The 70,783-nt window shown below is 51.3% G+C and overlaps 1 protein-coding gene across 2 annotated transcripts; it reads left to right on the top strand.

The window, feature by feature from the left end:
• The first annotated feature begins 31,218 nt into the window (after positions 1-31,218).
• GJA5 (gap junction protein alpha 5) lies at positions 31,219-46,706 on the top strand. 2 transcript variants are annotated; one of them, XM_045505232.2, is made up of 3 exons: positions 31,232-31,362; positions 36,445-36,611; positions 43,617-46,706. In XM_045505232.2, exon 3 carries the CDS (start codon positions 43,649-43,651, stop codon positions 44,723-44,725), a length of 1,077 nt encoding a protein of 358 aa, XP_045361188.1. In that variant the 5' UTR covers positions 31,232-31,362; positions 36,445-36,611; positions 43,617-43,648; the 3' UTR covers positions 44,726-46,706. The 2 variants fall into 2 exon arrangements, with proteins under 2 accessions (XP_010966513.1, XP_045361188.1); XM_010968211.3 differs by lacking the exon at positions 36,445-36,611 and having other exon boundaries at positions 31,219-31,362.
• The last annotated feature ends 24,077 nt before the right edge of the window (positions 46,707-70,783 follow it).

Here is a 70,783-nt window from a genome sequence, read left to right as displayed (position 1 = left end):
CTCCGCTCCCACTGTCTCACTTTCTTCCAAATGTCTATTGAGAAGCACCTTCTGGGGTGAAATCTTTCCTAAATGACAACAAACAAACAAACAAACAAACAAGAAGTTTGGTCTCTCTCGTCCTCACCACTTCTGAACAGACGTGAAAATCTCCTGGCTGTTTCCTCCCCCTTCTCCCTTCCCAAACGCTTTTCTCTTTATACTGTCAATCTGTAAACCGCTGCATTTAGTGAGCACCTACTGTGTATCAGCCACTCTACGGGGGCTGGGGAGTGAGAGGTGAGTAAGATACTTTGCTGGGAGAGGTTAAAACCTAGTGGGCACCTGCTTGGAAAGAGAGCCTGTTATTAAAAGTGCTCTAAAATGAATAAGAACAGGGCGATGGTCCCACAGAGGAATGCTCAGTGCTCAGCTCGGGAGGAACGATGAAGAAGGTTCTCTGGGGAAGCCGACACGGGAGCTGAGTCTTGAAGGGCAAAGGGGAGGCGGCCTGAGGAAGAGGCAGGCAGGGAACAGCACGAGCACAGGCTGGGAGGCGTCCTTAGGGAGCACTGAGTGTCGAGTGTCAGGCTGAGCTGACATGTGAGTTACAGGCTGTCTGCCTGGGGCTGGGAGGGGAGGGCGGGGAGGGGGCGGCAGGAGGCGGCCTGCGGGGCGGAGCCGATGCGACCGCTGGCAGCCTGTGTCTGTAACTCAACAGGTTAAGAGGCCCAGCGCAGGTGAGAGCCCCGGGCCCCTATGGCCTCGGTCAGGACGGTGCCGCCTGCCCGGGCAGGCCCCATCCTCGTACATGAAGCTCCCAGTCCCTCGCACACTCTTTCTTCCCCATTGCTTCCTGACCCCACAGCTTAGCAAAACCCTCCCTGACAGCCTCCTTCACCCTGGGGTGCAAAGTTAAAGCATTCCTCTTTTCAGGCCCGTCTGCGTTATAACAAGGGATTAACAGTACCTCCGACACCAGCAAACATTTCTCGACCCTTCATGCCCCAGGCTGTGTACCAAGCGCCACGCGGGCACACATGGTATCACTTGATCTGTACAAGCACCCTGTAAGGAAGGTAATACAATTACCCACACTTTTAATAACGAGCAGACCAAGCCCTAGGGAAAATCCTAGGAAGATGACAGCCAGAGGTGGGAGAATCTGGGGGGAGGTGAGGGGGCTGAGGAGGGCTCGGGATGTGGGAGCAATTCCCAGGTCCAACGTCCCATCACGCAGGCTGACTGGGGACATGCACTCCTGAGTTCACCGGTCCTTTAGAGCCTCCGTGCTCAGCACTCAATGTTGGGAGTGAGACGGGGAGGTGCTCCGGGCTCTGGGTTAGTGACTGTTACTTTCAGGCTCAAGACGCGGCCGGCGCTGTACAGGTCAGCCAGCACGAGCCGTGTAGCGGGACTGCTGTTTGACGCTGGTTTTCCTGAGAGGGAGGGCTAGGGAGGACCGTGTCGGCGCTACCTGCCTGCCTCTGGCCCTTTAAAACTTCCCAGCCCTGCAGGAACCCTGTCCCCGCCAGCGTCATAAAGGCCACAGAGGCCAAACCAGGAATTTGCTGAGATTACGCAGGGCCACCCTTGCTTGTACCCAAGTTGTCCTTGATCTGACCCCCTCCCCCAAGCCTCTAACTTGACTTACTCAGATTCCTCCTCCTGGTTCTTTGCGTTCAGTCTTCCCTACTTTCCCTGAGGGACTCTGACGCGCTTACCCCGGCCCTCAGCTCCAGCGCTGGCTGCAGCCGACTCTGCCCACTCAAGCCCAGCCTCGTACCCTTGGCGACAGGCAGACGGGAGCAGGGAGGCTGATAGAGGTGGATGCTCAATAAAGTCTCCTGATGGAGGAAATACGATAGCTGGCTAGCTGGCGTTTACTGAGAACACCTCTGACCAAGCCTCATGTGCATGTCAGTTAATCAACAAACCCCCCTGCTGCTAAATCCCGAGGTCAGTTCTCAGTCCTCATCTTGCTTTACACGACCTCAGGCTATGTCGACTTCCCACACTTGCTTTCCGAGATGCCACACTCTGAGTTTTCCTCCTTCTCAGTTTCCCTGGAGAATTACTCCTCTTCCTCCTGACCTGTTAGCGTAACCAGGACTGGTCCTTGGTCCTGGTTTCTATCTATACTCACTTCCTGGGTGACCCCATTCACTCCCACGACTTTAAAATCTCTCTCCTGAGCTCGTATATCCAGCTACTCACTTGACATAGGGAACACCCATCTCAGACGGACATCCTTCTGATCGAGCCTGCTCTGCCCTCAGTTGTCCGCATCTCAGTTGAGTACAGTTGATGGCAACTATATGTGTCTGTGGGGTCATCTTCTTCCCCTACCACCACACTTTCATTTATACTTCGCATCCAGTCCTTCTGTAAATTCTGTTGACTGTACCTTCAAAACATGTCTGGAACCTGACCACCTCTCACCATCCCACGCCTACCACCTCTGTCGCCTCCTGCCAGGATTACTGCAGTGGCCTCCTAAGTGGTCCTTCTGCTCCCACCCTTCCCCTCGGTGGTACATTATCAACAGAGTAGCCAAATAGATCATTTAAGAGCGTATAAGCCAGACCGTGTCCCTCGTCTGCTCAAAATCCTGCAGTGGCTTTCCTGTTCCTCTGGGTGTAGAACCCAAAACGCTCACAATGGCCTACAACACCACCTGGTCCTGTTGCCTTTCCAACCTCATCTTCTACCTTTCTCCTTCTCCCTTACTCGGCTCCAGTCACGCTGCCTTCCTGACGAAGGGGATGAGAATGCGCCAGTCCAAAATACGCTACTTCGGCATATGGTTTATTCTGAGCAGAAGACAGGTGAGAAACAGCAGATGCAGAATAAGCTCTCTGTCCTCTCTCTGTTTACCTAAAAGCGGGGTATAAATTGTTCCTTGCTGAAGGTGTCCCCAGTCCCCTCTCCCATATCAGGAAGAGGAGGTAGCTCTTCCTGGCGATGGCATGGACTTGAATCAGCATAAATGAACATCACCGAATAACTCTTATCTTCCATTAGCTTCCCTTGATGTATTTGCCTTCCCACAATCTGCTGCCCCTAGAAGCCAAATCCTTTCTCTTTGTCTTGTCACTTCTCCACAAATTGATTGTTCGTGTTAATGGCGTATCAGGTCTCAGGCCTAACAATTTCTTTGGGGTTTTACTTCCTTTTCTGCGAGACCCCTGTGTACACGCAAAAAGCATTAAAATATTAACATCAAATAAAATTTGTTTGCCTCTCCTCCTGTTAACTTGTCTTTTGCCAGTTTAATTTGCACAGCACCAGGAACAGAACATAAGAGGGTAGAGGAATGTTTTTTCCTCCACTACACTCACTATTCCTTGAACACGCAGGTGCACACCCACCCCAGGGCTCTCGTACCAGCTGACCTCTCTGCCACGGTAGCCTTTCCTCAGATATAGGCTTGACTCACTGCCTTTCTCCCTCAATTCTTTGCTTAAACATCACCTTCTCAGTGAGGTACCCTCACCACCACGGTGAAGGTCGCAGCCACCCCAGGCACGCTCAATCGTGTTCTCCCTTTTCTATCTCCCCCCTGCAGCACTTGTCACCTTCTAACATACGAACGTAATTTACTTATGTATGATTTTTTTTGCCCCTCCCTCCTGTCAAAATGTAAGGTTCAACCAAGAATGCAGCACCTAGAAAAATGGCCAATATTTACTGTACTGTGTTCTAGGCCCTATTCTAGCTAAACACTTTACCTATGTTAAGAAATTTAATTTTTATATCAATCCTATGAGGTAGTTATCTCCATTATATGGATGAGAAAACTGAGGTATGGAGATGCTAAATGGCTTTTCTAAAGCCACACATCTAGTAAGTGATGAATCCTCGGCCCAGATAATCTGACTCCAGAGTTTGTGCTTTTAACCCAAAGGGCATACTTCTTTTTGCTGCATAGCACATAGTAGGTGCTTAATCAATGTCTGTGGGATGAATACATGAGTGAATGATTAAAACAATCACTAAGTAATCGGTCCTGTGGTTGCTACCTCACAGATGAGGACACCGAGGGACAAACGGTACCTGATACGTAACTTTCTCACACAGTCAGCAGCAGGCAGAGCTGGGCTCTGAGCCCAACGTGCCGTGTCTACTGCCAGCACGAAACACTGCGGATAGAGGATGAATATGAACTGCTGAGAAGCAGCACTTTTCGTAGTTTCTCACTGTAAACCCTTCTTGCAGACGTTTTCCTTACCATATATGACCCGGAATTCTCATTAAATACGGCGAAGGAGGTGGGGACGAGCATCGGTCTCCAACATGCTAATGCTGGAAGCTAAGCTCACGCAGGTCAGTGAACGTCCTCCACCTCCGAGGGAACGCATCGCTCAGCGGCAGAGCTGCTGTTTCCCAGAGGGGTTCCAACTTTCCAGTAATCTACAGAGATGCAGAGGAAATGAAGACTGACTCCCAACAACTTAACTCCTTTGTCTTAAGGAGAATGCTGGAGTTGACACCTGCGTCATTTTATGACACCAGGTTTGGGTGGAGACTGGCCACACAGGGTCACTGCTGCTCCCAGTCCTGGTCTGAGAATCACTGAGTGTCTCAAAGTCATTTTTGTCAATTTTCCAAGTGCGTGTCGGGAACCAAGTTGTCCTGATGCCCGCCCAGCCGGCTCCCCATCTCATGGAGACATTCTCACTCTGAGAAACTCACTTACTTACATGTCTGCATTCCTGACTTTGCCATCAAACCAGTTAAGACGCATTGAAGGCAGATGTCAGGGATTTCAGGAAATGGGACTCTGAAAGAGCTTGTGTTGTTCCTGAGTGCTGACAACACAGGGAGAGAGGGCAGAAGCTAAAACCTCTCCTGGCTAGAACAGCATCTGACCCTCGGGTCTCATGCAGAATTGTGCTATGAAGGGAGCTACTCTTACAAGCCCTTCCATGTCAAAGTTTCTTCTTTATCCACAGTTCAGACTGTCCTCCAACTCTGCGGGCAATGAGGTGTCTCCCCTGGGCTCCATGCTAGCCCTCCTCAACTTGGACTGTCGCCGTCTGTTTACTGTGTCTCCCCACCTAACCTGGGAGACCCTCGAGGGCAAGAGTGGGTCTTATTCATCTTTGTATCCATGGAACTGAGTGCACAGCCCATTTGGGTCACACAATAGTGGGCATGAAATGGTGACAGAAATAAAACCCTATGTGCCTCAGTCAGAGGGAAATGGTGATCACGTGGAGTTTATGTTCCCGTCTGGGGACCCATTTTCAGCTCCACCCAACCTGTCAGTTACCCTTTTTAGAAGAGGCGTCCATGCCGTCTCCCGCTGCCACGTCACAGACAGGCTGCCACGGAACATGGGGCAGAAGGCAGGTGTCTGAGGGGCCCTCAGATGACTAAGGGACACTAGTGGGTGGGTTACCACAGGTATTGGAAAAGATCAAAAGCTTATTAATGGTGAGGATACATTCTCTGTGCTCAGGGTGTGCTCAGGTCAAACCTGGTGAAGAGGCTGAGACTTTCCTGAAAGCAGGGACAAGGCCACGACACAAGGAAGTGACCAGTCCCCCAGGCAGTGCTGAGACAAGGATGGTGGGGACACGGGAGAGGACCAGCAGAGTCCGGGCAAGGGAAGGAGAAAAGAAATCTGGAGCCACCCAAACCGAGGCCACCCTTTGAGTACTGTTGGCTGCAAGCTGTCAGCAACTCCTCACTGAGAAGGGACTGCGAGTCACCGCCAGGGTCCCGTTGTGAGGTGACAGCACCTGTATACACTTATGTTTGGCCATTTACTGTGCATGAGCCACACCCAGTTCCCAGCCCCTAGCAGGGATGAAATTAATCCTTCTACGGTTTTCTTAACTCTCTAGGCCTTGGATCTGAACCCTGTGGACCCAACAACTTTTTCGGTCCTGATCCCACAGTTCAGTTCGGGTAGGACTTGGTTCTTGACAAAGCACATCCTTGAACGTGTGTGCTCTGGTTAAACCTGGAATGTAGTAGGTGCTCCATTGTTGTTCAATGAATGGATGAACTGGTCTCAGGTGCCTAATGCCATCCCTGGTACAGCCTCTCGACCCCTCCCACCCAGGACCACTCTCCAAGGCCAGAGGCCCCTTCTCTGAACCTACCTGTCTCTGGGTTTTTTTTTAAACAGTAAACAAACGGCTAAGCATTAAGGACTCGGGGTTCAGCTCACAGTCCAACTCTCTGCTTTGTCACTTCACTGAAAAGAGAAAAACAAACCGACTCAAAGGAGTATCTGAATGGCTGGAATTTATTCCACCCAATCTTCTCTGCAGGTTCAAGCTAAACAGTGACAGATTCTGTTTTGGTTTCCCTGCTTTCAATTCCCCAGATAGGAAACCATCTGTCATGGTGAAAATGATTTCTCACCGGAATTGCGTGCAGGGGAGAGAGAGAAGCAGGGCCCACGTGCTTGGGGCTGACGATGAATTTCTGGAGTGAACCAACCACAGCAACGACTCAGCCGGAGGCACCACTGTTGGGAGTAGGCGCACGGCCAGCTGGCTCCACACTCTGGGCTCAGACAGCTCTGGATTTGAGTCCTGCCTCTTTCTGCCTGTGGGACCCTGGGCACGCCCCTCACTGGTTCTGAGCTTCACCTTCCTCACCTATATGATGGGGAATTACAACGCCTACACGACAAACAGCTACTGTGAAGTCGTATCCTTATGGGAAGGAATCTCATCAGCAGAGTCACCCAAAGGTACTGACAACGGACTTCAAAATCATGTACAATCTCCTTCCAAAGACATTTTAACAGGGCCCAGGACATTCCTCCAGGAAAGAAAGCTCTCTGACGGGAGCACAGGGCGCTCAAGGTCTTAGGCAAATTACACTATGTGAGTCAGAAGAACTAATCTTCCAAAATCAACAGAGCCAAGAGAGCGGGCCTCGGAAGCAGGGCGGGTAGGGTGGGCCAGGCTTGGCTCTTAGGACTGGAGACCCAGTGGTGAACGGAGACGTCAAAGCGTCTTCCTCACAGAGCTTCCGTTCTAGTCAGGAGAGACAGGTAATAAGCATATCAGTAAGTTAAATGTATGGTGTGTCAAAGGCGTATACAGCAAGGGACGTTTGGGGGGTGCTGGGGTTTACAATTTTAAATAAGATGATAAAGTATACTTTCCTGAGAAGGTGACATTTGAGCAAAAGCCAAAGGTGATGTGGATGTCTCTAAAAGACAGTAGGCAGCCTGGGTCAGGGTGGAGGGGTGGACAAGGGGGAAAAGCTTGGAGAAAAGGATGTGACCGGGCACCAGTCTCGGTCCTACTCTCAGAGCCTGGTGACCTCAGAGAGAGCAAAGCCTCCGTGCTCACATTTTTTGTAGGACCTGTTGGCAGGGACCCTTCCTCCCTCCTCCCCACCCCTGCCTCATTGGATCTCTGCCTGTCTCCAGCAGCCTCACTTTTTTTTTTTAATTGAGGTATAGTCAGTTTACAATGTTGTGTCAATTTCTGGTGCAGAGCATTAAGTTTCAGTCATACACATACATACATATGTTCGTTTTCATATTCTTTTTAATTTTAGTTTACTACAAGATATTGAATATAGTTCCCTGTGCTGTACAGAAGAAGCTTGTTGTTTATCTATTTTATATATAGTAGTTAGTATCTGCAAATCTTGAACTCCCAATTTATCCCTTCCCACCCCCTTTCCCCTCTGGTAACCATAAGTTTGTTCTCTATGTCTGTGAGTCTGCTTCTGTTTTGTAAAGAAGTTCATTTGTGTCTTTTTTTTTTTCCATTCCACACACAAGCAATATCATATGATACTTTTCTTTCTCTTTTTGGCTTACTTCACTTAGAATGATGATTTCCAGATCCTTCCATGTTGCTGCAAATGGCATTATTTTATTCTTTTTTATGGCTGAGTAGTATTCCATTATACATATATCCCACAGCTTCTTTATCCATTCAAGTGTCAATGGACATTTAGGTTGTTTCCACATCTTGGCTATTGTTAGTAGTTCCAGCAGCCTCATTTTAACAAAGCTGATGGATGAGCCCTTCTCTGAAGTAGGATTGCTGTGGATGGATGTGCAGGTTGAGCACTGCCCAGGATGACACATTGAAGGGGGTTCCATCGACATTTTAGACATTCTCAATGTGTATATTGTGATTTTCTGGCAGATAGCAGTAAAGTGTGTGTTCTAATGAAAGCAGTATGTTACAATGCTTCTCTAACAGTTGGAATAAAGCATCTCAAAGAAGGAGAAACTTTTTCTAATTCACATTAAGACACCTGGGAGCCAAATATCTGCCCTAAAGTTCCAGATTACCCAATGATTCCCGCCAGTGGTTTGTTGGGGGTAGATCTACTGGCAAAGTGAGTCCTTCCTCCGCTGAACATTCTACTGTGGTTCCCATCATGTACTGGAGAGAACTCCCCAGAGGGGCATATAAGCAGTGAAAATTCCGGAACTCCTATACTGAAGAGGCTTAAGGGAGCAATCTGATTGGAAGGACGAAGGATGAAGGAGCCAAGGAAACACAGGCGAAGCTGCACTAGCGGGGCCAGCGTGCGGTGTTCGCTGAGTTTCCGGAGCAGCACAGCGCACAGCTGCTGGACCCCACCGCTGCGTGTCGATTCCTTCTCCACTTGCTCTCTGCTCCCTTCTCCTGCCTCATCTCCCGCTAGCCCGACGCCGACTTGGTGGCCCAGCGGTGCGCAGCACCGGAGGTGGCAGACACTCTCACGCAGGGCACGAGAAGCCCACTCCCCCCCTGCCCCGCCGTGGCTGCGCTTCGCCATCGCGCCCTCTGCAGAGCCTTCCCTGCTGCCCCAGGCTCACTCAGTGCGCGCTCGGTCACTCTGTCCTGGTGCTCAGACACTCTGTGCTAGTTTCTTTTAAGTATTTTTCTCTCTGTCTGTTAAAAAACCCATTAAAACGATGGGTTCATCTGGCAGTATATCCCGCTAGGCCACAGACTCCTTGAAGCCTGGGCTGTGTCTTATCAGCCTCAGTAAAGTCTCCCTGACACTGCAGCAGCTCAATAAATGTGCCATCGAGTACTTTTCTCAAGTGCCATCACTAAGCATCTTCCGGGGATGATAGAGAAAACGGCCTTTTAAAAGTACACGTTTCAGAACTGCGGCCCACACCACGAGCAGCTTCTAAATCCTGCAAGTCCTAAGAGGCTGCTTTTTCCATCTGTCGTGTCTGCCTTGAGCCTGATAATTTCTCAGGAACTGGGATATAAATATGTGTCAGATGAGTGCACGTGCAGATAAGACCAACGCCTGCGATGACGGGGTTGTGAGTCACAGCCCAGGCTACAGGCTTCATACTCAGTGGGCTTGTTCATCCCCTTTTGGGGTTGGAGAGAAACCCCACACCCTGATATGGCAAGAACGGGTCACCCAGAGCCCTGGGTGTACAGCCAGGCAGCCCCTGGGTCTCGTGTCGCCGTTTCGGTTTCTGTCGGCCTCTGTCACTGGGGAAACGCACAGAGTATGCAGCCCTTGTAACCCCAACACAGAAGTCTCTTTGGAAAGTTACCATTCTCGGGCGTCAGGGACGTCGATGAGCCAAGTCCCCAGGGTGACTCTGGGGCAGAAATATCCCAGTTTAAAGATATTCTCCCAGTGGCTTATGAAATGTGTGCAAGTTCTCTCGCTCTCAGCCCCATGTGCGGCGGCAGCCGGCCTGTCTGCTTATTTCTCCCTCTGACTTGGGGTTATTCGGAGGGATGGCATTTGTCCCACTGTCTCCTCCATGAGAGACGGGGAGCCCCTCAGAAGAGAGGTCAGCAGCCTCAATAGGTGGTGGGCCCGGCTGGGACTCCAGTACACCGGGGCTGGAGATCAAGGGAGGCTGGGGCAGGCTGGGCAGCAGTGGGCAGGGCTGGGTACCGTCTGGCAGCAGCGAGAGAGGACAGTGTGCTTGTGTGGTTCCCGCGGGCCGTGGAAACCAGCCCCGGCGCCGCCTTGACTCCGCTCACCGCAGGTGGCCGGTCCCACCTCCGCTCCAGGCGTGGGGGCAGACTGAGAGAGTCGCTAGCCTAAGAAGGCACAGCGTCAGAGGACAGCCAGCAAATGCTATAAAATACGATTTAAACAACAGAGCCCACGCTGTCAAGAACAGAGGGCTGTCTCTAAATCCCCTCTGGCTGGCACGGCGACCGGGCGGCAGCCCAGCTAGTAGGCCGGGGCTGGAGCAGGGAATTCCTCCCCTAAGGTTGTGGGGGCATGTCATCCAAAGAAGACATCCAAACAGGCTGCAAAAAGAAGGGGGACTGAGCAGGTAAAATGGGGCCTGGCCTCCTTTCCTGTCGCTCCATGACCTCAGCAGCCCAGAGGCCCTGGCGGACGTGAAGCGGTCCTGGGCCCAGCTGTAACTACAGCTGCCTCAGGTGCTCACGGAGGGACAAAGGGGCCTATCGCAAAGCCCGCCTGGGTCAGGTGGCAGCTGATTCTCTGCTCCACGCCTCTTACCCCCTTGCTGGTATGGTCCTCGAACTGAACTTCCCAACCTTGGATTTCAGCCTTCGATGCTGGTGCCAGGGACGCCCCGCCTTGGGTCGGTCTGATTTATTCCTCGCCTTTATGAGGCTCACCGCTGTTTGTAAAGTCTTTCGCATTCTTGACCTCATGTGATCAACATGTCAACCTTCAGGGATGGGTAGAAGTACTAGCCCCATTTCATGGAGGAGAAAAATGAGGCTCAGAGAAGACAGGGGACATGTGCAAGGTCACCCAGCTAGTAAGCAGGGGAGCCAGAACCAGAACCCAGACACTGCAATTCTGTTTTGACACATCAGTTATGGACCTAAATCACCAATGGCCACATTTTTCCTTAGTGTCGTATGTTTGAACATGTCCTCCAGTATAAGTACGTTTAATAACCAATAAATTATAAAGTGCATGATGGTGTTAATATGTTAAGCACATTGCACAACTTGTAAAAACAATTTAAGAGGGGTTTAAGAATGAAATAAACAATATTGAAAAAGAACTCACAGGAGCCAACATTTGTTGATAGGAGCTGGGAACATGAGGGTTTATTTTATTATTCAGACTCCTTTTGCATATGTTTGAGATCTTCTGTAATAAAATGTTGGAAGAAAAACAAAAGAAACAAGAAAGGGCCAACCAACAGTCATGGAAGCTTTGGCCAGGAGCCTCCGACGCAGGCCAGGTAAACACTGCACTTAAGGAAAAAAAGGAATTTCGAATTTTAAAAATTGTATTAAAAGTCACATATGTGTCTGTATATGAACATAGATACTGGCATGTAGGTTGCACAGCCGTGCTCACTGCTGACGGTACTGACTTTGGGGGAGTGGCCTGCCAGTGCTTTTTTAATATTCTCCCTTATGGTTAATGTATTGGGAATTTGTTTTTTACACGGAGTATCTATTATCCATATACTCAGAAGAAAAAGTCCTTTTTATGGTGAAAAGAAGAGTGTATAAAGACACTGATTCAGAAACTGGTGTAAAGAGAACATTATTAAAGGGAGAAGTTGACAGAATGGCTGATGCAGTGACCGAACCTTCTGAGGCCGGAAGCCTCTAGCACACGCTTTGAGAGGCGACGTCTTGGATCTCTTCGCTTACGGTCCATCTCCAGGGCTTCCTGGGTATCTCCCAGGACCGACCGCAACTGGGAAATGCCGGAGATGCTCGGAGCTGAGGCAGCCTGGCCTTGAGGACAATCGAGTACCCTAACACTTGAGTAACACTCTCTCTGTGTGGACTATTAATTGTCCTTAGTTTTACTCAACTGTTCTATTCATCACATTTGTATTGGGTGTTTCAGTGTGTTAACAGGATGTCCTTACACTAGACCCCCATCTCAGTCTGCACCTCCCTCCCCACAGCACACACGCGTGCACACGCACACACAGCACACACACACGCGTGCAGAACTCAGTCCTCGTCTGGAAGAGAGCCCTCCCCAGCGGCAGCCCTGCCCCCGTGTTGAGCAGGCGGGCCGTCAGGGCAGCGGTCCCCACAGCCAGGCTCTGGGGACAGCGGTGAGGGCTGAACAGCAGCAAGGTGAGCAGAAGCCTCCCAGCCGTGGTGTCCGTCCGTCCGTCCGTCTGTCCGTCCGGGGCAGGTGAGGGGCCCGGGCTCCCTTCCTCCCCCATGGGCCTTGTCTCCTCTGCTCTGGGTCAGGTTCTTGGGGGGAACAAGGAGCTTCGCTGAGCAAAGTGCCTCGGTTGTCACTGCTCTGGGGGCGGGGGCGGAGGAGCTGGTGCCCAGGACTGCTCAGGACCCGCTCATTTCCCCTGTGGCCGCAGGTGAGGGCCCCCCAGAAGCCATTCAGGTAACATCCCATTCGGCTGGAGAGGAATTTCCCTTAACCCCAGGCACTCCTCTTGCCTGAGCTTACTCTCATTAAAAAAATTCCCCACAAAATACTCATTTAGTGCTTAATATAATAGTGAATATTTACTAAGCACTCAGAGAGTCAGGGATCAAGGTAAACGCTTCATGTGTGAGCTAACTTAATCTCCACAGTAGCTCTATGAGGTAAGAATTCTCATCACCCCATTTTACAAATGGGGAAACTGAGTCATGGGAATTACTTTCTTGAAGTCACACAAAGTAAGTGGCATGTTCGAATTCAAACCCAGGTCTGTCTTTCCCTCCAGCCCATGCCTTAACCTCTGCTCTGTATAGCCACACACTGTGTTCCAAGCTGTCAACAAGACAGGCGTGGTCCTTCCTTCATGAGCTCACAGTCTTAACAGGAAGAAAGGACAAAGGAAAAAAAGAGTTGGTTACATTTTGAAACATAAGTGAGAGAAGAAAATGCGGGGTTTGCAGCACTCACAGCAGAGTGCTCGCCTAGGCTGGCCAGACGGGTCACCTGTATTTGTGAAACCATGTTCTAGAATATTTTGTGAACATGCGTCTAGCTTAGAAAACATAGTCTGGCTTACCCAACATCTTGCCTGAGTCTTTGCTGTTAAGGGGTTGCAGGCACTTGGGTGATTCAAGGGTAGCATTAGTTGGGGTTGGCAGGTAAGAGCAAGGCAGGGTGAACGCATGCAAAGCCAGTGCAGCAACGGGGCCTCCTTCTGCGGTTCCTTTCCTTCACCTTGCCCAGCAGTCTTGAAATTCCACCTGGAAGGAGAGTGGGAGAGTCTTTTCTCTTCAAAACATTTCTTTTGGAAAACATTTGAAGCTTCTAAACTCAGTCAGTGATCTACTGGGCCTTTGAAAGGAGCCAGCACCCTCTCAGAGCAACAGCACAAGCACAGCCAGTCATCAGCTTCACCCCGACGTGAGGTGTTGTTCCAGATGGAGGCGCAAATTCAGGGAACAGGAGGCTCCCAGGCCCCCATGAAAGTCAGGTGCTGAAAAGAAACGTGAGCCGTAGCCTCGACTGTGAATAACACTAAGGCGAGTAAGACATTGTCTCTGACTTCAGGAACTAATTACAACACAAGGCAGAGGGAAGTAAGTGCAAAATTAGAGAACAAGCCATGTGCTGAGGGAATTTCAAAAAACAAGTGCTTGAGGTGGTGATATTTGAGCTTGGCGTGAAGGATGAAAGGCTCTTGCTAGACAAGGTAGGATGGGGCGGGGCGGAGAGGTCATTCTGGGCTGTGGGACTGGCTACAGATACGCACCGACTAGAACACAGCGGTGTTCTGGGAATTGAATCCACTTAACATCTTCTCCTGGCTCCAGCCTCTCTGACGTGTTACAGTTGGATGACAATGGCTGGGAAGGAGGAAAGTTGTCATTTATTCAGTGCCTGTCACATTCCCAGTGCTTGACAGGCATCACCCCATTTAATCTTCATCCAAGTGATCTGAGATGGATGTCACTATCCCCACTTTTTCAGACAAGGAGGTTGAGATCCTGGAAGTATGAAGACTGACCCCAGGCCCCAGAGCCTCGCTGGCATCAGCCGAAGCCAGAACCCAGGGCTCTTGACCGCCAGCCCAAGGCTCTGTTCCCTGCCTCCTTGGAGACTTCAGGGGGGAGGTGGTGGGCCATGGTTTCTGAGAGCTACACAAAGAGGAGTTCTTACGGGTCTGCGCTGGGCAGGGTGTGGTCTCAGAGCTTCATTTCCGGTGTCCCGCCATCCACTCTGTCAGACTTCCGGGGTGGTTTTCCCCTGATCGTCCACCTGTGTAGGGCCCCGCATGCCGGCCTTCATCTGCTGATAGTGCTGCCTTCCCTGGCCGCCCCCCGCAGGATGCAGATCTCCGCTGTTCTCGGGTCTCTGCTTATGATCCCCCCCCAGGGGCTGGTTCGAGGCCCCCAACCACAGGTGCTCCTGTGCGCCTGTCCCAAGACCACGCTGTGCTCGTGGGCGCTGGCATGGAGTGGTCAGGCAGCTCATATTTATAAGCACCTGCTCTGTGCCGGGCACTGTGCTTAACACACTCTTACACATCGTTTTCACCTCTCGACGTTCCTCTGACATTGGCATTATTCAAATTTTACAGATAAGGACCCTGGGACTCGGAGAGCTCATGTCAGTTTTCCAAGGTGACACAACTTGGTGGTGCTGGAGGCGGCACTGAATCCTGGCAGCCTGACTCCAAACTTCCACCCTGAACCACGGTGCTGTCCAGCCCCCTGTCAGGCGTCAAGCTTTCTCATCAAGTCTTTACCGTGTGCGAGCCGCTGCCTGTCTGCGTTTCTCCCATTAACTTCAGTTCTCAAAGTTCTTCACTATTTGGAATCTTTGCTTTGTTGTCTTTCAAGTTACCCTTTATAGGCATACCTTTTATTCTCTCAGAATTTGGTCGGTTGGCTGTTTCTTGTTCAGAAATTATTCCCATATATCTGTATTTCATCCATTCCTTTTGTTATACACCTTTTGCTATTCAGTTTTTTGGCTCCTTGCTGTTTTTCATCTTCTCCTTGCAATAGGCAGAGAGTAAGGATGGAAGCTTGAATGTGGATTCTCGGGCAGGAAGGCACCTCAGGAGACCTCCCTGCTCCCTCCAGCAGGACCAAGCCGTGAGAAGGCACCTGAAGGTCTTATTTCTTAGCGCCCCTTCCCCTTCGTCATCGACACTGAAATGCTGCTTTGGGGGACGCGCCCTTTCCCTGCTGATATGAGAGGAAGTACAGCGTGGGGGGCGACACGTTGCCTCGGCCCGGATCCCGGCTCTGCCACTGGACCAGCTGTGCAGACTTGGACTGGTGACCCAAGCTCGGTGGCTCCGTTTCTTAATTATAATCGCACCTGCCTCCCAGGGCTACTGTGAGAAGAAAACACGTGTGAGTACAGTGCTCAGGCCAGGGCCTGGGAGAACACGCACCCCACAGACAGCCGCGGTTTGTGTCATGACTCTTTTCCAAGGCTTGGCCGAGAGAACGCGCTTCCCCTGGAATTTGAATCTGGAGCAGTAAGACAAAAAGACCGAAAGCCAGCAAAGCTGACGTATTCGGATAATTGTGCCCTGAAAAAGCGGTTGATCGGCTCCCGCCCCCTGGTCCCAGGGCCGTCCGAGTGCTGGTCCTTCTTGCATCCGGACCTCAGACGCTTCTTTTACTCTGCACCCCACTCCCACCCTCTGCCACCAGACGTGTGCCCCCTCCTCATTCCGCTGCTCCTCTTCCTCCCCCTTCTCCTTCTCCTCCGGCTTAAAGCAGCAGCTTTGGTTTCTGGTACCTTTGGGGAAGGAACCAGCATCCCTTGGAAACGGCCCCTTAGCCTTGGCTTAAATACTTCCGTAAAACAGCGCTCCTTTTCAAATGCTGAGCTCTGAAGGCACCTCCCTACGGTGGGCAGAAAGCCGCTGTGGGAGTCTGGGGCCAGGACGCTTGCGTTTGGAGCCTGGCTCCGTCACTGACTTGCCGTGCGGCTTGGACGAGTTATTTACCCTGCACGCCTCGGTTTCCTCGTCTGTGACACAGGGGAGGATGGCCGTCACCACCGCGGGATGTTGCTGTGAAGATGAGCCGTCCTTGCACCTGTGAAGCCCTTAGATCCCTGATCAGAGTGAGTTCGTGTTCGGCCCCTTCCTCCTCCTCCGCGTTCCCCCCTCCGGTCCTAGCTCCAGCCTTTTGAGCTGCCCAGATGAGCCACAGCTTCCTCTTCATGCCCACTTTTCAATTACCAACGCGCTCTGCTCCTGGCCCGCTCGGCCCGCTTCCCCCGGCCTCCCTGCGGACCGCCTCCCCGCCAGGCCGCGCCCCTCTTTGTGGGCGACCTTGATCCAACTGGAGAGGTCTGAACCCTAGTCTGCAACCTGCCTGCCTCACTCCTCTAACAAAATAAAACACAGGCAAATATTTCATAAGGCTCTGGGCTGACATTTACCTTCCCTTCCCCGAGGGAGGGTCTGTGTCAGCAGCTTCTTGGACTCCAGGGCCTTCGAGCCGGACTTGGCTCCCCGGGCCTGGGGGTGGAGGCTGGGGTCAGCGCGAGGGTGACGCGGGAAGGCGCCGGGGCACAACGGCAGGGGAAAGCCTTCCCGCCTCCCCTGCCTGGCTTCGCCCAGGCTTGTGCAGAAGCGGCCACGCTCCCTGCACTGTGCCTTCTCTGCCCCAGAATCCCGGGCACGGCTCTGTGCTAAGAGGCTCCTGGTTGTTGACACGCCACCGACAAGCCTGAATGGCTTCCTCGCCCAGGAAGAGCCTTCCCCGTGGCGTGGAGAGCAAGCATCGTGCGGATAACGGCATCGGTGGTGTGGCCCTTTGCAGCCTGGAGCGCGTTAGTTCATTGCAGTATTGTGATGGGCTTGTCAGAGGCAGAGCAGCCTTTTTACAAAAGGAAAACATACCCTTTTTCCCATGAGCACACTGAGGCTCGGAGAGGATGAAGGACTTGCCCGAGTCGCACAGCTGCCCGGCGGCAGAGCTTGCGTTTGAGCTGAGCTGAGCTCTTTATGACAGGCCTTGCTCTGAAGGCCCCGGGGCTGCTGTTGGATGCTTACTCCCGTGACTGCCTCGCTTTGTCCTCGCGGCCACAGCACTGCCGGTAGCCGCCTTCTCAACAGTCAACAGAAACACCAAGAGGGAGATGGCCTGAGAGCCCTTGTGATTTGAAAGCCTCATCATGTCTAGTGAGGCTGCAGGTGTGTCCCGCAGGGAGCAAGGATGGACTGGTGAACGGGAAGTCAGGTCGTGGGGAGAGTCGAGTTCCATTGTCTATTCATCCTTCCACTTAGGAAAGGAGCCTTTGACTGAGTGGCTTATTCTTAGAGAACTTCCCAGAGATTCTAAGGAAAATAAGTTCTTTGCTGGCCTCTACTTGGATTTTCTTGGATTCAGGCCTCCCCGGGTGAGGGGAGGCCCAGGATTCTCTGGTGGAATTCTGCTGGGGTCTCCTGCCCGGCTCTGTCTTCTAGCAACTGCGCGTCCTTCACCGCCCAGCCCTGGACTGGCGACAGGACTGAAGTCAGAGCCCTGAGCTCTACCTGTAACCGCTTGGGCGGGGCACAGGGAGCGCCGAAACAAGGCACAGGCGGCCTAAGCAGAAGCGACTCTCTGCGTGTGATGCAGGCAAGGCAGCTGGAAAGTCATCCGATGACCCCTGAAGACTGGAGGCGAGTCCTGATTCATCCTCTTCCCTGGTTCCCTGCTGCCTGTGGAACAAATTAATGTGGTTTGCAAAGCTCTTAACAATCTGGCCCCAAATTTTGGCTTCTTTGCAAGCCGAGCTCCAACATCCCTTTGGGTCCAGCTGTGTAGAATTATTTTCTGTTTCTTCAAAAAATGCCAGTTTCCTTTCTCATCTCAGCCCTTCGCTCATCTCAGGTCTCTTGCTGCCAGGGACGTTCCTCCCCCATTTCTCTGTCTGGGGAACTTCTACTCCATCTTCCAGACATCACACATGTCAGCCCCTCTGTGGAGCGGCCCTGGTGCTTTTATTACTTCCTCCTTTCTCCATTCCCACAGCATTCTGATCTTAGTTCTACTGTAGCACTTCTGACATTTATTTTGGGTGTAATTGATTTTGTCACGTGATTTATTCCGTGGTTGAGTGATCAGACTTTGAGACCAGACTGCCCGGATTGAAATCCCAGCTCGCCACTCAGCAGCTGTGTGACCTTGGGCCAGGGCTCTGTGCTTGATTTCCTCCTACGGAGAGCGGGGCTGCTAACTCTGACCTCTCAGAGTTATCATGAAGATGAGATGAGCTAAGGTGTAGTAAGGACGTAGGTCACTGTCTGGCACTATGAATGTTCGTTGTTATTATTGTCATTACCTGTTTGAAATCACCTGTCACAGGCTCCTCCCAGGAAGGTCTACCTGTGCTGTAACCATCACACTTTGGCCACTTGCAAGCCCATGGTCAAAAAGACAGACATGGAAGTGAATGGGACTCTCTCTCTGCACCCTTGTGTGTAGGTGAAGAGATGCCGGCGTGCCTGGTGCCTGCTCTCCGTTCTGTGTTCTGTGAGATCAGAGCTCCAACTTGATCTCTTCTCTTCTATTTATTTATTCTTTTTAATAGAGGTACCGAGGATTGAACCCAGGACCTCCTGCATGCTAAGCATGCGCTCTACTGTGGAGCTATGCCCATCCCCCCACCCCGACTGCCTTCTCTAGTCCTTGCCAGCTCCTTCCAGCATGTACTGCCCAGCCCCCTCCACCCAGATAAACCCTTTAAATATCAAAATGTCCTTGAAGACTTGGCAGTCAAAACCAAGATAGCATTTTTATTCCAACTAGTTCCCCATGCCTGTGGGACTCTCAGCTGGTCATACCACTCTTCTGGCTCTCAGAGGGGTCTGAGAGCATCTGGAATTTTATTCACCCCTAAGTTTTGGTCTCTTTGATGTATATGCTATATTTGAGTCACCTGAATATCTAGCTCTCAGCACCAAACTCTGTGCATTTTTTAAAATGGATGGATGGATGATGGAACAAATGAGTAAGTAAATGGGTCGGTTATTAGTGGGCCACCCATCAGCGGGAACACACCCTGCATGTTCCCACAGTGGAGTGGCCGTGTGGGCGACTGCACCTGGATCCGCTGTTACTGACATGTGTGCTGTGACGATGAGCACCTGGATCCGCTGTTACTGACAGCTGAAAGCATCCTGTTAAAACACACCTCCGAGGTTTGCCCGTTGCTAGTGTCCTTATCCAGAGTACCCCTGAGTTCCCGGTACAGCGCTACCGTCTGGGATAAACGGTCCGAGCACGTATTCTGTGTTCCCCAGACTGCAGGACAGTGTGGGAGGCAAGCAGCCCCAAGAGCAGAATAGCTGGGCGCCCAAGACAGACTTCAGCTTCTTCCAAGCTCTGGCTTGGTCTGGAGAGAACCAAGTGCTTACAAGCATAGAGATACTGGATTTTAGAACTGGAAGGAATGGGTCAATGTAATTTAGCCCAGCTCCTTCCTTTTACCAAGACGTAAACTGAGGGCCAAAGAGCACGAGTGACTCTCAAGTCCTCGACCCTTTCACTGTCAGGACCTGAGCTGGGGTCTCCCGAGTCTGTGTGGAGTGCCTTTCCCCCCAGCCTCGCACTGTCCCGTCGGCCTTGGTCTTTCACACGTGTTCTCATCACCACGGGCAGAGCTGGGACCTCAATCCCAGGGACGCGTGGGGTGTCCCGGAAACCCGGGCAGGCCTGGAGGCAGGAGGCGCTGGTGATAATTGTTCTCAGGGCAGCAGGGTTGATTCAGGATTCAAACATCTACCGCTATTTACCCACAGAAATAATCTCCCAAGATTTCTGAAGGGTTTTCCCAGGAGCTGTCAAGGTCACCCTTATCTCCCCCAGTGTTTCACCACTCACGCAGCACACTTCCTCTTGTGTGCTGTGTCTGTGGTGGGGAAGGGGTTGGTTGAATGGGGCAGGCTAGGATTTTTTGTTTGGTTTGAATTGTTTTGTTCAGAAATTCTGCTTTTTCCCACGAGCTGTTTGCAAGGCTTTGAAACGAAAGCTCTGAATCACAAGGTAGCAACTTACTTGGGGCAGAGAGAGGGGACTGTGTCAGCAGCATCAAATTACTTTGTCTTAGAGATTATAAAAGGGCGCTACTCACCTTCCATGGTGATGTTTATATTAACAAAAAATTTAAATGCCCAAAAATGGGGCATTAAATGAACTTTGTTAAATCCATAGAGTAAGAAATTATGCAGCCCAAGGACTTAGCGGTAGTTGGAGGAGGCGTGTCTGCTGGCGTCAGCCTGGGGGCACCCCACAGAGGCGTCCCTGGGAGTTCCAGTGCAGTGCGACCATCCTTGTAGAGAGAAAGGCACGAACACATTGCATTGCCTCCGGGTGCCATTTCCTCTCGCTACACTCCTGATAATCATTAAAAAGGTGAAAAAGATGTATATGTATTGACACAGAAAATGTCCCTGACATATTGTTAACTTTAAAAAAAAAAGCAGAGTACAAAACAATGTTCATAATACAGCTCCAATTTTGTAAAAAAAAAATTGTAAGGATAAAAATGTGGTGGATAAAAGCAGTATTTTAACTCCTGCTTATACTTTTTCTGTATTACTAAATTTTTACAATAATACACTATTACTTTTTATAATTAGCAAAACACTGTAACAGTTTGAAAAAAGGAAGCTTTCTGGTTGTGGCTGGGCTGAGGGACTGGCTCGTGAAGGGACTATTGTTGAGGGCTCAGTCCCTGCATTCAGAAAGGTAGGTGATCAATAAATGTTATCACCCTTTTCTAGGAAGAGAGGGAGGCAGGAACGGGCTATCCTTGGTGGAGGTGTTGGGTAGAGAGGCTTGAATCTGAAACTGTGCAGAGGGAGATGTGCCCCTGGGGTCCCCAGTAAGAGCCCAGCATCATGGCTGCCCATCCCGAGACCGTCTTAACTAGGAGGGCCCAGCACTGGAGTTAAGCAACGTGAGTCCTCAAATAAATGTTTAGGGCTCAGCCTAGGAAGTGAACTATCCTTGACAACATTATTTCCATGGGAAAATGTGCTCCAAATTCCACACCATCAACTCACATTGGAGCTTTTAGGCTGCAGGCATTTTCCACCTGGAGACCTGCTTGCCCCTTTCCCCTTCCTTCACTATTTCAAGAATTCCTGCTAGTTTGTAAAAGATCACAAACTTGTGGACAAATCCTTTAGCTTGTCCTTCCTTTGTTAGTCCAGCACACAGTCAAAGGGGTTTCCAGACTGAGCGGATCTTAGAGATTGGCACCAACAACTAAGTTTGGAGTGGTTATCACTTCTCATTGATGAGAGCTGCCCGGGGATTGAGCAGGCGTGCTAGTGATTTGTGCCCCCCCCCCCCCCGCCCCCAATGCACACCTCCTGTTCTGCCTGTGATGGCTAATTCTATGTGCCAGCTTGACTTGGCCAAGGATGCCCAGATGACTGGTAAAATTACTCCTGGGTATGTCTGTGAGAGTGTTTCTAGAATAGGCTAGCTTTTGATTCAGTAGACTGAGTAAAGAGATTTGCCTTCACCAATCTGGGCTGGCATTATCCAATCTTTTGTGGGCCTGAACAGAACAAAAAGGCAGAGGAAGGTCAAATTCTCTCTCGTCTTAAGCTGAGATGTCCATCTTCTCCTGCTTTCACACATTGGTTCCTGAGCCTTCCAATTCTGGGGCTTATACTAGTGGCCCCCAGTTCTCAAGCCTTTGGCCTCAGTCTGGGAGCTACGCCGTCGGCTCCCTTGGTTCTCAAGGCCTCCGGACTCAGACTGAATTATACCACTGGCCTGCCTGGCTCTCCAGCTTGTGGTGGCGTGTTGTGGCATGTCTCAGCCTCCATAATTTTGTGAGCCAACTCCCATAATAAATTTTCTCTTTATCTATCTATCGATCTCGACCTCATTGGTTCTGTTTCTCTGGAGAAACCTGACTGATACTCTTACCAATTGCTGGGAAAGGCTTTAAGGAAAAAATTCTCTGTTTTAGGCATGTGCCTTCATTATCCCAACACATTTACAAATTCCTTGAGGTCAGAGCTGGGCCTTATAATCCTGAAGCTCCCCGAGCATTTGGGACAATTTCATGAGCATCTAGAAGGTGCTGAATAAATAATTGGGAACGTGACGAGGCAGGGGAAAGAGTGCTGGCTGGCCTGGGTGTGATGGAAGCCTCGTGCTGGGCTCGGCCAGCTGTGTGAGTTTAGAAAAGTTACAAAAGGAAGAAGAGGACAAGATGGCCTCAGAGGGCCTTTCCAGGTCTGACAGGTGAAGGGGGAGCTGAGAAGCTCACCTCATGGCAATGGGAGAGCTCACTCTGTTTGGCAAGAAGCTTCTGGGGACGGGGAGAGGCAGCACGTGCCGGCCTCTGTTAGGTCTGCCCGTTGTTTCCGTCACCTTGGCGATCGGTGGAAAATAACCTTTCTGGACCTTCTAGACCTAGAGCAATGTCTTTGACTTTTTCTGGAGCAAGAGTGTTTTGTGAATCAGATCAAGAACATGATCCCTCTTCCTCTAAAGCTTTGTGTATGAACAGAGGCATTTCTAGGTCCCATGAAGCCCACCATAAATTAATATACTATTGCATGTAATATAATATTGTAATATTAAGATCCTCTGACCAAACTCCAAATCATCAAGTTCATGATTCAACCAAAGATGTTTAAAACCGGCTCAAGAGCGAAAGTTTTGTGTCTCCAATGGACCTGCTTAAAAACCCTCAGGGTCTAGAGTCATCTCTAGCTCTTGGGAGGCAAGTTGTCCCAGGACCCTTAGAGGTCAGGAAATCTTGTCTTTTCTCTAGTTTTTAATAATTTGAAGCTCCCGGAACTTTCAGCCTAGTGCCCTAGCAGAGGTCAGAGGGTCTGTTATCAGTTAATTGGCTTGCTCAGCCCCAAGGGACGTAAGTCCCAGGCTTTCTCTGTCCTTTGAGGGATCTGGCTTCTGCTGCTGACCTTGGGCAAGCCACTTTCCCACTGTGGGCCGCAGTGCCCCCCCGGTCCAGCCACTCGTTAAGTTCTCCTCAAGCCCCCGTGTCCTGGTATCTGTGAGTCCTTGACACCTGCGGGGCGACTCTCTACCATTCTGGGATCCTAACTTTGGTCTGCTCCCGTTGCTGCGAGCCTGTCCACAAAGGAATTCCTAAAGCACCCTGTCTGAGAAGCGCTGACTTCCCAGAGGCCTCCATGGGGGAGGGCAGGGAGCAGGGCTTTCTTTCGCTTTTCTGTGCTGGGAAGAAGTTTATTAAGAGCCAGCTCGGAGGGCAGACGTCCGCTGGCACGTTTGTGTCCAAGTGAAACCCTCACCCCGAGGACCAGAAAAGGCCGGCCAGCATCAGGGATTTATACGGCGAAACAGAAACTTCTCCACTGCCAGGCGTTCTCCCACCTCCATGACTCACCTCCTCTCCTTCCAGACAGTCATGCACAGGACTGAATTTACGGGTCCTGCCCAGAGGTCCTTAAGTAAACAGTGCTTCCAGTCCTTTCAGCTCCCCAGACAAGTTTGATTCCAGGCCCCAGGGAGGAAGCTAATGACTTGTAGTTACTTTGCTATTGTTTTCCGAAAACAATCTGACTTCCTATCTGACAGCCTCAGAATTCCTTCTTTACAAATGAAGACGCTGGAGCCCAGGAAGGGCTGAGTTCACCAGCCCTGTAGCACAATGCTCCCGGGGAAGATCTCCTTTCTATGAAAAGTGACAGAGGCTCCTGAGAGGATGGGAATGGAAGGGACCTCTGTGCCTCGGCCCCTCTCCTGAGCGCTCACCTCCATCTCAGAGCTTGCAGTAGTAACAAACGTGTGTAGTCCGAAGAACAAACTTGTGAAGATGGTGTTACGATGACCATTTTACAGACAAGAGTGTTGAGGCTCAGTGGTTTGCCCAAGGTCATACAACAGGTAAGGGACAAGACTGAGATTTCATCTCCAGTCTTCTGACTCTGAACTACAACTTCCTGGAAAGAGGCCAGGCAGATGCAACGAGAGGCCATCTGTCCAGAGCTGGCAGGCTTTGGTCTGTCATCTGAGAACTGAGCCTTCATGTTAGATCGGAGTCTGTATTTGAGACCCACGGGACGTGGGGCTTAAGTGGTAGATTCCTGTCCTTCTCCTCCTCAGCCTCCGCACACTCCCTCAAAAGCGGGCGCTGGGTTGGGCCTGGTGTTGGGAGCTATTTCTGACCCTTCCTCCTGCTAGAGAGGCTTGATTGAGGTTCTCAGCAGAGTGACCAGTCCCTTCTTGCCATAAACAATGATCCCCACTGGCTTTCTCAGCAGTCTGGACCGTTACAGAGACATTTTGATTTTCTTATTATGGTGCTTGTGGGGACTTTTATTTTGGAAGGGAAGCAAACGTTCTCAGTTTTTTTGCTCCTGGTGATCACCACTCTGCCCCCTAGCCCACCATGACCACCACTTAGAAGGGAGGCTGGTCACCTCTAGTCTCCCGCACCCCGTGCGTACACGTGCTCACTTTGGCACTCGTTATGCTGCTTCCTGCTTATTGGCGCACAGGGCCTGCTCCCAGCCGTGGGGAACATCCAGGCAGGACTCGTATCTCCTTTGTCTTTGTGTGTCCTGTCCTTGCACATAGTAGGTCCTAAGTGTACCTTCACTGAATTAACGATTATCCAACGGGTGACTCTACAGAGCAGGTGCTGTTCCCCAGACTCGGGGAGGAGGCCGCTGTGAGGGAAGTGCAGGGTCGCCTGGAAAAGCAGTTGCCACGTGCTCTCAGACACAAAGGAAAGGTCACACGTGAATTGTACCTTTGGATGTGGGCAGTGCACCACCCGCGCAGCCATATCTGGTGGCCTTGCTTAAAGGAGGCAATAAAGGAGGCCATATAGTTATAGCTGTTAGAATAGTGGTGACACCGCGTTCCTTCTTGTTAATCTTTTATCTCTTCCCAAAGCAGCCTCCCATCTACAATGACCTGCAGAGCAGATGTATGATTCTCACTATGCTGTGTTTGTGTGTACCTGTCCATATCTGTTACCTGCTTTTCTCTATCTATCCATCTATCTATCTGTCTGTCTATCTATCTATGAAAGAGAGAAAGAATATTTGTTAAGCAGTCACTGCATGCCAAACATGATCTATATCTCATCCAATCTTCAAAACCAGTCTACAAGTTTGACAGTTACCATCATTATCCTTATTTTAAAAGTGAGCCAGATGCGACTGTAGAGAGAAACAAATCCTCCTCCATCCTTTTGGTCTAGTAGTTGTGGGGCGTGTGAACTAAACTCACAGAAGAGATTAATAGGAGAAAAAGAGATTTATCTGTATGCATTGGGGAGCTAAAAAAAAGCAGCTCACTAAATGGTTAAGGTTAGAGGCTTATATATTTAATTTAGGGGAAAGAGAGGAGGCGGGAAGGACTTCTATGGGAGGAACAAGTAAGTTTCTTTAGGAAAGACAAATGGGTTTTAGGAGCACAAATGGGAGGGAAGAAAGTCTGTGATACCGTGTGTGTATGCAAGCACAGTGGTCTTCCCATCTTCATGGCCACAAAACTCCCCTGGAGAGGGGATTATAGCAGCCTCATTTCCCAGGAGTCTCTGCTTTCAGTCACATAAGGGACGCTCCAAGAAGGCTCCTTCCTGCAACTGATGAATCTCAAATGTCTTCAAGTTAAAATAATCCTCATATCAACACTGAGGTTCCGGGTGGGTCCCCACATGGCAAAAGAGGTCACGTGGCTGCTGAATGGAGTCAGGATCTGAACCCAAGCACTCTTTTTTTTTTTTTAAATCGGAGTACAGTCAGTTATAACGTGTCAATTTCTGGTATACTGCATAATGTCCCAGCCGTGTGTGTGTGTGTGTGTGTGTGTATTCATTTTTATATGCTTTCTCATTAAAGGTTATTACAAGATATTGAATATAGTTCCCTGTGCTATACAGAAGAAACCTGTTGTTTATCTATTTTATATATAGTAGTTAGTATTTGCAAATCTCAAACTCCCAATTTATCCCTTCCTACCCCCTCTCTCCCCCGACCTGTAACCATAAGTTTATTCTCTGTGTCTGTGAGTCTGTTTCTGTTTCGTAAATAAGTTCATTTGCGCCTTTGTCTTTTTGTTTTAGATTTCACATATGACTGATATCATACAGTATTTTTCTTTCTCTTTCTGGCTTACTTCACTTAGAATGATGACCCCAGTGACCCCAAGCACTCTTAACCACAAGCTTATTTGCCCCAAGTCCTGGCTTAAAAAACAAAAATAACAACAAAACCCTCAGGGAACAGTCAATCTTCTAGATTCCTCTAACCCTTTGTAGCACTGTGACCCCAGGAGCGAGCGCTGCACCTAGACACTAATCTGGGAGGAGGTGTAAAACTTTCGCTTTTGAGTTAGGTTTTGAACGATATTGGCTAAATTATTAAGACAGGCAGGGGGGTATTGTGTCTCTATTTTACGTGCAAGGAAATGTCTCTACTTTGGAGTGATTTGTCTGAGAGCACTCGAGTTAGTGGCATACTGGACAGAAAGCTTCTTGACCTTGTATTTTGTATTTGCTGATAGACCACCTAGTACCCTACCTTGGACTTGATTAAATACACTTTTCAAAATAAAGGAGAAGCAAGCCCTGTTTAGTCCCTGTGAGGCGGGTAGGTGGGGGAGACCAGGGATGTATCATTTGGTAGAGGAGAACAGGTGCGCTCCAGGTGTGCTCTGCAAACTCTAAACACAGCTTATAGTTCAGCCAAAATATCGTAAGACTCTCAGTCTTCTTGCTTTCAAGGACTTCCATTTAGATCCAGAGGGCAAGTGCCATTCTAAGATGTCCCAGGAAAAGGTCCCAATTGTTGCCAGAGGATGCAGTCCCTGAACCTGGGACTCACAGAGCTCCGGTGAGGCTGATCCAGTGTTGCCTTCACGTCCTGACTTCAGTGGAAGAGAAGCACACTTGGCTGATACTGGATTCCCTCTCTTCCTCATCTCCCTCTTCTCACTTCTGTGGAGGCTGCAGGCAGTTCTTAAACTTGGGATCCCAAAAGATCTCACCTGCCTTAAGCCCAAGAAGAGATATGGATGTGACTTAGATCTTTTCTTTGGGGTTAAAACTTGAGATGTGTTGAGAGTACATTCACAGACCAAAGTACCAGGGGCAAGGAAGTCTGTGTTTCTTTGTTTTCTACTTCTTGGAACAGGGCGTTCTTTCCTACTCTAGCCACTGTCTGAAAAATTAAACTCTTAAAGGGGACAGCTTATGCCCGTGGTGACTGCATCTCCATTGGCAGGAAAGTGTGAGCTCAGCCCACAAAGTAGGGCTCCAATGACCATTTATGCCCTCCAGTGAGGCAGGGGGGCTCGTCACTCTGGCAAGTGGATGCTGACAGCACTTACTTGCATGTGTAATCGTCAGAGGCTGTCAGGGAGGTGGCTTTTTAATAAACATCTGGACCACAGCGTCTTGGGAGGGGGACACAGCAGGGTCTGCTCATTTGCCCTCTTGCCTGTAAGGAGAAGCTGAAAAGAGGCAATTTGCAAAGTGCCACCTTTAAAAGACTTGTAGAAAAGGTGGTTGTGTCTCTTCCTGGAGATCTCAGATGGGGCTGCACCACCTTCCGGGTCATGGTCAGTCACTCTCCTGCGAGGGTGGGAGCCCTTCCTTCCTGTGCCACTGCTGGGCTGTTTGCTCCCAGCTGACGCCCCTGTGCCCTCCTCTCGGACCAGGTCAACAGGTTTCCTGAGAACTTCCTCTATAGCCGTGGGGAGAACATGCCCGACCTCTGGCATCAGGCAGACCTTTTCCGCGCCTCATGACAGAATCATCTTGGGCACTTCTCTGAGTCTGAATTAGAAACGGAATAATGGAACTAATAACACAGTACCTGTTTTGCACTGTTGGGAGGTGAGAAGGCCTGGCACACAGAAGACCTTCAGTAAATGTGTCCTTCCCCTTCCCCTTCATTACGGCACAGTGAAGAGATCACTCTGTGTGAATCAGTTTTCCAAATGAGCTTTCTCCTCATATGATTAACACTTCATTGTATCACACGTACTGAGGACCAATACTCACAGTTACTGCCACTTACACGAATTGTTTTGTCTGAATAGTTCTTTTTCGCAACTAGAATGTCAGCTTCTTTTGGACAAGGGGCGGTCTTGTCTCCCACTCTGCATAGGCTGGGCCCATAGGTGTGGCCAGTGAATGCTCGTCCAGGAGACGCTGACACATGGCTCGGGTGATCTTTCCAAGGTCACTTTCTGTCTTTTCCTCTCCAAGTACAAGTACAATAATGTGAAGCATGCCTATCACAAAGCCCAGCACATAGTAAATTTTTTTTTTTAAGTAGTTCCGGGTTTAACTGCAGTCTTTTTTGGGGGTGGAGGGTGGGGGAGGTAATTCAGTATATTTATTTGATTTTTTTTAATGGAGGTACTGGAGATCGAACCCAGGACCTCATGCATGCTAAGCACGCGCTCTACCACTGAGCTCTATCCTCCCCCCGAGTAAATGTTGAATGAAGTCCACTTTGTCATCCCAGTTGCAAAGCCTTTCCTTACAGGCATTATACCCATTCTTTGACCAGATTTTGCTTCTTCTCTAAATCCCCACTGAGTTCTCCACGTGCTGTGGATCACAGACCTCAGCACCTCCTTCTAAGACCCTGTCTGAAGCTGAACGTGAGAATCCAGGGGTGGACAGGACAGAGCCTTAGTTCCCCCACTGGCTCTTGGCCCTACACCTCCTTTTCTGGGCCATCAGGCATCTGCTCATGGCACCCTTCTTAGACGTGTGTGGACAGCCAGACTCAGCCCCTTGAGACCGTCTCCCTGGATACATAACCCAGATGACGTTTTCCCATCTTTTGCCAGAGTCCTTACCTAAGACAGGGAGGGACCCAGGCGAGGAATGAATTGCCAAAGTGGCTTAGTTTGGGGCCATCAAAATACACTCTGTCCTGATGCCCTTGTGAGCAGAGCACCTGGCTGGAGAGCTGCTCGACTTCGCTGAGTTGGAACGACCCGAGTTTAAGAACTGTCTGCTCCCAGCCCTGACCCGGACTTCCTGGGTCACCTGTAGCAGCCCGTGCAGGTTCTTCACAGCGTTATTTCTCTACCTGCCTAGGAGAGCGGGACCATTTACCTTCTGGGCCCTGTGCTCGCTCTAGGATCACAGGTGTGCCTACATCACGGCAATTCTTCCCTTCTGGGCACTCAGAGGAGAATGGCATTGTCTCTTCTTCCCCAGCCTCATCCTCTGCCAGGCCTCCTTAGACAGCCAGTGATCTAGGAATCCACGTGCCACTAAACTTCCCCACTCTCAGATTATCTTTCAACTGAGATTTACAGGTTCTTTGACTGGCTGTCTCCTGGCTGGAGATAATAAGGTACATCCAGGAACCACCAGCCTTTTCGAGTGACTGGGACGTACATGCCTGGGCGTATATCTGGAGGGAACTCTAATTTGAAAAGATACATGTACCCCAGTGTTCATAGCAGCACTGTTTAGAACAGCCAAGACGTGGAAGCAACCGAAACGTCCATCAACAGATGACTGCATAAAGAAGATGTAGTGTATAGATACACACACACACACACACACACAGAGAGAATGGAATAGTACTCAGTCATAAATAAGAATGAAATAATACCATTTGCAGCAACATGGATGGATCTGGAAATTATCATACTAAGTGAAGTAAGTCAGAAAGAGAAAGAAAAATGCCACAAGACATCACTTGTATGTGGAAAAATGACACAAATGAACTTATCTGCAAAACAGAAACAGACTCACAGACACAGAAAATAAATTCATGGCTGCGGGGTGGGGGGAGGACAGGCAGGAGGAGACAGGTACAGCACCGCACTGTATTTTGCAGTCACATCCACAGCACTTACCACGTACCAGACGCTGTTCCCCCACGTGCCTCACACGCACTCGTTAGCCCTCATGACAATCATAGGAGGTAGTTATTCTTATCCCCAATTTACAGTTGAGGGAACTGAGAGGTAGAGAGTTTATGTTAACTTGCCAAATGTCAAAAACAGCTAGTAAGTGGTAGAGTCAGGGTTCGGACCCAGACGGGCTGGCCCCAGCATGTGCTCTGAGGTTACGGAGGAAAAGGCTGGGGGAATGCTGGCTAAGGCTTCAAGAGTCCTGGGTTTGCTTTCAACAGGGCTGCTGCCTCCCTGGACACAGGAAATTTGACCCCGTGTCCTTTCCCCTCTTGCTGATTCTAAGCTGATTCACCCATGAAAAAATATTACTCACTAAAGAAACAAATAGTTTTGCAAGATGGAGTATTTGTGAGTGGTGCTATATGTGAAGGTGAGGATGGGAGCGAAGGAGTGGCTCTGGGTTCTGGTCCTGCCTCAGCCACCTGCTTTACTGTGTGCGACATCGACAAGCGGCCTTGAGTCTTGGGGCCTCAGTTTTCCTGGCTGTCCCAGACGATCTCTGGGGACTTTTTCTGGCACTCACAGTCTGTGGGCTTTTGGTCACTGGTTGGTGTGGTTTTGGTCCGCTCGTGGTAACCTCTGCCGTTGACATTTCTCAGGCTCCACTGGGTCCATGGCTAAGCACGAAAGGTACGGAGTTGAGAAGAGGGGACTTGGCGGAACAGACGCCTCACAGAACTTGCTGTGCTGTGCGATCTAACAAGGGACAGCCTCACTTCCATCGGCCCAGTTCCAGCCAGGAGACCCGCATGCTTTGGTGGAAAGAGTGAAGAGGGAAGCCTTCTAATCTGGCCTCTCCCACTGCCTCACAGGGTCTCCGTGGTCACTTGACTTGCTTTCTCTGAACCTCAGTTTCCTCAGATGTGAAACGTAGAAAGGCCACCTTGTAGAGCTGGACCCTGGACTGATTATGTACAATAACAATGGTGTGTCCCTGTGTGTCTCAGCGCTAGCCCGGGGCCTGGCTCACAGGAGGAGGGGGGCGAGTGCGGTCCTGGGCGGCGGGGACGCCTTCTCCCTGTCCTCTGCAGCTTCCGGGTCACCCTCGGTGTCTGTTCTGGGTGCTCGTGGTGGTGACTTGTGAGACCGTGTTTTCTGCGCTAGCCAGCGCTCAGCTCACGGATGTGGACACGGCAGAAATCCCCCGAAGACTTGTTCCATGAACGAGCACTCTTTTTCCTGATGACGGGAAAAGGATGGGGAAGAGGGATCTCCCGGGTCGTGCCCATGTCCCTGCTGATGCCCCAGGACAGCCCTGGGCTGAGGAGCCCGAGGAGGCTCGGCAGAGGGTGGGCAGGCGAAGCCGAGGGAGGCGGTCGGAGGGAGAGGACCGGGGGAGGGCTGCGGGGGCGGGAGGGCTCGGGCTCGGTCCCCTGCGGGGGAGCGTGGTGAGGAGAGGCTGCAAGGAGGTAGGGGGAGAAAACTTTTTAAGTGAGCCAAGATTCTAAGAGCACAAAAGAGGGGCGGGGGAGGGAGGGATCCCGAGGGGGAAGGGGGAGGAGAGAGAAAGAGTAGGAAGGAGTGGGCGGAGGGAGGGTGACAGATACGATTGAAAAGAGGGTGGAAGAGGAGCAACTGACAGGCTCAAGAGCAGGAGGAGTGGGCAGCTGGGGACGAGGAGCCAGAGGGCCACGGAGCCGACGGAAACTCCAGGCAGGAGGGAGAGAGGAAGGTAAGGGGAAACTTGAATTTTAAGAGATAAAACCACCGGTTGATGCGAAAGAGCCAGAGAGAAAGCCTTGAATTCCAGGCTGGGTAACAGCAAAGCTTTCTCTGCACCTGTGGATTTATTCCCTACGCCTCTCACCGTTCCCTGTGACGGATGAGGTCTGGGAATATTAAAGGGGAGGCGTATGAAGCAGCAGATGAACCGCTCACTTGGTTTAGAAGGAGCTGTGGAAACATGAGAGCACGGCCCTTGCGGTCCGTCCACCTCTCACGGAGTCACTGCACTCCAGGGGCATCTCACGAACAGGACACCAGTCCATTTCCAAGCATTTCTGCTAAGATGGAATTGGCCCTTTAAAAACCAAAACCATCACTGTTTTATGATGCTTCCTCTGGGCTTGGAATCTTTTCTGAAATGCTTTCCACAGCATCTAGGAGAATGTTTTGATTTTTTTCCCCCTAAGGCATGTTGGATGGTTTAAAAATATTCCTGCAGCGTGTCACGTCGCACTGCACATGTGAGCGATCTGGCCACTCACTGTTGGAGAAAAGAGGCTGGTGAGACCCTGCGAGGATGCCCGAAAGAGGGACCCAGACGGCGCAGGGCTCCTTCCTCCCGGGCGCAGGGCAGGAAGGTCTCTGTCAGCGCCTCACTCTCTCTGCTGAGCTTGTGGTAAAAGACGCCGGACTCAGGGGCCGAGGGACCTGGGTTCCGGTGCACCCAGGGGCTGTGTGACCTGGGGCTAGACAGTCCCCCCTTCTGGGCCTCCGTTTCCTCATCTATCAGATGAAAAGCACGAAGTAGCAGGAGCCCTCTGGTTCTGTCAGCAGTGACCTTGTACAAGGCTGAGGCTCCTCAGGCGCCAGCACAGCTCAGAACCACTGAAAAGGAAGCTTGACGCAGGATCACAGCCTTTGTTCAGTGTTCCCCTTATCCCGCCTCTCGCACCCCCTCATAATGGAGGGACTCCCGATTCTGAGTTCTCAGCATCTTCCTGGACTGTTTGGCGAACCTGGCTTGGGCCCACTGGGTCCGACTGGCCTGAGAGAAGGACGGGTGGTGTGGGGAGCACGGGGCAGGCAGGCAGGCGGGGGGCCTGGGAGAAGCCCAGCCACACGGAACAGAGGAGAGGCCGAGGCCGCCTGCACCTGCCTGGCATGGAGGGCTCTTGGCTGGGGGCGCCAGCTGGCGTTCAGAGGCACCCCAGCCGGACTCACATCCTCCGGCCAAGGGGGCTCCATCTCTTCCACCCAGTGACCCTGGGTCACAGCCCAGCCCAGCCCCTGACTCACAGCTCTCCAGGGACAGTTCTGAACTTTCCACCCTCCTGCCAGGCTCCCCGGGGGCGGCATTGCTGTTGGGAGTCTGGCCCCCTCGCTGTCCTTCCAAGCCTTTCCCTCTCTCAGCAGCTGCCAGGGAGCAGTCCCAGCGACCACAGCATGCGTGGCAGGCACCCCCGGGACGGGCACCCCCTCTCCCGCACAGATGAAGTTCAGAGTCACGGCAGTAACGCTGTCGTGCTGCCCTGCTTGGCCGCTGCCTCCCCAGAGATGTTCTTGCTGGGCTGTTGAGACTGGTCGCCATTCTTACCTCCAGCTGCCTACCTCCCGCCCCCTCCAGGTGCTGCCCCAGAGCTCTAGGCCGTTAGAACTGGAGGAGGTTTCCAGAATGCCAGCCAACCTCTTCTTTGACAGATAAGGCAAACCCAGCCTAGAAGAGGGACGTGACTTGTTGGAGGCGACACCGTGCTTTGGGCCAGTTCAGCTGGGAGGACACCCCGCTCTGTGCACTCTCACCTCGGTCCCTTCTGCCTGCCGTCCTCGCCGCTGTGTTCTGAGCTTCTGTTTCTCCCCAAGCCTCCCTGCTTCTTGCAAGTACACATGTCTGCGGTCCTGTCTTCCGGCAGGGACACCACCTGCCCACCTGCCCCTCCTCACTTCCGCTGGCTGCTGGGGATGCGGGGCACAGGCAGGGGAAGGTTCTGGGCTACCACCGTGCAGCCTGGCCTCTTCGGTGCTGACTCATCCCACCTCTGGGCCCAGCCAGTTAAAACAGGACAGGGAGACTGTCTGTGTGGCTCAGTAGGGACAAGAGCTAGAAGACTTGCCGACCCCCCCAGGGCCAGGGAGACCTGCGGCCCAGGCTCTGCCCTCTGTCCCAGGAAAGACCTCGCCCCCCGGGGGTGAGCTGGCCCCACCCGGGCTCAAGGGTTGAACTGACCCAAAGGCAGAGATGCCCGCTTTTCCAGGAAAGCTCCGGTCCCCTAGGCTGACTCCTGTTCTATGGTCAGAAGCTGCTGGCTCCTGGCAAATGACAGCTTGACTCCGCTTTGTGAATCAGCAAGTCGTGGGCAAGACAGATTCAGCCTTTAATAGTCCACTCACCTTCGTAAGGAAAGGGGGTCAGGAGGCCTCAGAGTCAGAGGTCTTGAAATACTGCCGAGGGATCCTGGAGTTTATCGGATTCAGGGCCCAGGCAGCAGGCAGGGCCTGGGCACCTGGACTCACGTTCGGGTTAGAGGTTCAGCTGCGTAAACCTGGGGGAAATTATTTCGTGTCTCTGATCCTCAGTCTCTTCTTCTGCTAAAGAGATTAATAAATACCTTCCTTGCAAAGTTTTATGAAGATTAGATAAGACAATGCATTTTAAATGGCCGTCACATAGTAGGTGCTCAAAGAACAACAGAGTAACCGAGCAGAGTCCGGGCCACCTGGCCCTCAGCCCAGGTCCCTTGGAATTGAGTCTCATTGATGCAAAGGACTTTCCGCCGCGAAGGCTCCCCCGATGTGAAATTCCGAGAGGGTACTGCTTGGTTTTTATGACCACAGATTTTCTTTTTTCTGGGATGACTTATGCTGACCTCTAAGCTGGGAGTCAGAAAACCTGGATTTGCCTCTTGGCTTTGCCCCTAATTCGCTGTACTATGACAACTGGGTGAGTCGCAACCTCCCCAGATGTTCCACCTGAGAGCTGGAAGGAAGGGCCTGAGCACCCCGCCAGCTCGACCACTTTGTTTTACACACAAGTGGGTGGGGGCTCAGGGAGGGGGAGTGTCTGGTCTAGAGTCACAAAGAGATAGCTGGAACCAGAAAGAGTGTCTTCATGATTCAGAACTCCCAGAGAGGGCAGATGTGGTTGGGGTCAGGACGCCTCTTCTCCTTGGATCACAGAGCAGACAACCTCCTATTTCTCTTCTGAGTAGAACTGAGCCAGCTTCCAGCCTACCCTGGTGGATGTGCCCTTGGACTAGGGACCCGACTCCATGGAGCTGTGGCTCCACAGAGGGAAGGAGTCACACGAGGCACACAGTTTATAATGTGGACACGTACAGAGTCCATCTCCAGGCCCCAGCGCCTGAGTCACAGGAAGGTTCGGGAGCAGACTGGTCCGATTAGAAGACCGAGAGGGGCCCGACTGTAGCGGGACCCCAGCCCTCCCGTCCTCGCCACCCCGGCCTCTCCTCTCCATGCCTAGTGCAGTAACTGATTCATAGTCCAGTTACTATCCTTCCCACCTCCCCCCACTCTGCTCGCCCCCGCCCCCAGCCGGTGGCACGTGGCAGGTGCCCCTGGGTCCCTCCCAGCAGCCGGCGGCCTCTCAAATGCTGCATCGAGCTGACAGCTGGATCATGTTTGGGAGGAGTTTTGACTGGAAGTGGCAGAAAAAGAAAAGAAGGAACTAACATAATTGAGTGTCTACTATGTGCCAGAGTGTTCTAGACGCTTCCACCTACTCACGTGCTATTTCAGTCCCTGAGTAAACACCACCTCTTTTAGATGAGGAGGAAACTGAGAGGCTGTGACTTGCCTATGGTCATACAACCAGAGCGCGATGGAGGCAGGTTCCTCAGGAACCAGGAGCCCCACCACCTAACTGTTTCTGTCCCCAGGGCTCTTGTTGTGATCTGACACGGGTGGCGCGCCTGCGCCTGTCATCTGGCCAGCCGAGAACCGGCAGGAGCCACTGCTGCAGCCAAGAGCACTTACTGGCTAAAAAAGGAAATAACTTTCTATATGTGAATTCCGGCCAAATGGTGGCAGATGCTGGGGAGTCTGGGAATCCTGACTGCTGGGGGCCGAGGGCCTCGATGCAATCATTAATTCTAGGAACAGCATATGCAAGGGGTGGCTGGCCAACCAGCCAGAGGCAGAGAGGAAAGCCCCGGCCTCTTTTGGGAAAGTGGGAAAAGCCCTCCTCGGGGAGTTAAGACGTGGGCGCTCTGGGCACAGGGTTGTCACCAGTTGGCAGTCCTGGCAGTCCTCGGGGCCTCTTTGCTTTCCTTTCCCTTTTAGAGACACAGAGAGAAGGCGGGCCTTGGCATCAGGCTGACCAGGTTCAAGTCCCTTAGGCAGCATTTGCTACCTGTGTGACTTTGCAGAAGCAATCAAACCTCCAAGCTGCGGTTCTCTCCGCTGTGCAGTGGGATACGGCAGCCCCACCAGGGTCCCACCACCAGGGTCGGGAAGTAACGTTAACGTCACGTCAGGGGTAGGAAGTACAGCTGCGGCACGCCGCCGGCTTGGAAAGCGCTCAGCGCATTGATGATGTTCCTACCGTTACGTGACTTCCCGGCCCCTCGTCTTCCTGTACAGAAATGAGGGGTTGAGTCTGACTAATCTCTAAAGCCCTTCAGCTCTCCTGTGCTATGAATCAATGACAAGATATTGGCAGTAAAGCATTTCATAAATATAATTTTCATTAATAACTGCATGCGTGTTAAGGAGCCCCTTCAAGGTAACGAATACTCTCCCAATATTTCATTGTAATTGAATATCTCCGCTTGCCACCCCCTCCCATCCACTCCTTGTAAATATTTCTTCTAACATCTTAAGAAGAAAATTACTTATCCTAGCATAATTCTCTGTCTCCACTCTGCCTGCTCCCTTCTACCTCTTTGGCTTTGAAACAACTGTCCGCCGGCAGGATCTCTGTGTGGACTGCTCTGTCCTTGCCAGAACGAAATAATTACATTTAAAGAGGAGTTAATCATCTGCCCTTGGCTGGAGGAGGAGGAAGACTAAAGTGACTCTTGATCTCCCCCATCTGTCTCCCTCTCTCCTCTCGGGCTCCCTCTCCCCTCTGCAGGGATCAAGGTTCAGGGGTGCAGACCCCCCGGCTGGACTTCTAGTTCTGAGAAAGCTGCCCACACTGCCTGACTCGGTGGCTGTGGCTCCATCACACATCTGGTCGTTTCCCTGAGGCTGAAGGAGCCACCCCAAACCTCAAGGAGGAAAAGAATGAATATTCTAAATGTAAGAATTGCCCCCAGACACTCACAGATCAGCTCCCTGTTCTAGCAGTTATCTCACAGACGCCCTGCGGCGGTCACTTTACGTGAGAGGCCAGCCTTGGACGAGTCAGAGAGGCGCTGAAGGCGACTTAGACAGAATCTAACCCAGCTCTTCAGGCAGGGGCATCGCTGTCAGAAAAGGCAGGAGCTGGGTTTGATGCCAACTTCACCGCTCGCTGGCAAGTCGCCCTCAAGTGGTCTTGCTCACGACAGCCTCTCTGAGCCCAGAGAAGAGGCGCGGGGCCAGCCCCTCCGTCCTCGGGTTGGTGTGGGACGCAAATGGGAAGATATATATCGAGAAACTTGTGGCGTGTCTAGCACGCAGAAAGGTCCCAACAAGTGTTAGGTTTTCTTATAATTATTACCGCCAGGCTTCAGGTTCTCTTCTTGTGTAACTCTGGGTAAACTGGAACACGGAGCGGAGACTCTCCCAGGACGATGAAGATGAATGAGGCAGCCGAGGGCCGAGACCACTCTGCCCCGCAGTTCTGCCTCTGTCCCTTCTAGGGTAAAACCACTGGGGTGAGGGAGAATTTGAAAAATATACATTAACGAATAAGCTACAGAGGAACCCTGAGACGACGGGTGTAGTTGGTGCTCGGACGCCTGCTGGGGCCCAGGAGCTCAGCAGACACTTTCGGGACTGGCCAGCGGCTGGGACGCCGGCCACGCTGAGGCGCCCTGCAGGCGGGGCCCCGGGGCCTTCTGCGGCGGAGCCGCCGGCGCTGGGAAGCGCGGGAGCCCCGCGCTTGCCGCAGCCCGCTGGGCGGTGCAAGGAGCCCAGCACGGCCCGGGGGATGGGTACTGTTAGTATGAATAACAGTCTTTACGGAGAACCAGAGATCTGTTTGATAGTCTCCAGAACATGTGTCATTGTCCAGAATTAGACACAGACTGTGCAGAATGGTCTTAAAATCTAATTTTGACAACGTCGGGTGAGCTCCCGCGGGAGCTGCGGGGAGGGGGCCGAGGCGGACCGGCCGCGGCGGCCAGGCCTCTGCCCCGCCTGGCGGAGGGCTTGCTCGGGGCACGGGAGGGCTCTGCGGCTCTCGTCTCCCTGGGGCTCGCGGGCACCGCGTCGTGCAGGTGCCTCCAGGCCAGCGCCCAGGGAGGTGCCTCTGTGGCATTAGGTGCTCGGAGTGATCTAAATGCCGTCATCCACCCGTTGTTGTTCTAGCTAAAAAGTACATCAAGCAGCTGGCAGGTGCTGGGCAAGGTGTTAAGCACTGAGGGGAAAGAGAGGGTAGGGGGACTTCAGGGCGGAGGGTCGCTCATGAACGGATGTGGGGCTGGTCTGCAAGGAGCTCGGGGTTGAGCTGGAGAGAATACGTGGCTGGTAGAGCAAACGCTTCTGTGCGCGTGAAACCCTAGTGGCTTTACAGTCCAGCCCGAGGCCCAGCTGCCGACTTGGGAGAACACAGAAGTTGTTGTCAAATAGTATACTAGAACAGCTGTTATGTGTGGCTCCAGAGGACAGAACTAGAGCCAACAGAAGGAAGTGAATTTTCAAGGCATCCCCATCGTAGCTTCTGGCTCACTCGCAACACCTCTTCATGCTCGGGAAGACGAGGAGGGACGAGGGGGCAGTTTCAGCTGCGTGCTGGTGGTCCCTGTCGCCTGCAGCCCACCCAGTTTACCTGCAGCCACTACTGAAGGACTGTTCCGAGCACGGTGACGGCCGAGTGTGGTGTCTCACACTCCCCGCCCTACTGCGGGGCTGTGTCGGAGTCGTGCAGTCTTACTGCCAGACCAAACTTCTTCCCAATCATTAAGAAAACACTTACGCACTGAGACAACCTGATACCATGAAAATATAAAGCAGAAGACAGGGCTGTGGACTTTGAGACGTCTACTGCCCGTCCGAGGGCAGACGTTGCGAAATCCTCGAGGGCAGGTGTCATGCCTGATTTTATTATTTCAGCAGATATCACTGAGTGCCTAGTATATGCCAGGCCCGGTCCCTCTTGGGTATTACCTTCAGTACCCAGAACAGTGGGAGCACATAGTAGGCGCTGAAAAAAACTACTTGCCGGTTGGCTGACAGACCAGAAGCTCTTGGAGAACAAGTGTAAGACAGTGTATGAGCCAGTGTGGGAGTGGATCCTCCCTGCGGGATGGTAATTTGGAGTCTTCAAAGTTCAGGAGACGTCGGAGGACTGAGATCACGCCTTACTTCCACCTCAATCTGTGGGGTCAGCAGAAGAGGCCCTGGCTATGAGCTTCTGTTAATTCGGGTCGCTCTAAATGGGTTTTCTGTAACAACACTGGCTGCACAGGGAGGCCACGGGGACAGCATAGAGAGGAGCACTGGGCTGGGCACGTGGACACCTGACGTTTGCTTCTAGCCACAGAATCCCTGAGCTGAAGGAGCAAGATGATTCCTAGTCACTGTGCACAAAACCTTTCCTTTGGCCCTTTCCCTCTTACCAAGTGCCATGCTACTACAAGACAAGTTCCCTGGTGACCTCTCCAAAGGTTTCCTTTGTCCCAGAGTATGACAGGGAATAAAGAACATGCATGCAATAGCCTATAACGAAAAATAATATGAAAAGGAATGTGTCTCTGTGTGTGTGTGTGTGCAGCTGAATCATGCCGTACACCAGAAATCAACACAACACTGCAGATAACTATACTTCAATGTAAAAAAAGGACATTCAGAGTTGGGATGTTCCTCTCCGGGTTCTAGGGACCGCCTCTCCTTGCCTTGGGGATTTCAGAATTTGTTACCTTCTGGAAAGGGCTGTAGAACCCAGGGCTCCATGAAGGCCCAGGCTCAGCCCTGAACAAGGGTCCACCTCCTGCCACATGTCCCCGAGCCTCCTGTGTTTCCTTAACACACATTACACTTTACTGCAAGTATGTGTTTCATCTGCCCCTTAATTAGGGGAAGTAAAGGCAGCCAAGCCCAGCAAAGGCAAGGACGCCTTGCCTTTTAACTGCTGCATCTTCAGTGTCACCATCACAGAATGATGCCTGGTAACTGGTAGCTGCTCAATAAACGTATGAAGTGAATGAATGAAAGGGAATGACATCATAAGCAGAGAGAACATGAGGAGCCAAGATAGAGAGGTGAGAAACTGTAGGCCATACGCTCGTGTGTGGGGAGTTGTGGAGCTGAAGCATTGAGTGTGAAGGGAGCGGCAGGAATAGCTGGGGTGAGGCTGTGCTGTGGACGGTCTCGAGCAAGTTAACGAGTTTGGACTTTGTAAAAGGTAGGAAGTCAGTGAAGATCACAGATAAAGCAGTGGAGTATATTACCATTGTATTTGGCAGAATTTATTCATGGCATGGGCAGCTTCCTCTGCCCCTCCTAATCTACTTCCTGCCAAGAAACGGATAATAATCCAAAAAGTGTTTTATATGCCATCCACCCAGAAAACTCACTGAGGATCTAATCTGCAGGCTTCTTTGGCTGAGGTTGTGGGAGGCACAAAGGGATCCAGTGTAGCTGGGAAACTGACTTCAGCCTTTCCTATGATAAGCTGAGCAGCTGGCAATTTTAGGTTTCTCTGACCTTGATTGAGTTACCCAGGAAGTCACAAATGAGAGGTCTTTACCCTGATTTGGGGCTGCCCCGCCCCACACTTCAGCTAGTTTCTCTCGTTCCCTCCCCGTGAGGCGTCCTTCCTAAGACAGTCCGTCTTTCTGATCCTCTGCGACGTTCCTTCCTCGTCCTGCGCTTTGCCTCTTCCAGGTGGGGTTCCTTGGACCACAAGTGAGGGAGTCAGCAGTCAAGCCTCTTGGCAGCCAGACCAAAGCGTCACATTCTTTGCCTGGAACTATTTTTATACTTCCTGGGGGACTTGCAAGGAATGAGTGACAGAGTCAGAGACCAAGGAAAAAGTCTTCGGGGATTGAGGAGAGTTTGGAAGACTCGCCCCAAATCCTGGAAGAATATGACATGTGTTTCCCTCTTTCTCGTTGCTTCTTGTTTTACTTCCATTTTTCATTCCCTCTGGCTTCCTCCCCTTCTGCTCTCCCATCTGTTTCTCTCTGCTCCTTTGTAAGGCACATCTCTCCACCTTCGACTTTCTCCTTCTCTCTCCTGCTCCCATTCTTGTTCTTTCCCACCACTTTCCTTGCTATTTTTCCTGTTCTTGTATTTTGAGCACCGTGCTGATGTATCACCTCACGACACTCTATGAGCTAAGCAATAGAATATCCACGTAGCCGGTGAGGAAATTGAGACACAGCTCCAGTAACTTCTCCAGGCTCAGCAGATCTTACCAGGGGTTCCACCCCCTCACCCCGGCCAGGCATCCACATTATCTATTTGTTTATTCATTTGCTTACTTACTCATTTATTTATTGAAGTCTAGTCAGTTTACAACGTCGTGTCAGTTTCTGGTGTACGGCGTAATATTTCAGTCACACGTATACATACATACATTTGCTTTCATATTCTTTTTCATTATAGGTTACTACAAGATATTGAATAGAGTTCCCTGTGCTGCACAGAAGAACTTAACAGGGATTTGACCAGCATTTAGCTGACCCCCAAACTGTCATCTCTTAACTGTTACAACAGAGTCTCTTTCTCTCCATTTCCAGCTCCCCCTTGTCATTCCCCTCTTTTTGCTCCTCTTCTCTCCCCACCTCTCTGCTTCTCTCCCTCCCTTCTCTCTGACACTCACCACATCCTGGTCTCTGTGTGTGTGGGGATGACCCTGAAGGTGCTGAACACTGTGCACGTGCCCAGAAGAGAAGACAGGCCATTCAAACTCTTATCTAATCAGCCATTTTCCTTTTGGGCAAACACTCCAGAATTTTCCACATTTGGAAGCTAGGGAGGGGCCCCTCCATCACGTGAGGAAAAGGGTAGATGTCTGATCACAAAGCAGAGGAAAGGCCTCAAGACCTGGAAGGGTCTCTGACAGGGAGGGGAGCAGAGACAAGGCCCTTCTCACGGACCCTTGGACACTCTCATTCCCGGGGACTCTGAGTGCTCTCAGGGCTGAGGAGCAGGGGGCTGGGAGAATTCAGCGCCAGGAGGCTGGTCTCTGTCAAGGTATCAACTCAGAAGCCAAAGCAGTGTGGACCGTGAAGTGTGGCACCCCTGCTCTGTCCTCCCTCATCTGCATAAAGACAGGAGCCAGGGGAGGGTAGGAGTCAGGGCCACACCGGGGTTTGAATGTGGCGGCCTCTAAGGTCCCATCAGAGTCTGAGGGTTCTGACTCCAGGAAGGGAATATCTGTGTTCGGTTCCCTCTTTCTCCTTTAGTCATCCTATTGATTAGCACTGGCTGATTAAAGGCGTAAGCCACGGGGACGTTTCCTGCTCATCAGGTGAGATCTGAAGAGCCGATTCGGAAGCCTCGGCCACTGGTTGGTGTGTCTGGGATTCTCCGGGCGGCTTCAGACACCTTGGCTCATCACTTCTGTCCAGAGGCAGGAAGTCGTGGGGTGAAGAGGACTTTAAGCGAGGTTCCCTCTGTTGACTGGGGATGGAAAAATATTGTCTAGAGCACCCCCTCCAAATGAGACTCCTCTCCGCACCTCACAGACCAGAACTACCCGCAGCACGGGCTGAGAAAGCGACAGGGGCCTGCTCACCCTGCTACTGGGACGCCGGCAAGGAACGGGGGGTTGGCTTGCCGCCAGACAGGAAACACCAGTGCCCGCGATCCCCTCCTCCATTCACTCAGCTAAGGCTTACTAAGCACCCTCTTTGGGCCAGATGACGACATGCAGAGGACAAGACAGTCCCTGTTCCTAAGGAGCTCCGACTGGAAGGACACCGATAGGCAGAGGATCACAAAACAAGGCAGGCAAGAGCTAGGAGAGGACTGAGTGTCCCCAGGGCCACCACAGAGCTGAAGACACTCAGTTTGAGGAAGCAGGGAGGGCCGGAGAAGCAATGACTGGGTTCAGTTTTGAGGGGTAAATAGGATTCAGTGAGGGGTGAGGGAGCATGGAGGGGGTGGCCGGGAGGAGGGCATTTGGGATCTTCTGAAACTTGGCGTGGCTGGACAGAACTAGGGACAGGCAGGGAACGAGGCCAAAGACGCGTGCAAGGACCTGATGAGGGAAGGTTCTGTATGGGCCTTAAAGGTTTGGAGCATGTATCCTGGATGTGAGGGGAGCAGGTTCGTGCGTGGGTGCCTCCTGTACGCAGGGCCGGTGAGCTGCAGGCTGGCACGGCTGCACCGCCACGAGGTGCTGCTCGGCGCTGCCAGCTGCTTACCCACTGGGGAGCCTGAGCTCACCTGCCCTCCTTTAGCTGGGGTGACCAAGCATGTTTCTATTTGCCACCTCCCAGCAGAGCTGGTCCATGCTGGATGGTTCTGACTGGTAGAAAATGCTTCCCGAGGGATCAGACCTGCTGCTCCCACCCTCATTTTTCCTCCTCCACCTAATTCTGCCACCTGACAGCCATTCAAACATACAGAACATACGAGCTGTGATTTTCAGCATCTCGCATACCTCCTCTCCTAGAACCCTCAGAATCCGCTGGTGTAGCTATTCCACCCCCATTTTACAGACAAGGAAACAGACTCGGTGGAGTAAATGTCCGGAGTTGCATTTGCAGACTCCCCATCCTGTGCTCTTTCCAATTCTCCAGTGTTTCTCGGGTGCGGTTCTTGGACCGCCTGCATCAGAATAGCCCAGGTTGCTTGCAGCAAATCCAGATTCCGGGGGGCCATCCCGGACCTCCGAAGCAGAGTCTCTGCAGGTAGCAGCACACAGTCCCCACTGTCACACACGCCTCAGCTGGTGTCTAGATCCGCTAAAGTGAGGGAACTGTGCTCTAATCTTGCTGACATGACTACTTTGAGTCTTTCCTTTTTATTTTTGCTGGGGGTGGGGGAGGAGGCAGAGAGCTTTTTAAGTGAGTCTGAATTCTAAGCTGTGCTTTCTTAAGAACACATTGGTCAGGATCGGTGGAATTACACAGTATGACTGGATTTTCCAGACTTCTGCAGAAGCATTCCTCTGTTTTTCTCTCTTTCTCTCTGCCCCCTTTGCAGGAGTCTTGGTGTCTGTCTTCTCCTGGGCCAAGATGGGTGACTGGAGCTTCCTGGGCGAGTTCCTGGAGGAAGTGCACAAGCACTCCACAGTGATCGGCAAGGTCTGGCTCACCGTCCTCTTCATTTTCCGCATGCTGGTGCTGGGCACGGCTGCCGAGTCATCCTGGGGGGACGAGCAGGCTGATTTCCAGTGTGACACGATTCAGCCCGGCTGCGAGAACGTCTGCTACGACCAAGCCTTCCCCATCTCGCACATCCGCTACTGGGTGCTGCAGATCATCTTCGTGTCCACACCGTCCCTGGTGTACATGGGCCACGCCATGCACACGGTGCGCGTGCAGGAGAAGCGGAAGCTACGCGAGGCCGAGAGGGCCAAGGAGGTTCCGGGCGCCGGCTCTTACCAGTACCCAGTGGCCGAGAAGACAGAGCTGTCCTGCTGGGAAGAAGTGAATGGAAGGATCGTCCTCCAGGGAACCCTGCTCAACACCTACGTCTGCAGCATCCTGATCCGCACCACCATGGAGGTGGCCTTCATTGTGGGCCAGTACCTCCTCTATGGGATCTTCCTGGACACTCTGCATGTCTGCCGCAGGAGTCCCTGCCCCCATCCCGTCAACTGTTATGTGTCCCGACCCACAGAGAAGAACGTCTTCATCGTCTTTATGCTGGCTGTGGCTGGACTGTCCCTTTTCCTCAGCCTTGCTGAACTCTACCACTTGGGCTGGAAAAAGATCAGACAGCAGTTTGTCAAGTCCCGGCAGGGCATGGCTGAGTGCCAGCTTCCCGGCCCTGCTGCTGGCATGGTCCAGAGCTGCACGCCACCCCCCGACTTCAATCAGTGCCTGGAGAATGGCCCGGGGGGGAAATTTTTCAGTCCATTCAGTAACAAGATGGCCTCCCAGCAGAACACAGACAACCTGGCCACCGAGCAGGTGCGAGGCCAGGAGCAGATCCCTGGAGAAGGTTTCATTCACATCCGATATGCCCAGAAGCCTGAGGTACCCAACGGAGGCTCCCCGGGGCATCGCCTCCCCCATGGCTACCAGAGCGACAAACGCCGTCTCAGCAAGGCCAGCAGCAAGGCCAGGTCAGATGACCTATCAGTGTGACCATCCAGGGTGGGGGGACCAGGACCAGCTGGGAACAAACGAGGCTCAGAGAGGGAAGATGTGTCCCTTCTGACCCCAGCTCTCCCATTCTCATCACTGCTCTGCTCCTTCTGGGCCCTGGGTCTCAATGGCATTGCTCATTTATTCCAGAAGGTATGACCAGGGCTTTGCGAGGTCTGTCAGAGACGTGGCTACGCACTCAGGTTGCTGTCCTTTCCCCATCCTCTACCCAGTACACTCAGTGAAGCCTTTCAGGTGACTCGGTGAATGGGACGGAGGAAGGGAAGAGGACCGTGGCAATTCTGGCTTGGGAGGGACATCCAGAGGGACAGGGTGACTCCCTACATAGCAGCCCCAGATCAGATGGGCTCTCCAAGTCCCTGTGGCTCCCTTGGCCTGGTCACCCTTCCTCCTGCAACGAAGGAGCCCAAAGTTCCCAGCCAATGGGAGTAAGAATCAAGGAACTTGCATTAGAAATGCTCTTGAATCTGTGGTCTCCTAGCACCATGCCTTGGCTTGGTGGTGAGGTCACCACTGGCTGCTCTTACCTCTACCCAGTCTTACTTAAAAAGAGGTCCTTGAACTTGACCAGCAGCCTCAACTTTACAAGTGCCTTGGTATCTTCCTCTGGCAAACTTCTCACCTTGGTGAATCTGAAGCCTTTCCTTCTGCCAAGGTGTACAACCAGCCCACGGGGGTGAAAATCTCCCCTGGGAAGTCACTGTGCACACGACTCCGCTGGAATTCCTGCCACCACATGCCGTCCTGCAGCTCTGTTACAGTTCAACCTGGTGACAGAAACCATCCCTTGCCTTCCTCCCTTGGCTGTTCATCCAGCGCTCCCCTAAAAATCTTATTGACCAGAATGCCCAAGAAGCTGTCGCCCTCTCTCAGAATCTGACCAGACCACCAGCCGTGGAGGCCAGTGGAGTGGTCCCAGTTCTTATTAAAACAAAGAGGGCATTGTGCTTCTCAGATTCCCCTTGGGAAAAAATAATTCTGCTGTGAAGATAAAAATAAAAAAGAAGAGAAAATACTGGAAAATGCTTTTTCCTTCCTATTTATTCCCGTGCTGTCTGCCAACTTAGAGTGCCAAGAGGAAGTGTGATGACAACTGTGGAGGCCCCAGATCACTCCTTCCCCGGGGGAGGCAGCAGGGAATCTCCGGCTCTCTTGGCAGGGTGCTTGTGCAAGAGCAGAGGGACTCCTGTGTCTCCCTGGTGCTCCTCAAGACACTGCGAAGAGCAGTGGGGACAGCAGGAAAGCCCTGCCTTGCCGGAGGCTGGCCTGGCTTCTCTATGCAGTGCGTCCGTAACGGGTGGTTGCCATTTTGGTTGAAGGTGAAGGATGATCAGAACTGGGTGCTGACACTTACAGGGAGATGATTGCTTTTTAAAATGCACGTGTGTGTTTGTGGATGTATATGTACGCTGATAAGGTGGGTGAAGGGGAGGGGGTCCTGAAACGAGGACAAGATACCTTAGGGACACTTGTGTCCTGCCTTTTCCTCCAGATGCCCAGCAGAGGGGCCGAGCCTCACTGTTGTCAGTGCTGTCAACCTAAACAGGTAGACACAAGAGGTCGGGGCAGAGGGGGTTGAAGGCTCATGGGAGGCTCAGCCTCTGCCCCACGTGTCCATCTCCGGGCCCCTCCGCTGATACTTGGATGTAACTGGTGGGTGGAGAGAAGGGGGAGGGTAGACGGCTGGAGGAAACCGACTCAGAAGCCATTTAGGGAAGAACTGGTCATCCCAGGTCCCTGGAGGGGACACCTTTTAATCTACTGTCTGGCACTGGCATTAAGACTCTCTCTCCAAAATGAAACAAAGAAGACTCTCCTTCCATCTCTGAAGTGCATTTGTTTTCTGAAATGAGTGTTCTTGGATTAGAAATTCTCTGAGGTCAGACCTTGATGAGGGGGCTTTCAGGAAGGGAAAAGGAAATAACATGTGTGGTTTGTCCTAATAAAGTCAGGCCCTACATTTCTCTCTCCTTTGTGTTCCTTTCAAGCTGTGGCTACTGAGAAGGATGACGGAGCTGGGGGTGGGGGAGCCCTGCCGTCAGTTAGTCAGCGGAGCAAAGAGCTCTGGCTCAGACGTGCAAGGGTGAAGATCCCAGGTGCTGACTTACAGCCGGACCCCAGCAAGCCACGTAACCTCTGAAGCTCGGTTTCCTTATTTGTAAATTGAACCCAGACATGCCTGCCTCACAGGTGGTTAAATGAAATACTGTTCACAAAGAGCTTGGTGGAGTGCCTGGGAAATAGCAGCCTGCCATTGCCCGATAAGTGTTTTCATCATCTTCATTATTTTTGTTATTATGTTGAATACACAGTATTTGAGAACCTGGGATGCTGAGGGATGCTTCCAGCACTTCCCCTCCCGACGCTCACAGTCTCCCTAAGATGATCACACTGACCCACACAGAGGAAACAATTAGAATAGAATTAAATGGGAGTTCAGAGATTATCCATTCTAAGAACGATAAAGCTCCAGGAAGGACACATATGGGAAAACTACACAGAAGGGGAGAGACCGGACCTGGGCCTTAGAGGGGCTACATTTTCAGAGGAGTGAAGACCTCGTGGGTGAGGCCTTCTGTGCGGTGCATCCGCATTGTACAGACATGGAAGCTGAGTTCTGAGGTTCCCTGACAGCGGGCAGCTTCTCACTGGCCTCTTTGATTGGGATCATATCTCTTGGGAAGAGGAAAAATGATTTTTGTCTCCAAACAAAGGGTCCAGGAACCACCCAGTCCTTCACCAGCAAATGGGTGCCATTTCCTAGGGGAAGAAACAAAGGCTGGGAAGAAACAGAAGTATTATCTGAACCACCAGTTGGTCCTGTTTATCAGGACACAGGACAGGAAGGCCCTTTTAAAGGGGGCTTGCAGAGAGACCACTGAACACATCTTGTGACCGGTGTTGAGATTCAGGGGTGGCCCTGGCACCTGGCATCTGGTGGCCAGGGGTAAGGGGCTCAGCCCAGAGGTGCCTGAGGGGTCCAGCTGGAAAAAGCATCTGGGATCTTTTTTTTTGGGGGGGGGGTCCTTGAAAAACAGTGGTGAATCTCATGGTTTTATAAACATAACTATTAACATTTAGCATCTTCTATTGCACCGAGGCCGCAAAAGCCAAGGGACTTACTTCCTAGTGAGATTTCAACCTCCTGTATCTGCTCCCACTTCCCTTCCCTCCCCTCGAAACGGTCCCCGCTGAAGAGGTGAGCGGGGTAGCAGCGCGGCGAGCACCCTTTGGGGTGCAGGCCCTCGGGCTCCTTCCCAGCTAGGGGGTGGTAGACGGGGTCCAGACTCTCATCCCTCTCTCTCCAGGTGCTTCACGCAAGTGCTTGTCACATGTCCTTGGGTGAACAGGCGAGGTACAGCATTGTGTGTGCACCCCGACTACAGCGCGTCAAGCCAGTGTTCGTAAGAACAGAGACCTGAAGGGAGCAAACCAAAGTAAAGCCCGTTGTGCCCATCTGGCAGATCTGGGCTTTAAATCTCCTTATTTTCTAAACAATTTTAATGTTGCCATGTTATTTTTGTAATTAGAAAATTTAAATTATGTTTATATTCAACCTTTGGGCTAAATTTGGTGTTCCCCTGGGGTGGCTGCCAGGGCGGCTTCTCCTCGCTTCCGTGGTTCTCATGCCTGGGAACATTTTTCTTTGTTTGGGCTCTGACAGCCACCCTTAAATGGAATCAGATTAGCAGGAGGCCCCCACCCCAGGGTCCGGGCTGCCGCCTGCGCAGCGGCAGTGGTGCGCCAGCTGCGCGTCTGGAAGTGGCTGAGCGGCGGCGGGAGCGGGGCAGTCACCTCGCGCACCCACCAGCTCTTGCACACCCTCAGGGCGGTGGGTGTGGAGGGTGCCCGCTCCACGTCAGGTCAGGGCCATGGGCCGGGCGCTGTCTGGGTGGTTTAGAAGGAAATCGGTGGGAGAGAAGCCTGTCCTCAGAGGCTCAGACCTCTGAGGGGAGGAGCATGATGCCAGAGCAGCAGGCAGCAGCCCAGAATGGAGGAGCTCGGGATGGAGGAGCTCAGGATGGAGCTCAGAGCTCGGGATGGAGGAGCTCAGGATGGAGCAGCTCAGGATGGAGGGAGGAGCTCGGGATGCAGGAGCTCAGGATGGGGAGCAGGAGATACACGGTGGGGCTGGCTTAGACCAAGGAGGGGACCACGGGAGACGGAAAGCTCAGGAAAAGCTTCAAAGAGGAGGTGCCACTTGAAACCAGCTGTGAAAGATGAATACGATTTTATTGTGTCGAGAATGGTTTGTTCCAGCAGCTGGGAGGAGCCCTGAGGGGAATGCCGAGGGGGAGATGAGACCATGGGGTAGGAGGATTCTTGAAAGTGTGCCTTTCACTCTAAGTGGTAAGGGGCTATTGAGTTCCTTTGGACCTCTGGGGAGAGGGGTGATCCGCGGGGTTCTCCGGCTTGACTAAAGGAAGCAGCACGCAGTGGTCTGCAGAGGGAAGACCCTGGAGGCCGACTACCTAGGAGGCTCCCTTCTGGTCTAGGGATGAAGAGAGGGGACACAGACAGAACCCCCACCACTGGGACATGGTGACAGGTGACAAATGGGGTGGGGGATGGTGGGAGGAGGAGGAAGCTACAGGTAATAAGCGGTTTCAGGGCTCTGTGAACATTTATTCATTCACTCAACAAAATTCATCCCATTCGCATTAATTTATTCAACAAAAATGTGGTGTGTGGGCCTGCTGTGTGCCCCACATGGTGCCAGGACCCAGGGGCTGAGAGAGGAGATCTGGGCTCAGGGGTGCGTCTCAGTGGCAGGGCATCTGACTGCAGAGAGATCTGGTGGTAAGACAGCGACTAGCATGCAGTGGAGGGTAATGGGTACAGGAGATGGTTTTCTTTTTCTCTCTTCAGATCCTTTCGGCCTTACCTGTCTCTTACGGCAGCTGCCTGTGGGTGTGGGCCAACTCCACAGGGGTGCATCTGACCTCCCCCTCCAGGGCTCCCCTTCTGACACGGGGAGAGCTCTGCTCAGCACCTATGCCAGAGCCGGGGCATCCGTGCAACATAGGGTCAAACTCTCTGCGGTGGGAGACAGAAGCCCTTCCTCCACCATCACCACTACCCTGGGGGTCCCAGGCCTGGTTATCAGGGCTTCTCCAGGGTGCAGTCCTTTGGACAGAGCAGCCAGTCCCACTTGGCCGTGCCCAGTTGATAAACACATCTTCTGAGTGGCTCTGCCTCCGTCCCTGCCTCTGTACCCTTGCCCCCCTCTCTGGCTCCTGGGTCTGTACACCCTAACACAGTGTTAACACGCCAGTCTGCTGTGGGCTGTGCTCTCCGGGAAATCCAAACTGAACCAACAATTCTTATTTGAAATCTAGCTGTCCTCACTCAGAGTTGTATAGCACTCCAGCCAAGCTGGAGCATCAGGGTTGGTAGCAATCCTTCACTCCTAAACGAGTCTAGGTGTGCGGGTCACAGACCCCGGCATGTGCTGTATTATGAGGCGCAGCAGTTACAGGGATTCACAGCGTGTCTTGCGTGTTAGTCTTGTCTGCCTGGACGGATCGCTCCCTCCAAGACCCTGTGCCTCACCGCATTCAGGACAACGCTGGGCAGGCAGAGGACGCCAGAAAGCTTCTGCCAAGTTGAGCTGAAGTTGTTCTCATTTATTTCCCTGGATTCCCCATAGTCTTCAGCTGCCTCACTTCATCTACAAACCAGTTTCCAAAAGGACATGTCCCTCCCCTCCTCGCACCGCGCTCGTGTGTGGTGAAACGGCACCAGCGGGAACTCCCACGGAGCGCGGGCGTGCGACCACACTCCAGCGGATACTGTGTGATTCTACAGCGCTGGATCCAGAGGGCGCCCCTCCCCCGGCAGTGGATCTGCAGGTTCCGGCCGGGAACCATGCAGGCTGGGTGCTGCTGCCACGCTCCTGTGTCCCTTTCCAGGACAGCCCTGCTTTCCCACTGACAAACCGTGCCAGCTCCCCAGGTTTGTCTGAATTTTCACTAGGAGAGGAAGTTAAAGTGTAGAAAGAAATTCTCCACTCCCCAGTTAATCGAGGATGTCACTGCCACTGACTGCTCTCCCCTCTTCCCCATCCCTTATAGTCTCAAGATTTGGGGAAAATAAAAATTACCACACACACACACACGTATGTGCATGCACACGCATGTGCACATACACGCTGGGGGCCCTATTTTCACATTTCTAGCATCCCTTAATCTAAAGAGCTTTCTGGGGGAGGGAGGCAGCCACAGTGAGGGCGGTCTTTCTCTGGGTCTCCCCGGCGGGGCTCTAGCGGGAGGCTGGGAGCGTGGAGATGCGGAGTTCAGGAGCCAGGGCGCTTCGGCTGAGTAGAGAGAGAGAAAGGTGCCCTCTGACAGCGGGGCCTGGAGCTGCTCCCGTGGCAGTTAAGCTCTCAAGGGAAAACACCTCTGGCTTTTCAGACCCGCAGTCTTTTCTGCTTCCTTTTCCTGGCACCCACTTAGACCCTGCCATTCCGAGTCCCCGCCCATCCCTTCCAGCACTTTCTCTCCACCCTGCTGACCTTCCCTCCCCCCCAGCAGAGCCCTGGGTCGGGCAGAGGGATCCACGTGCACTTGACTAGTCTTCCCAGCTAAACCCGAGGACGTCAGGGAGGACATCTGACATTTCTCTTCTGTTGCCCTTTGTCCCTAGCATATGAATCACGGGATTTTTAAATAGGGAAAGGCCTCTAGCAATCAAATTTAACTCTTATTTTCCAGGAAACTGAGCCCTGGAGAATCAAGCGTTCTAGAGCCTCTGTGCTGAGCAGCCATTCAGCCCAGCCTCCTAATCACTCTCCACTGCCTGCCACGGTCACCCAGCTTCTCCTGGGCACTTCCACTGGCAAAGCCCCCGAACGGTTGGGTTTAGCTGGCCCGGCTGCCTGGCCCTGGGGTCAGAGCCCAGCTTTCTATTTACATAGCTTCTCTGAGCTCTTGTTCCTCACCTGTGACATGGCAGAATTGTGTCTAACAGGATTGCTGTGAAGCATAAATTAAGCACATAACACCTCATATCAAACGATTACTTAATAAATGTTAGCTATTAGTACGCTGTTTCCCAAGACAGCCCAGCCTATCTCCAGAAAGGTCTGTTAGAAACTTCTTAGTTGTCTTTCAGTCGATATCTTTCCCCATTTCCACCAACACCGCCTTGTTTCTTTACTTCTTCATCCTCATGCTTCTCTCAGCTCGTTGGAGGCTGCCCTGAGGTCATCTGAAAGCTGCAGACTTGAGCACAGAGGCGGTAAGCTCATCGTCTTCATAGACTGAGTCCCTCTAGGCAACTGTGAAATCCTAACGAAGCTTTGTTTCACAAGCACATGTTCATCTTACCATTGTCTGAGGCCGGGACGACTGGGCTTTTCCCATCGCTGCACAAGGTGTCACGTCTCTGTACTGTCCCTATCAACCACCTTAAACGTCCATCTCATCAACAGATCACTAAACCCAAATCATCTCAGTGTCTGCTTATAAGCTAAGATCCTTGTATATGTCTGTCTCCCTTTTAGGATGTAAATTCCACCATGGCAAAGACTTTGTCAAACTCATCACTGCATCCCAGTGCCTAGCCCGGCGCCAAATTACATCTGTTGATTGAAAGACTGGAATAGGCACATGTAAACATTTATTTAGTAAATGGGTGAAGCACACCCAGTGTTCTCCGTGAGAGACAGTCTGATAAACATATTTTCTTTCATTTCATTACATTCAGTGATGGTTTACAGCCCAGAAAGGTTTTAGCAACCCTTGTTTGGCACTTTGGAGACCTTCCTGGCTGGCACCTGCCCAGCCCTCACTGAGTGAATGAACGTGGTGTGTGCCTAAAACTAGGCAGGGCAGAGCACACACGGTGGGGGGACGTGAGCTAAAGCTGGGCTTGCCTACTGGGTGCAGGCCAGTTGGGGCAGCCCCTCCACTGGCAGTCAGTACAGAGAGAACTCTGCGGGCGGCCACCACCCCTCTAGGCGAGTAGCCGCACTTCCTCCTGGCCATGCAAGGAAGAGGCAGGCTCCTGTCGTAAAGACTGGGAGAGAAGGGAACATGGCAGCTGTAGGTGTTTAACCTCCGATAAGATGAACTCTGGGGCCTGATGCCTGGCCCCACTTTAACCCATAGCTCCTTCAGAACTTTGCAGAGGGTGGAACAGGGCTGGGTGCAGTTAAACTGGCTAAAAATAAACCCTGAAATAGACATTGTCTGTCGGGAACAGGTGCTTTGGGGAAGTAGAGTTTGGCTTCTGAAAACAAGTACCTCGTAGGGCCTTTGCAAGGGGTGGCTGGGCACCTGGTGGCAGCAATGAACTTTGCTTTCCTGTCCAAGGCTTATATCCCACCCTCCACGCCTAATACCACCTCATACCTCGGCCCCACCATGGCTCTCCCCACCCCCAATGCTTCACCACCTCCTGCCCAATATAGATTTACAAAGTCACCACCTTCTGACTCAAGGATTATAGTTTCTCAAAATAAGCTGCGCTGAACAACTGCTGTACCCAGAAACAGACCGAGTGGAAATTCCAGGGCCCTGGGACAGGGTCTCCTGCTCTCTCATGCTTAAGCCTCTGCCCCCGTGCCCCTGTCGGCGCAAGACCAGGAAGCAAATGGAAAGAGCAAGTCTTTCCAACCCTATGCTCCATTTTTACATCAAAAAGAGGTTGGTCAAGTCTAGGGCAATGTCGTTTAAAGCCCTTTTGAAACTCTTTAAATACAACGTCCTATAAGCGCATACAGGGAACTGGCCCAACCTAGCAGCCCTGCGTGGACTGCGGGGCAGGGAGACGCGTGTCTGGGCAGCACCCGCTTTGCTGCGTCCCTCCCTCCTGCGTGAGCTACGAGGACAGCCTGGGGACGAAGAGTGTGAGGCCCAGAGCGCCCCAGCAGGAAGGCACACGCTGAACAGAGCCAGGAACTGGGACTAAACTATACGTGGACCAGTCTTCCTGCCTTGCATCAGCGTTGTACAGAGGAAGCTGGGCCGAACCAAGCCCTCAAGCCTGCACACATGTGAGGGGTGCAGATGGGTGTCAGGTGGCCTCCCCTGAGGGGAGAGAGGCCTTCAGGGTCAGGAATGCAGGCAGGGCTGGAGACCAGGAGCAGACCGACCTGGAACTGCCACGTTCAGTGTTAGGGTTGGCAGACAACGGTGGGGAGGATGTCATGAAGGATCCAGTTAATGGACGACCTTGAAGGTCAGTACGGAAAGCCTGAATTTGCTCCAGCAGGCAGTAGGGAACCACTGTTACTTTCTGGGCAGAGGAATATCTCATGAAAGGGCTTCCAGAAAAACAGTGGCAGTGCTCACATAAAATCAGCTCTAAAGGGGCAACATCTGGACTGTAAAAGCCTTTCACAGGCATCCCACAGCGTCTCCTCTGCCCATCCGCCATTCCTGTCTGTCTGAGTTTGAATGCCCAAACATTCTGCCTAGCTTTTGCCTGGCCTTCTGACTGGTGTCCACCTTCCATCGCCCAATAGGAGTCCATCCCCCACCCTGATGCCGTGGTGACCCTCCTGAAACACAAACCTGGCCTAACATGGCACCCCCTCCCTCAGCGACTTTAGTGGGCCCTCAATGAATTAAGTCCAACTCTTAGGAGTTGGAGCCTGACTTCCAGGTCCTCCACAGTTTACAGGACAGCCTCCTGTCCCAGCTGTCTCCTCCATACCTCTCCCCACATCTGCCCTTCGTTGCTTCCCCAGGCTCTCCCACCTGTCTGGTGACTCAGGCTGCACCCTCCACCTGCTCCCCTTCCCTTCCGCAGCCACCCTTACCTTCTCTCAAGCCTTCTGCTGAAGATCTGTTATTCTTTAAGGTCCCCATTCTAATCTCACGTCCCCTGAAAACGCTGTTAAGATCCTCCAGTCCAAAGTAGTCTCTCAAGACGCTGTGTCTGTTTATCTAGTGTATCTAGTCTAGCACTTATCCGTCTGCCTCGTATCAGAGTTATTTATAAACATCTGTTTCTCCTATTATGTCGTGCGCTCTTAGAAAGCAAAAACAGAGTTGAAGTAAATACTCAAATACTTCAATGTCTTGTATTGGCTAGCAGGGTTTCTAAACATTTTTTGGAGCAGTTCTACAGATGCTGCGAAACGGAGAGCAGCCATTCTGAGCCCAGGACACTCTGAACTTTCAAGACCCAAACCCTGGTCCTATGGTAGGTGAGGTCAGCACTGGATAAGAAATGCTACCGAGTTCGCCAAGAACCCTTCACGCCCCTCCCAGCCCAGGGTCGTGTCTCACAGTGGAGCCAGGCTGGCGACTTGGAGACGGGCACGACCTCAAGGTCAAAGCACTAGGCTGTGACCCCCACACAGCTTGTCCCTCTGCTCCCGCCCTGGGCCTGGAACCTCAGGCTGACGTGCGCCTCGGTCTCTGCAGCCCTCGGGGGGACACAGGTTATTAGCAAGGAGGAGAGTGGTTATTTAAGAGAAGCAGCAGCCATCTGAGGTCAGGTATTGAGCTCGCCTATTCACTGGGCTCTGAACCAGAGACCGTGGGAGACACAGCCTGAAAGGTTAAGAATGACGGGTAAGTACAAGCCAGGGCCGTCTGCAGCCAACACGTGGGCTGTGCTCCTGAACCCCACTTGTTGAAACTCAGCACGCTGGCTTCACAGGAACTGTTAGCAGGAGGGCAAGTCTTCCAGTCTATCACACAAGAGCCAGCATTCTGTATTCCAACGTGGGATGCCACCTCCACCCAGCGTAGCCCCCGCGCAGGCCTGGGTGTCCTCCCCTCTACATAGGTCCACCACAGGGGCAGATGCCTTGTGCCCTCAGCCAGTGTAAATGGCAGGCAGGGAGAGTCTCCGAAGCTCTGAGTGTTTAAGTGGGTGCCTAAGTGCCCCTAGAAGCAAGGAGGAGAGGAGAGTTCAAATGCTTCCTTCAGAGATGAGAGCCCTTGGCTGGAACGGCCATCTGCACGGGGCGGGCGGTCGCTGAGCGTGTTTTGCAAGCTGAGAAGAGCCTGCGAGCTTAGTTAGACAAGCTGGAGAACGTCAGGCCTGAGGAGACCTTCAGATCGGCTAATACACCCCTCACACTGAAGAAGCTGGCTCGTCTGGGGTGACTCAAAATGAGTGACACAGCCTGGCTGTGGACCCAGACCTTCCCCGGAGCAAGTCATTTTGCCTGAGTTCAGCTTCTTCGTCCGCTAAGTGGGAATGACGATCCCGTCACCACTCCCAGGCTTGTCGGCAGGTGCACGTGGGAACATCCTTAAGAAACCGTTGTAAACTGCAAAATGCCGCGCGGATGGAAGCTGCTTGTATTTCCTCCACTCCCAACTGCCTCTCATTCCTGTCCTAGAATTAGTGATGCAATAAAGCGACACGGAAGCCAGGATGTGTGGTGACAGGACACACCAGAGGCAGCCCCAAGCCCTACGGGTCTACCAGCCTAAGAAGCCATGTGGTCTATTAACCCTTGTGCCCGGTTTTTCCTTTCTTTTATCGCCAAAGCTGGCATTTCTCTTTGGACAGGCAGCAAAAAAAAAAAAAAAAAAAAAAGGGCTCACTCTGCTGACCCAAGTAAGAGGAGCCCGATCTCCTGGAGAAGGTTTCCAAGCTTCAAATAAGATGTGTGCTTGCAAGGGACAGCGCTAGAAACACCCCCAGGTGCCTGTCAGGGTGGCTCTGGGGGGCCTAGGGAGTCCCCAGCAGAAGGCCCTCGGGAGACAAGCTCCTGCCCTCCAGGTGCCCCTTTTGCCCTTTTTTCTTCTTTCCATTTTTAAAATCAAAGTATAGTCAGTTTACAATATTGTGTCAGTTTTGGTGCACAGCATAATGTTTCAGTCATACATATACATACATATGTTCTTTTTCATATTCTTTCTCTTTATAGGTTACTACAAGACATTGAATATGGTTCCCTGTGCTGTACAGAAGAAACTTGTTGTTTATCTATTTTATATATAGTAGTTAGTATCTGCAAATCTCGAACTCCCAATTTTTCCCTTCCCATGGCCTTTTCCCTCCAATCTTGGTAACTATAAATTTGTTTTCTATGTCTGTGAGTCTGTTTCTGTTTTGTAAATAAATTTGTTTGTGTCCTTTTTTAAGATTCAACATATAAGTGATATCATATGGTACTTTTCTTTCTCTTTCTGGCTTACTTCACTTAGTATGACGATCTCCAGGTCCATCCATGTTGCTGCAAATGGCATTATTTTATTGTTTTTATGGCTGAGTAGTATTCCATTGTATAAATATACCACAACTTCTTTATCCAGTCATCTGTTGATGGACATGTAGGCTGCTTCTACATCTTGGCTGTTGTAAATAGTGCTGCTTTGAACATTGTGGTGCATGTATCTTTTCGAATTAGAGTTCCCTCCGGATATATGTCCAGGAGTGGGATTGCTGGGTCATATGGTAAGTCTATTTTTAGTGTTTTGAGGAATCGCCACACTGTTTTCCACAGTGGCTGCACCAAACTGCATTCCCACCCATCAGCAGTGTAGGGGGTTCCCTTTTCCCCGCAGCCTCTCCAGCACTTGCCGTTTGGGGACTTTAATGGCGCCCTTTGCCCTCGTAAATGTGCTGGGTTAGGGTCTGCCCAGATGCCCCCCCAACTTGCGGGTATTCTTGCAGTAAGTTAAGCGGTGTTTTGTCATTGTTTGCACCGATGGGTCACTTTTTTCAATTACCCTATGCCATTTTCACAAGCGTTCCATCCACTACCACCATTCAGTCATGGGGTTCCGGTAGCTGGAGGAGCCCACACATCTGGGTACGGATGGCTTGCAAGGAAGTCCTTGCTGAGTTCTTACTGGCTGATGTTCTCTGTGGCCCAGCTGACCCCAACATCTCCCTGAAGGCAGGTAATAGGAATTTCTCTAGCAAGTCACATGGCAAATATTGTATCTCTTGTAAAGCGCGAAATAGCAGTTAGTAAAAATCAGAGTGGGTGCTAAGATTTATGGAGCAGTGACTGTGCGGGCCCTGTGACGAACTTGTTACTTAAAAGGACTCATTTAATCCTCACAATAGCCCTCTGAGGTAAGCTGACTATTTTTACTTGCATTTTATAAATGAGGAAACTGAGGCTTAAATCACTTGCCCAGAGTCGCACAGACAGTAAGCAGAGAAGGGGGTCTGGTAATGTTCATCTAAGTCAATGCATTTGGTATGTGAAATTCCCAGACAATGACTTCAAAAGAAAGGTCTACTTCAACTGCTCACCTTATGCAGAGTGCTCTCGTGTGTGTGAAATGAAAAACCGATCACCCTTAACTGTTCTGAGCTCTTGTTTCAGGCCAGGACGGGGTCTGACATGAGTCCTCCAGTCTGGAGAGGACCTTGCATGTAGCGGGCTGTAGATGGTCACCAAATTCCAATGACAGCAGTCACCTCTGCTCACAAGTCTGCAATGCACCCAGAGGGCTAAGCGGGAGCCCCCCGGAAGGTCACGTGACTCTGCACAACAAGAAGAAATTGTGGGAACGCTCCAAGGAGTGCCGTCCTGCCCAAGTCACCACGTGGGTGACTGGCCGGTGTCCGGGCAGGGGCAGTGTGTGCTCCTGCAGGTGCGGGGCCTGAGCCACGCTGGACTTGCAGCCCATGTGACACAGCCGACGCAGAGCCTCCGCCCCCCCCCCCCCCCCCCCCGCTCCTGTGGCCTCTGCCAGCTCCCTGGCCTCCTTCAGGAGGCCGCTGCAGGGGATCTCTTGTTGGCACGCTCCCTGAGTAGGGAAGAGCCGGGAGAGGGGCGTGAGGGGGACCGGGGCCACCCCCCTCCCCCGTCGCCACGGGCACAGCTGACACTGGGCCCCTTCAAGCCGCACTCTTCACACCGGCTGCCACGGCAACCACACCCTCAGCTCAGTTTCCAAGAGTCAAAGTGGCTGTCCCCAGGGCCCCCCGGGCGCGAGAGAGCTGAAAACCTAGACTGAAAAGTGACTCAACAGAAAAGAGCCCGAGGCCGAGCTTCAGAGCTCTGCCCTTCCCAGCAGCCCCCTCCCCGCTCCTCTTCCGCTTCCATCTCTCCTCCTGTGGTGTTCACTTTCTGTCCCCGGGGAGGGTACCACACACACAAAGTGATAACGCTGTGACGGGCCTTCTCAGGACCAGACCTCAGTAAGCATGTTGCAGACACACAGGGAAGCCCGGGAGGCCACAGGCCTGTGTCACACAAATCGTGGGGTGATCACGTGGCCTCGGCCAGGCTCTGAGGTTCTATTAAATTTTAATCTACAAAAGCTCATTTCCCCTCCTTCAACGGGGCATAACATGGAAAAGACCTCTCCAAATATCCGAAGATACCTGGGAAGCAGAATACTGCCAATTACCAAGCAGAAAACTTTCACTTCCGGGTGAAACTGCATCTCCCTCCCACCCCGGCTGGCCCCACCCCTGCTTCCTTACCAGGTCGTGGTGGTGGAATCTATAGGCAGGGCTGAGAGTCTCAAGCAACCTGATCTCTATCTAACCTTGGTCGTGACCCTCCAGGCCCAACAGGAACAGAAGCCAGTGAGCCCACAGTTCTGTCCTCCTGTGACCTGGGGAATCCCTCAGTCGTCATGAGAAGCTGAGGCCACCGAGAGTCATAGACAAGTCTCCACGGAGGGGAACACAGCTGGCACCAGGGAGCCACTCGCCCACATTTTCTTCCTCAGGTGACTGCCTCCTGCATTGCTGCTCCTGTCCTGATGTGTCGGTAAAACAAGGTCAAAGCAGCTGGGTTCGGTGTGCACCACCACCCTGGCCAGTCCTCCAAGCTAGATTAGAAAGCATACGGAAGGCGAACTGAAAGGGCAAATGTGGCAAACACAGAAGCAGGGACCTGCGGGGCAGAGGTGAAGGCGAGGGAGGGCTGACGGGGGGAAACAGAGTACGAGTTTAAAATTGAAAAGGCCTTGAAGAAACCAATAGTAATGAGGAGCCATGCACTGAGGAGTGTGACCGGCTCAATTCACTGCCCCTGAGGTCCAACAGAAACGACATGAATAAATAAGGAAGGTGGTGTGTTTCAGAATTACACTTTGAGGAAGGGCTCTGGATTGAAAAGAGGGCACCACTCACTCACAAAACAGCCAGCCCACTGCAATGTTATATTTCCCTGTGTGTCTTCTTGGGCTTCAGACGTCCTGGAAGGCCAGGACCGGGACTTACCCGGCATGATCTCCCCACACAGGGCCTGGCACACGGTGGAAAGGCAATCAGTATTTGTTGAATAGATCTGAAGCACTTCTGGCCTGCATTTAGCATCTCTTTTTATACCTCTACTAACTAATGATGCCAACATGTGCAGTCGAAGCCAACCTGCCTCAGGAAGCAAAGGCCGAATGTCCGAACCCCTTGTGGTGTCTGCTCCGTCCACAGCAGTGAGCAGCCCCGAGCTCCCCCAGTCTCGTGTTTCAGTCTCTCTTTTCTGCTCATCTCTCTTCTGTGTTTCCACAGAAGTGAGAATGAGAAGAAAACCTCTAGTGCGTACTATATGAAAAAGCTAACCTACTGAAAAATGTTTTTGTAAGAATGCAATTAAGCTACATCTTATATGCTTCTGTAGCCCTCCCAGCAATGGGTAACACACTTCTTGGCTCAAAAAATATTTCATCTGTGTCACTTTTTTAGATTCCACATATATAAATATCATATGGTATTTTTATTTCTCTTTCTGGCTTACTTCACTTAGTATGACAGTCTCCAGGTCTATCCATGTTGCTGCAAATGGCATTATTTTATTCTCTTCTTATGGCTGAGTAAAATATATGTGTGTGTATGTGTATATATAATATATATAACTCAACGTCTTTATCCAAATTCAATTTAAAAAATAATTTTAAAAATTTCATCAATTAATACATGGTTTAATCAATGCTATAAAATATCAGGGAAATTTAGCTATTTAAGATAGTAAAAATGGTGCATAATTAGGATATCTTCTTTGCGGGGTACATACATGGAGTTAGGAGATTAAGTGCCTGAAAACCCTGGGCATTCCCTGTCATTAACCCCATAAGCTACTGGGAGCCTTGGCGTACGCTGTGGTGGTTGCAAACTTGTTTCATACACTCAGTAAAGACAGGCTTCCATTCAACCCATGAGAAAATAACACCAGTTTTGAATGACGGTATCAAAATGGACAGAGGTTGATCGGACCTTATAAAGAGCCACAGTCGGCCTCCACATGCCTCTTCTGGCTGGATCTCCAGCCTCTAGGCATTTCAACTCACCAACCATGTAAGGATGTCATACGCTTAGAGCATTTGTACAGTAGAAGGGACTTTAGAGATCAGCTAGCAAACTTTTTCCAGCCCAGAGACCCTAGATTCCCAGAGCTATTTTTACTATTTCAAAAAGCCCAGTGGGAATCATGCTATTTACCAAGAATCATATGACAAAAGGTCTCAGAAAGTCTGATTTATTTATGTTTGCTTTTCGTTAAGCTTTTGTCAGTTCTGTGTTATAAAACTCTCTTGCTGATTAAAGTCTCTGATTAATTACATATGAAGAAATAAATTAATTCTTTAAAACTCAGGGGTTTGGGGAGAAGATCAAATCTTTCCAAACATGACGTCCATGCAGAGAGAAACAATAAAAGAGGTCTGTGGTGGTGAAAAGTCTGAAAACTTCTGACCTCATCCAGCACTCTCACTTTAAGACGACCCGGGAAAGGAGACCGAGCTGGGGAGACTCCCCAGGGTCACACAGCAGGCTAGTGGCAGAGTCAGGGTGAAGCAGACCTGTTTCCTGCACCAACGCCCTCAGGCCCCTCACTCTGGAGCATTCTCGGCTCCCTTCCCTGGACCTGTCTGTGCCTCCTGGTTTTCCTAACATCGCTGGATGGCGCAGAGAGGCAGGAACACACTGCCCCCAGAGGGAAGGAGACCAAGAGGAGCCCCCAGAGCAGGAAAAGCTGGAGACTAGCGACACCCACTGCTCAGACTGTGAAGAGACATGCAAGAGTTCTGGGCAAAGGACCTCAGGACAGGAGTTCAGGGGGACAGTGGGGATGACGGATGGAGGTAGCCAACGGAAAGCACACTGGACAAGAGTAGAAGATAAAGATGGCTTCTGTTTTCTGGAGGCAAGGCCTTCCTTATCCAAGGATGTGAGACACACCACTAGCTCATGATGGCAAGTCACTGGCCCCGTGGGGTCGGAAGAGGGAGCACAGGGTGTGGGAGAGACCCAGGAAAGGCAAAGGGAGACCAAGGCAAAGGTACAGAATGACCACTAATCGGGCAGAGGACACTGGCCTCTTGGGATTTTCCTGGTCACTCGTCTCCTCCCCTGTCGCACCTAGCATCTGCCTCCAGAGTTCGCTGAGTGATAACAAGCACTTACGTGGAGTCTACTCTGTGCTCACAACAACCCTATAAATAGATATATTATCATCCCCATTTTATTGATGAAGAAATGGAAACAGAGAGGGTAAGAAATTTGCCCAAGGTCTCACAACTGGTAAGTGGCAGAGCTGGGATTCAGATCCAGGCAGCCTGGCCCGAAGGCTGCGCTCTTAACCACGCGCTGCGTAACTAGCATCCCCTGTTGAAATGCTCCTTTTCCCTCCCAGCCTCTGACTGCGAATTCCTGGTCACAAACTTGGTTTTACTCATGTCGTATCCACTCTGCTTAGCCAAGTGCCTGGCATATGGGACATTCTCAACAAATGTTCGTTAAACTGAACCAAAATCCCCCTCTTTCTTCTGAAATCTTCTAGATTCCTAAGGTCCCAGGAGGCCCCTAGCCGGCACAGATTTCATCCCACTACGTCCACCCCAAACTCCTACTCCCCCAACAAGCCTGTTCTCAGGAACAGTGCCCCCACTTAGACTGTTTATTTCTCTTTCCCTTCCCCCCACCCCCCAAAATTCCTCAGGGCCTCCCGTTTGACAAGATCCTACACTCAGCAATCAGAAATATTAATTTATGCTAATATTAACAGCTTATAACTTCTTGTTGCCTTTCTTAATGGGATTTCCTAACCTAAATGGAAAAATGCAAATCCATCAATTCAGACACTTCAACCATTCTTTACCGTCTGAATCATGGAATGTTAGGGCAAGACAGGACTTGAAAGGCCATCAGGTTCAATCTCCTAACCCTACAGAGGAGGCATCTGAGCTCTGGAGAGGGAAGCGGCTGGGCCTCAGTCACACTGCCAGTTAGAAGCAGACCCGCTCTCCTGCGCCTTTACTGATGGACAAGAAATGGTCCTTCCCTTCAAGAAGTCTGTGATGGAGGAACTGCTGCAGGTACTAGCAGGGGCAGTGTTGGAGTAGAAAGACCTTCCCAAATCATCCCAGGTGCCTGGCCAGCTACTTGGTTGTCTGCTGCTTTGGGCACCTAATGGTGGTTCCTAGCAATCTGGGCCGGAGGTGGGGAGCCTGTGAAAGTAAGGCAGCTGTAATAACAGCCAGAAGCCAAATATCGCGAGGACCTCACTTGACGTGTGCTTACAGCTTCAGTGCAAGAGCGCCGATTTTCTCCAAACTCATTTTAAGGTCTTTGACTTGACAGAACAGATGAAGAAGGTGGCATGGATTTGCTTCAAGTCTTGGATTTGGGGGAACATTCCAGTTCAGCCCATGTTTATTTTAGCTAGTCCTCTCTGTTGGCTGCCTGTAAAATGCTATTTTTCTTCATGGCTCCATTCCTCTCTTTCCCCATATACACTTTTCCTGCCTGATCTCATCCAATCTCATGGCTTCAGCTTCTAAATGGACCCTCAAATCCCTATCCACAGGCAGTTGTCTCCCCTGAGCCCCACATCATTATGGTAAATGCCTTCTGGACTTCTTCACCTGGATGGCCCACAGTCTGTTAGACTCCATAGCTTTTCAGAAGTCTTCATCAATCCTTTTCTCCAAGGCCTACCCTATACTTACTGCCCCAGGCTGATCAGTATCCTGTGATGCACTCTCATAGCACCCTGGGCTTACAATTTATTATTACTGATGAGAATTGTGATGGTTAATTTTATGTTTCAACTTGACTGAGCTATGGAGTGCATGGTATTTGGTCAAACATTCTGGGTGGTTCTGTGGGGTGTTTGGGGATGAGATTAACTTCAAAAATTGGTAGACTGAGTAAAGCCAGTTGCCCTCTATAATGTAAGTGGGCCCCATCCAATCAGGTGAAGTTCTGAATAGAACAAAAGGCTGCCCCTCCCCCAAGTAGGGGAGAATTCTCCCATCTGATGGCCTTTAAACTGGGGCATTTACTCCTCCTGGTTCTACACAGCCTGCTGACTTTGGAACTTGAACTGGGACATCGACTTTGCAGATTTCAGACTTGCCAGCCTCCACGGTCATGTGAGCCAATTCCTTATGATAAATCTCATATGTTCTATTGATTCTTTTTCTCTGGACAAATACAGTAGTATTTCCTGACTAATACAATATTAATTGTTATTTATTGCCTTGTTTTACTGTGTGCTATCAGCACAGACACATCCCAACTGCTCTTAACCTTCTCCACAACCATACATGGTAGGTATTCTATTTTATAGATGAGGAATCAGGCCCGGAGTGAGACAGCAATGTGTCCGCCATACTCTCATCCCAAGGCCCCACACTGTGCCGTCCTGATGGGACTGATCAACTTTCTGGTCACCTGTGTGTCACTCTCCCCGAACTGGAGGTTTCCTTTCCACTCTCTGCATCACTCAATTTCATTATATCCAAAAAAAGAGTATTTTCGCTTATCCTCCAAGTTGCTTATGATAGATATTCCAGTGATCTGAAGAGGAGAAACCAGGGAAGGTGGAGGATCGTGCTGGAGGCCCCAACTTTTGGATATGCTGTGAAGTGTTGCCCCAGAACTCTGGAGAAGGTGATGCAAACTTCCCACCACATTGCCTCAGGCCTGCCCACCATGTTAATGTCATCCTTGCCAAGGTTTTCGAGTCTGCCTGCTAATTAACTTTAAAATTTTAATCCTGAGAGCACACAGCTCCAGTTTTATGATGAAAGTCAGTGGGAAATAGAACGCACCTTCACTTGTTTATGTATTCATCCACTCATATCTACTGAGGAGCTCCCATTTGTCAAGTCAGGCTAGGTATCGAGGTTGACAGATATTTCTAAATTATACATATAGGTAGATCTCTTTTAATGAGAAGCATGTGCTCCTCTGTGTTACCAGGCATACTTTATTTTCAGGAATAGAAATGACAGAAGATGTGCTACACAAATACAAGATTGTTTCTAGGAAATGTGAAGCCACTAAAGGTTTTTGAGCAGTATTTGAAGTCTGGCAGCATTCTGCAGAATAAATTAGAGAAAAAGAGCAAGAGAGACCAAAGGCAGGGACATAAATTAAGGAGTAATTGCAGTGAGTTGGAAAATCTTGTAATTAGGCATAAGTTAATAATGTTCTGGCCTCAGGTACTGAAAGCAGAAATGAAGAGGGGTGGGGCAGGTGCAGAAGTGTTGCAAAGGAAGAATCGACAGGACATGGTGACGAGCAGATGTCAAGGGAAAGAAGAAAAAGTGACTCTGTGGGTCTGAGTACGGGCGATGGGAAGAACGGCACTTTGGAAGGACAGAACGATTTGGAGGAAAAAGCCCTGTGGTTGAGAGGGGGTCCCAGTGGGGGAGAATTTGTTTTTAGCTCAGATCTCCATCAGGAAGTCATTCACTCCCACAAAGGCACTAAATAGATCGGGTCGGAAGACAAAGCTGGGTCGCTGAGTGCTCGGAGAAGCATAAAGCGCCGGCTGGAGCTGCAGCTTCTTGCAATTTAAGACAGAGGCGCTGCTCCAGAATGATAATCGGGGGAGGCAGACGGGATTTCGGAGAGCTCCATATCCAGCTATTCATTTGACAAATGTTTGCGTGCCTACTATGTGCCTGACACTGTCCTAGACACCGGAGGTGTAACACCCTCAACAAAACAGGTCAAAATCATCACCCTCAAGGAACAGCGTGGGGAGACGGAACACAAACACCTGAAACACGCAAAGGAGGTGGTGCGCCAGGAGGGGATAAATGCTATGAGAAAAAGCAGACTCCAGCATGGCCCCCCGTGCTCCCACCTCCTGGAAACCCTCCCTGTGTTTCCTCTAGCTGAGTGGGGCTGGCTTGTGAACCCAGCAGGGTACTGCAGGAGTGATGGTGTGTGACTTCCAAGGCCAGGCTAGAAAAGACATTGACGTTTCTGCCCGCCTGCCCCTTGGCTCCCTTGTTCTGGGGGTAGCCATTTGCCGTGTCGTGAGGCGTACTCAGGCACCCCTGGGAGAGGTCCATGTGGGGAGGCAGTGAGGCTTCCTGCCAACAGCTATGTGAATAAGCCATGTTAGAAATGAGTCTTCTGGCCCCAGCCAGGTCTTCAGACGACTGCAGTCTGAGGGTCTTGTAACTGCAACCTCAAAGCAGATCCCAAGCCAGAAGCACCTCGCTAGCCCTCCCCATCCCCGTCCCACAGAAACTATGAGACATAAGAAATGTCTATGGCTGTTAAGCTACTAAGTTTGGGAATGATTTGTTACACAGCAATAGTTAACCAATTAAAAAAAAAGTCAGGAATGACAGCAAGGTGGGGTGGGAGCTTCAGTTTGGAATAAGATGGTCAGGGTACACCTTACTTCAAAGGAGACACTTGAGTGAAGATTGGAAAGAGGTCTAGGAAATAGGCAGGCAGATGCCTGGGAGGAGCACCTCAGGCAGAGGAGACGGCCAGTCCAGAGGCCCGTTGGGAAGGAGTGCCTGGAGGACTTGCGGAACAGGGAGAACTACATGGCTGAAGTGAGAGAGAAGGGGAGAGAAGCTGGAGATAAGGCTGGAGAGGTAATGGGGGCAGGGGCTGTGGCTGGTCACGAGAAATGAGGAATGACTATTGGATTGTGCTCCATAGAAGTTATCGTTGACCTTGATAAAAGCAGTTACAGCAAACTAATGGAGATGAATGCCTGCTTGGAGTGGGTTTAAAAGATAATGGGAGAAAGGAATTAGAGGCAGCAACTCTTTCAAGGAGTTTGGGATGGAGGGGAAAAGAGAAATGGGATGGAGCTTCAGAGGAAAGTGGGGTCCAGAAAAGAGTTATTTTTCAGACGGGAGAAATAACAGCTCGTGGGCAAGCTGACGAGAATGGCGCAGTGACCACAGAGGGAGGGAGAGATGCTGCAGTGAAAAGGCTTGGTCGGCGAAAGGGGATGGGACTGAAGGCGCCAGCGGAGGAGGTGGGCTTAGAAGACAAGGGGTTCGTCTAAGGAAAAGTCAGAAGGACAGAGAATGCGGAATAGGTCCTGGGAGGAGGGCATATGTCACGGTGGGAAGCGGTGACAGTTGATTTCCAGTGATTTCTCCTTGCTCATTGGAGGAAGTCAAAGACTTTCTTGGCAATACACCAATAAAAACTGTGCATGAAATGAACCGGCAGAGAGTAACAGCAGAATAAAGACCCCAGCAGAAGGAAACACATCCCAGTGCAGCCTGTCACTGAGGACGAGGCGGCACGGCGGCAGAAGGGAAGCTACGGAACCCGGGCAAGGAAGCTACGACTTTGACAGGAATACAAGTGACTCTCTCAGCCAGAGCTAAGAATTTTCACTGGTTCCTTTGTGAGCTTACTTCATATCCTTTAGAATTTCTATATGCACTTACACGTGAGTTAGCCATATGGTAAAATGTATAAAGTTTTGATTGTAGACTGAATTCAGTCATTTTTAATTCTAGCATCGTCATGAAATCTCAAGGTAAAGATTTTTTTTTAGGTCTTGTTATAGAGAGATATCTGGATTGGATGGGTCTTACCTGACTTGTGAAGTCAATATGCAGGCGTTCAGAGTGGCCAGAGCCAGGCAATGACAGAACCCCCTGAGTTCTACCAGGAGGCATGTACCAGGTCCTACATCATCATAGAATGTTATACTCAAAATCACCCTTCTCCTCACCCAAACAGCATCCTTGGATTGAATCGGTACTCTTTCTTTTTTAAATTGAAACATAGTCAGTTTATAATCTTGTGTCAGTCTCTGGTGTACAGCACCATGTTTCATTCATACATATACCTACATATATTCATTTTCACATTCTTTTTCATTATAGGTTACTACAGGATACTGAATATAGTTCCCCGTGCTGTGCAGAAGAAACTTGTTGTTTGTTTTGTATATAGTAGTCAGTATCTGCACATCTCAAACTCCCAATTTATCCCTCCACCCCCCTCCCTGCCCTCCCCGCTCTGTAACCAGAGTTTGTTTTCTATGTCTGTGAGTCTGTTTCTGTTGAATTGGTACTCTTGTCTGTCCCTTTACTCCAGGTAAAATGTTTTACTTTGGGATAGTAACAGGTACCCCTCTTACTGAAGTTATTAAAATGGGGACCAGTCATTAGCTCTGACTGGTCCCGACTCCCTCTCTCCCTTCAGGTCCAGTGAGCCTGCCTTCAAACAGAAGCGTGGCCAGCTGCCCTACACGCTCTCACATGCATGGACACGCTTGAGCTTCCTAAACAGGCGGGCGACTCGGCTCCCCCGCCCTGGACCCTCCCACACCCAGCTTGTGCCATAAACTGAGGGGAGGACAATTCTTTTTTTAAGAACCATCTAGAATAAGTTAAATAGCCTGCTGCTTTCCCCCGAAATAGCACGAGTGATTTTCAAGTCTCCTTAGGTAGCACTGGGGCGGCTGGTGGAGAAAGGGGCTGGGGGAGTGTGTGACTCATGTTTGAGAATGGTTCTATAATAAAGGAATTTAAAAAAAAATTAGATTCCTTCTGTATGTGACTTTCATTCAACTACAAAGCTTCTCTTTAAGTAAAAAAAAAAAAAATCCTTATTGTGCTTACAATTGTGCATTACCAAAAGTCTCAAATTAAATTGCAAGAGAATTGAGAAAATAGGGCTATTAAAATATTTGAATTATTTACTGAAACTGAGTGAGGAGGGAAAAAGACCGTTCTAGCTTCCTCCCACCTGTTGCCCCCCACCTACTTCCCTCCCTCCCCCACCCCCGTGCCCCCACCCTTGCTCTGTCTGTCTCTCACTCACACTTTGACAGGGGAAATAATTGGGAGAATAATGTGAGGGGACCTAGGGAACGTGGTCCTGCCACGGCTTTAACTGGCTGCCCGTGGATCCTTGGATGGAGAGCAGTTTGTCCTCTTCCCGCGTGGTTCTTCCTTGAATCATTCCAATTGGAATCATTATGGAATCACCACCATAGGCACTGAGTTCCCACTGTGTCCAAAGCACTATGGTCTGTACTCTGAGGGGAGGAGAGGCTTAAAGAGTCGAAAGATGTGGTGTCCTTAAAAGGGAAAATTATACATGAAGTAGGTAAAGCACTAGACTTTAAAAGTCTATAAATCTAAAAACACCATGTCACGTTATGAGGGGGAAGCGGAGGAGAACTGAGATCTTCCCTTTGCCTCCCGTCTGCCAGCCATGGTGCTGGGGGATTTATGCATAATCTCTCACTTCCTCTTCACGTGAAAACCACGACACAGAGACAGCTCCCTTTGTGGTCAGCGGGGAAAAGGCTCCGGACGGAGGAACTCACCCCAGGCCGCAAGACGGTAAGAAAGGAGAGGTCACGTTCAGTGAGACTAGATGGCTATGCCGGCACGTTAAGGACCGACAGGAAGAAGGGCGGAGGCTGAGCCCGGGAATTCCTGGAGCCGGCCGGCCGTGAGGAGCGGGAGGGTGTCAGGGAAGAGCCATCCTACCCCGATGTGAGCAAGGCCTCTGTGACCCCACCCGGACTTCCAAGTGTAGCAAGAGGAAGGGCGGACGGGGAAATAGCGATGAAACAGCATTTCTTCATTGCTCGTTAATATTATCCTCACATTAAGACTCTGCTGCTGATAGTTTCAGTGATTTTGTGAGACCTATGGTATGGAGGTATATATTCATACTTAACATAACTGGAAATGCTCAAATTCTCTGGCTTTTTAACACCCAAATAACCATAGCCCAGGCCCGTGTCCTACGGCTGCAGGAAGGCCAGCCTCTTACCAGGCTCACTTTCTCAATTGGACTCCCGTGGTCACTGAGAAAAGCTTACTTGTTCCAGAAATCCGCTCTGTCACATGTCATCTCAGCCAGAGCTCCTGCCCCAGAACATCAAGGTGCCAAGACCCTGCTTCTACGACTCTTATCATCTCATAATTTGATTTTCCAGGAATAGCAGCTCACTCCACACACTGTGTCTTAAGTGTGAGCACAAACATATTCCTTAACTCCCAAATATGGCTGACACTGATCTGAATGTGCAATAAACGCCCCTGGGACAAGGGACGTCCCACAGAGAGAGCAGCTGACAAACGCCACCGCCTCTCCACCCTTGGCATCTAGACCCGCCTCCACCAGACCCAGAGCTCTTCCCCTCTTCAGTCCAGAGCCCACCTCACTTCTCTGCCTCTGAGGATGGGAGCATCCGCTGTCTTCTGTCCTCTAACGGGGTATATTGTGGCCCCTGTTTGGTGACAAAAATAGCCTGTTTGGTACTAAGTAAAAGAACACCAACCACCCAGCCCAGTTTGTTCCTGTGGTGCAGCGAAGAAACACGCAGGCCTGTGTGGCACACTTGCTGCCCCCTGGTTGTAGAGAGCAAATGCTTGAGCCAAACCCCCGTCCGTGCTTCTCACGCACAATGTTCAGAGTAACACAGCTCAACTGCAAGTGTAACAGAAAACGCCCTAACACCACGGGTAGCAGCTCACACCCCAGACCCAGACCCAAACAGCACACTGCGCGTGTGTGAAGCAGCTTCCGCGAGGACAGGGGGCGGGTACCTGCCTTCCGTGGGCCTGGCCGATTCGATCGCTACGGAGCCCCTCCCAGGACGGAAGTGGGCATCCTCAAACACACGCCAGCTCCCCCACCCAAGACACAGAAGCCGACGCACGTCCCCAGCTGGCAGCTTTCCACCTCCATCGGGGTGAAGAGCCGTTCATTCTTGACAACCTATTCCCCCTTTATGATTCCTTCACTGTGTCTGTTTCTGATTCTGGTTTTCGCATTCGTTAAGGCAGCAACAAAACCTTAATATCTGAAAATGTCCAAACCTACCAGTAAATCTGGGAAGTCCAGAACAGACAAATCCAGAGAGACAAAAGTAGACTCGGGGCTGCCTGCGGCTGGGGGTGAGCG

Source organism: Camelus bactrianus, chromosome 21 (genome assembly GCF_048773025.1).
Source record: "Camelus bactrianus isolate YW-2024 breed Bactrian camel chromosome 21, ASM4877302v1, whole genome shotgun sequence".
Lineage (NCBI taxonomy): Eukaryota > Metazoa > Chordata > Mammalia > Artiodactyla > Camelidae > Camelus > Camelus bactrianus.
Note: the sequence above shows the minus strand (reverse complement) of the source record. Positions and strands in the feature narration are given on the sequence as shown.

What these genes read in the sequence shown, in the direction of transcription:
- GJA5 (XM_010968211.3), top strand. Translation starts at nt 43,649, where the DNA reads ATGGGTGACTGGAGCTTCCTGGGCGAGTTCCTGGAGGAAGTGCACAAG.